At 38.6% G+C, this 72089-nt stretch overlaps 5 protein-coding genes across 5 annotated transcripts; 3 read left to right on the forward strand and 2 right to left on the reverse strand.

Annotated features, from left to right (window-relative positions):
• Positions 1 to 25066: 25066 nt before the first annotated feature.
• On the reverse strand, positions 25067 to 26897 carry LOC117273749 (uncharacterized). The gene is made up of 3 exons (XM_033652943.1): positions 26657 to 26897; positions 26075 to 26324; positions 25067 to 25355 (listed from the first exon to the last, which is right to left on the reverse strand). The coding sequence occupies exons 1-3, from the start codon at positions 26895 to 26897 to the stop codon at positions 25067 to 25069; spliced, it is 780 nt and encodes a 259-aa protein (XP_033508834.1).
• A 797-nt stretch (positions 26898 to 27694) lies between these two features.
• Positions 27695 to 31123, reverse strand: LOC138907795 (uncharacterized). The gene is made up of 5 exons (XM_070198411.1): positions 30886 to 31123; positions 29123 to 29295; positions 28999 to 29071; positions 28209 to 28825; positions 27695 to 27940 (listed from the first exon to the last, which is right to left on the reverse strand). Exons 1-5 carry the CDS (start codon positions 31121 to 31123, stop codon positions 27695 to 27697), a joined length of 1347 nt encoding a protein of 448 aa, XP_070054512.1.
• Positions 31124 to 35181: 4058 nt separating this feature from the next.
• Positions 35182 to 35550, forward strand: LOC117273748 (uncharacterized). Its single transcript, XM_033652942.1, has one exon. The coding sequence runs from the start codon at positions 35182 to 35184 to the stop codon at positions 35548 to 35550; it is 369 nt and encodes a 122-aa protein (XP_033508833.1).
• A 258-nt stretch (positions 35551 to 35808) lies between these two features.
• Positions 35809 to 36201, forward strand: LOC138907810 (uncharacterized). Its single transcript, XM_070198427.1, has one exon. The coding sequence runs from the start codon at positions 35809 to 35811 to the stop codon at positions 36199 to 36201; it is 393 nt and encodes a 130-aa protein (XP_070054528.1).
• Positions 36202 to 37594: 1393 nt separating this feature from the next.
• LOC138907819 (uncharacterized) lies at positions 37595 to 38514 on the forward strand. Its single transcript, XM_070198438.1, has 2 exons — positions 37595 to 38368; positions 38464 to 38514. Exons 1-2 carry the CDS (start codon positions 37595 to 37597, stop codon positions 38512 to 38514), a joined length of 825 nt encoding a protein of 274 aa, XP_070054539.1.
• Positions 38515 to 72089: the final 33575 nt, after the last annotated feature.

Here is a 72089-nt window from a genome sequence, read left to right on the forward strand (position 1 = left end):
AGTCTATTATATATACCGTGACACTAATATAGTAAGAAATAATAAACTTGACAACAAACATGTATAGTAGAAGGCCATTTGGTATTAAAGTATTTAAATATTCTTCTTGGTACTAATTATTGGTATCATTTTCTGTTGAGTCAAAAGCTGAAAAATATTTATTTTTACTATACAATTTTGCAATCAATCTTTTATTTAGTTGATCAATATATTCATTTCTGCTGGTTAAGATATCTTTTTAATTCTATCGTGTGATTTGCACGAATTGCGTTTAAATCTAATGATAGAAATATTTCTCTTATTAAATGCACTACCATTACCATTGTGATTGATAACTAAGTGTTCAGGAAGAACCAAATCATCTTTTATTGGATGCTCTTCTTAGTATCCGACACGAAGCAAGAAGACAATGAATACTGAATTTGTTCTTACTTTATATTTCTTGTCAGTTTAATCTTTTTCATTTGAGGCTAGAAGTATAACTTTGGTAAGATAGCTTTTACAGTCTCTGCTTTTATCGATTTTGGAACCACTGATAGTACTTGACAGAAATCACCTCTCAAACCATTAATTTTCCACCAAACGGTTCATTAATATCTAATATATCTCTAGAACTCCGGGCAATTATTTCGATCGTTTGACACTTAGCCATAAGTGCTTCATCCCATATTATCAATTTTGCTTTCCTTATAAAATTAGCACCACTGCTCTACTTTGATATATTTGTGATGGTTATTTAAGTTGTTTGAAGAGGTATATCAAATCTAAAATGAGTGACCTCACAATAAAATTGTTGATGGTACACCACTGGCTATTATTGCTAATAGTGTCATGCCTCTTAATATGATATTTGTAAGTAATGCATGACATAGAAATATTATTTCAATTCCGCCGGAGGCATCTATAAAGAATAATCCCGTTATACCAAAGTCGACTCTTTATAATATAGTCTTGAAAGCTTGTCTTAATTAAGATTTAGCTTTGACTGTGCTTCCTCAGACACTTGTACATCATTTTGATTCTTAATAATATACTATCCTTTTTACTTTGTGTTCTAACGATTTTTTTATGGAATAAATTTATGTACCCTAAGATTTTTTTTTTAATTTGAATAAGAATTACTCATATGATGAATTTAAAAAATAATTGAATTGGATTCTCTTGCTAAATAATTAATTAAAAGATTTAATTATTTGGTTTTAACATAAAAAATAATTTATTTTATGTTGATTCAGATCTTAATATTAGTTCATCTCTTGTTTTGAATATTTCTTAATTATAATTTTATCCACCTTAAATTTTATCCTCAAAAAGTAAAAGATTGATATGACATTTCACATTTAGATCGTTATGTTTGTAGAATCATTAGTGGTATTGACTCTTACCAACTATTTTTTTTTTCTTTCTCACACATTTATATTCTTAAATATTTTCTTAGTTGTTGTTTAATAATTGGGTATTTTTCAATATTACACAAAAATTTGATTAAAAAAATATTATTTGAGTAGGAAAATAGTTTAAATATAAAATAAAAATATATTAAAGTGGGGGTATCTTTTTCTCAATTTCAACTCTTTATGCAGTCAATTTAATATTACTATTATTTTTTCTAGTATTGGATATTATGGAGTAGTAATGTATTGCCAATACGAAGGATTCTTATGAAACTAATTTTATTAAACCTTCCTACATATTTTTAATAAGAATTTAATAGACAAAATTTTATTAAATTTTAAATTTTAAATATTAAAAATTAGCATAGAAGGTATTGTAGTCCAAAAAATAGGTTATTACAGTTATGTCATTTCCCTATGTGTTCTTCCGCTTAATATTTTAGGGCTATTTTGGTATATTAATATTGTATTTATTCTTTTATAATAATATAGGCTCTCATTTTCTAAATAAATTTGGACAATATAATGCATTCTCAAATTAAATTAGTAATAGGACATTATAATACGTTTTCTAATTAAATTAGTAATATGAATTTTTAAGAAGTATATCCTAAAAATAATAGGATTATATGGCTAAAGATATTTACTTGTTCAATTTTATATGAATTAGACATCCCAAAAGTAAGTATACTAATAGGATTCCTAACGTGTAGTATTATGTCCTAAAACTAATAGGATTATAACGCTAATATCTAGAATTTCAGTTATGTCCTTATATTATGAGTTATTATGTTTAATATTATAAGGTTATTTTTGTTCACCGACATTGTATTCATACTTTTATAATAATATAGATAGATAAAATAAAGGATAATCAATTTATAGAAATTCAAAACCTTTCCTCAATTTACGGCTACATTGTGGTTTTCCATTCCCAAAGCTCAAAACCTATGATCTCTCATTAAGAGTAAAAATATTCCAACCATTTCATCATACCTGTTAGTAGTTGGCTCGCTAGTTTAATCTACATCTATCTATCTATCTATCTACTTCCTCAAATAGATTTTTATTTTTACTTGTCACTTTACGCATATCATATCAAGAGAATGACAAAAAAAATTTCCTGTTATACCCACAATATTTATTACTCATTTTAAATTATTTTCTCAAATCCAACAAAATATGCATCAATTAATATGATTATCATGGTAAATTATGCACTTCATTTATTATTTCTTCAGGGGCGTGAAAAGTCAAAACGTGCCAAGCAAAAGTGAACGAAGGGAGTATATTATTATAAAAGCACAAATTTTACACGCTATATGTTGAATGACTAAAATATCCTTAAAATATCAATTGACTTTTATGCCCTTTGATAGTTAAGTTATCTCTTCAAAAAATAATTTATATGTAATAACCTTTATGTAATATAAATTTATATGGACTTCTAATCTTAATCAAGTTCCAACCTTTTGGCTATTTGAGATATCGTGTCCTACATATTATTGACAATTCTAAAACCAAACCAATTCTACAAGGATGAAAGCAATTTGGACAAACTATGGAGAGTTATGTTTACTTTGAACACATACGGCTGAGAATTGTGTAGGGAGTAAATTCTTAGGGTTTTAATGCTTCACAATATATTCTATATATCTTGTACTACTCCCTCCGGTCCACTTTATCTCGATAGAACCTTTTCTTTTTTCCAAAACTATATACAGACAACAATTATTTATTGTTGTCCAATTGGAGTCCTCCCGTCCAATGAATTTGGCTAAGATTAAAAGAAGTCCAGAAACTTATGATGAACTACATTGAAACTATCCTAATTATAGTTACAAGTTCTAATGAGTAACAACGATAAAATGCCTTACTGATAGTTTTTTTTTTCAAAAGATAATTTCGTGTTGGAAAAATTAATTACATTTTGCCACAATTGATATTGGATAAATTATAACTACCATTTATATTTTAAACTTTAGATGAAATAATTGAATGACAAAAATATCCTAAAAATATTGACCAAACTTTTATACCTTCCAAAACATAAATTAGCGTTCAAAGAGACAATTCTAAGATGAATAAAATTGTAAAATCGAAGACTTTGCCTATTCACTAAGTTAACTTTTATAGAATACATAATTGAGAATTATAGTAAAGATAGGAAAATGAATTTAAATTGGATAACAATTTTTTTTTCAAAGTAGCCAAACTAAAGAGGACCAGACTTTGGTCGAGAATAGAATCGTTTCAAGAATTCTGTAAACAGTTCTATCTTTAATACCTAAAGATAACTCGTACATCGCACGAACATAGAGACTAGTACTATATTAGTTAAGACATTTATTTTTCTAATATTTAGTACTTTGAACTCAACTAAAGTTTTGGTTATTAAATATTTTCTTATTTAAACTATTTAAGAAGTCCTAATATTTAAGAATTTAAACTCAAGTAAGCTTTTATTTATATATAAATTCTCTCCTTATTTGATTTGAATAAAATATCTACTACTGTGTAATTATAAGTATGTTTCTTCCGTATAGAACAATAATCCTAATAATACCAAAAAAGAACGTTGATAGACATAATTAATTTGCAACTATAAGTACTTTTCTTCCTCTAAATACAAAAAACCAAAATATCCTTACTAGATTATGAAGCTTAAACGTATAAAAGAACAAAGTCAAATATTCTATTTATCGGAAAACAATGAAGATTTTGGCTTTGAAAAAGAATTGTTAGTGTTAGTTGGAAGAATTATTTTGAAAATCATTTTGGTTATTTGTCATGTGTTGAATTTGAAAAACAAATATTCTCAAAGAATAAAAATAGTTGTTGATGTTCGAGAAAATAATCATAACAAAAATATAAGTATTTAATTAAGATACCTAACAACCGAAAATTTTATAGAGTGAGTTATATAGAGTTAATTACCACATAGTCAAAATTGATCTATGCATCAGCTTTTATACTTTTGGAAAATCTAATTTTTTCTTCAAACATTAAGATTTTGTCTAGCATGTAAAATTAAATATAATTTGAATTTTATAGTTTTATTGCTTCTAGGATAGTATTAACATGGTCTTTTTTTTGAATATGCGAATTACATTTAATTCTATTACAATCATAGACGATTAGTTCCTTACTAATTTGTCGAAAATAATTTTTTTTATTGATTAAATTAATAGAACAATTTGTATTTTCTCAGCGAGAAAAAATGCATCTTCTGTCAGTTAGTTGACTTGTTTGTGTCTTTTATTATGAGCTTAGGAATATATTGCTTTTCCAATAAAATTTAGCTGAATAACTCTTAAATTTTCAAGGGTTAATGCATTCTTGCTAAAACTAAAAATGAAGAATCATCACTTGTGAAATGGAAATAACGATATTATAAAATTTGCAATAAATTTTAAGTTAATTTAATATATTGACTGATAAGGGGTATAGTTTCTCTGCTTATTATGTTAGTTAGATAGAATCAACAAATACCATTTTCAAGAACTCATATTGTTTCTATAACTTTTATTTTATCACTCAAACATAAATTTTACTATAATATTTTTATAATTTTTTAATGGTTCAGACTCATTGAGATAATATTCATGGGCAAAGCGCGTGTCCTGAAATTAAACTAGTTCCTACATATAAAGTTCAATATGTAATTTGCTCAAGCACGGTAAAAAGGTATGGATAATCATTCTGGAGAAGAAATGCGAGAGTTGTCTTTAATTTGTGCGAGTATCAGCCGGACAGAGATGGAAAGGCAATAGGAACCCGAAACCTATTCTCCGGCGCGCGCTGAAAATGCACCAATTATTTTCCACAATCTCTCCCAACTCGTGCTGCTCCATTTCCTCCTAAAGATGATGACCTTGTCCTTTTTAGCTACATCAGGTCTTTCAAATCTTCTTTATTTGGTCTACTCTTTTTAACAGATACGCAGTCATGAAACATGAAGAACTTCTAAATCTTGGTCGTTCAACATACAAATAATCTAGGACAAGATTATCTACGTACACTAGTGATCATCTCCCCCTCGGACGTATCTTGTTTGGAGTTTTGTGTTTTTTTGCACTGACAATGTTTAAAATGGATAATAAACATTAATTAATTGGTAACTGATAAATATGATAATAAACCTGCGATAATATGTTAAAACTATACTCCTCCTGGTGCTATTTACTCGTCAGTTTTTCTAAAAACAGTTGTGCCAAATTGTTTTAGAAAACCAAGAAAGAAGTAATTAATTTTTTTATAAATTTTACCCTCACTAGTCTAATAAATGTTCTAGAAAGAAGTAAAACATTGACCGAATTACTTGCATATAGTTGCACACGTCAATTAAGCACATGCATTCAGATAAGAAAAAATTTGAGTAGAATATTTTTCATGGTGAGAAATGGTTCCTACAATTAAGCACATGCATGCAGACAAGAAAATCTCATGATTTGCTAAGATTTCACTGAATTTGCTTCAAAGGTGGGTTGAAGAGTTCCTTTCATATCCCAAATGGATCTTTCAATGTCTTATGTCATTGATTGTCGGCCTAAACAAAAGCAATTATTTCTTATTTATTTATTATGGTTGTGTGTGGATCAACTTGGACTCATCTCAATTATTTCATCGAACACGCTATCTTCATCAACACAGTTACCCGATATATATCATTTTGCTCACCAAAATGAGAGATGAAAATATATCACGTCACATTTTTTTGGTAAGAAATTCATTTATTATCAACCATCAGGTTTCCTTCCGTTATAACTATGAGTCATGACGTTAGAATACTCCTAAATGGAGTAATTCTTTTTCCGTCTCTACATCCTTACGTTCTGATTGTTAGAAATTCATTTATTTAAATGTATATTTTCTTCTCATGGTAGTCGGAATTTTTATTTGTGGAATGAAAGTCCAAATGAGTCGATATAATGTTGTTAATTTGAGTGTCCGTATGGATTACTAAAGAACTTGGTTCTTTACCGTGTTCCTTAAGCATAAAGTTAACAAGCAATAAAATGAACACAACGATTTTTACGTGAAAAATCAACCGGCTCAAAAGGTGCAAAAATCACGACCTACCACGTAAGATTTTCAACTCCAACTCCACTAGAACAATGAACCAAAATGTATCAATTACAAGACTATAATTAAATACTCTCCAGAATTCCTACTACTCATATATGATTCACATTTTACTCTAACTTGTAAAAAACAATACTCACTCCAACTCACTAATTGTTTATGACACTTGATTACAACTCAATTTCCTAAAATACATTCACTAGACTGACTCGGGAAGAATACAAGGCAAGTACTCAACACAAATAAACAACTTATGCCACTTTAGTTGATGTGTAAAAAGGATAGTTCAGAAATCCAAAGTGAATCCCATTTAAAACACAAGTTGAGATCTTCTAGGAGTCCTATTCATAGTCAACTTCCTCTTTGATAGGACTCCTACTGTTCCAAGGATTCCACAAGCTTGGGACTTTAGTCTCTGGCTGAATTATCCATATCTTCTTGAGCAACACCCTTATCACTTATAGTAGCCATCTTCCACCAACCTCCACTACTAGAAATCCGATAAAAACCGACCAAAAGAACTGACCAACATTGGTCGGTAATGGCCAAAAACCGACCAAAACACGACCATTTACGCGTGGACGATAATTTTGTAGTCGGAAAGGCATACCGACCAAAGTTGGTCGGAAATTACCGACCAAATTTGGTCGGTCAATTAAATTCAAAAAAATAAAATATTGCAAAAACAAAACCGACCAAAGTTGGTCGGTTTTTTCCGACCAAAGTTGTTCGGTATTTTAATTGTGTAATAAAAAGATTCACCATCTGGGAATCGAACCAGGGTCTGTACTGTGGCAGGATACTATTCTACCACTAGACCATTGGTACATTTTGTTTTAAGACTGTCTTTTATTTGATTTATACTCTTTAATTATATTTTCGCATGAAAATAACCGACCAAAGTTGGTCGGTTTTATTAAAAAGTAAAATTACCGACCAAAGTTGGTCGATTTTTTTAAATGACTGGCCGAATTAACCGACCAATTTTGGTCGGTATTTTCAATATTAATTTTTATTTATTTTAATTGAAAAACCGACCAAAGTTGGTCGGTTTCTTGAAACATAAATTTCGCGGGACTCAAAAATAGTTTCCCGCATTTTTGCGCCAAAGAAAACTGACCAAAGTTGGTCGGTTTCGTAAAAAAAAAAAAATTTAAATTTTTTTTGAAAAACTGACCAACTTTGGTCGGTTTTTTGACCGACCAAAGTTGGTCGGTCGACCTTGGTCGGTTTTTGCCGAATTTCTAGTAGTGCTCGGGCCTGGGTAACTTTAAGATAAAGTTAGTGTCTTGTACAGACGTACAAGTATCACTCATGAGAAGCTGATTCTTTCTCTCGAGGAGTTGGTTTTTTTCAGAATAGTTAAGCAGCTACGTTGAGAATCTGGTTCTTTGAACATTTAGTCATACTTTGTGAATCATCAAAGCTTCAATACTCAACAAATTCTCTCTTTTCGATGATGACAAACTTTGTACACATCAGAACCAGATAATTACAACAAGTACTATTGACAGACATGTATGTTCACAATACCTTCCAACACTATTGACATACATGTATATTTACAACACCTTCCAACCTTATATTCCCCCTTGTGGCATCATTGAAAACACAAAAAAAAATATTAGACATTAAGCACAGATAATGTAAGATTCAAGGCCAAACGTGCTACAACACAAGCTAAAGAAAAGGAAAGTAGACTAGGCTGATGATCTAATATAGTACAAAGTAGTAAAGCAGAGCAATAAGAGATATTAAGTAGTGCCAAAAGAAGCCCAGGGCCTTGTCTTCATCATTAGAATAAAATAAACTAACCATATCACAAACTACTCAGGCTAAGATAAAAAGAACAAAAGATAAGGCATCACTTGAATAGCAAAAGAACTAAGGACACTAGGAAGGAACAGGTTCATGGGTGACAAGCAGAGGGGGTCAAAGCTTTCACAAGGGTGGCAATCTGTTGAGCATGAGCCTCCCTGTCTCTTCTGAGCTCTTCCATGAGTTGCTTTGTTTCCTTTCTCAGCTTATTATTGTCTTCACGAAGCTTGGCATTCTCTTCAACAGCCAACTCCAACCTCTTGCTGATTTCTTAGCAGATCATGTGGGTCCTCTAGCCTTGATCTCCTCATACCCACACTGCTTGAGGGTAACAACATCCAAAACGTCATTATGGTTTCCAAACTTAAGCTCAGGTAAGGCAATGTTGGGCTTGTCAATCAACTCAGTCAATATGAAACCATATGGCATAGCATGCTTGGGTTTGGAAGTATCTGCAGCTCTTGCCATGTGTTGAATCATCATGCTAGGAAGATTGATAGGTCTACCAGTGCCAAGCAGCTCCATCACAGCCATGTCCAGCAGAGTAGCTTCATGCCTTCTCTCAGACCTCTGAAGAATGCAGAAGTTGACAAAATGAAACAATAACTTGTGGGAGGGAGTCATATCAGTCTTGTACACTTTTTGGGGAGCATCTAGTTCAAATTTTGGGAGAACTTCCTGGTGACCACAATGCAGTGTCAACATCATTGTCTATGGCTGGCCACTTCTTCTTCAAGTAATTTTCAAATACCAAAGAAGAGATATTCAGAAGTATCCCCAGCTCCTCAACATCAAACTCCATGTCAAAGCCCCTTACCTTACTCTTGACTACCTTCCCATCAAATGTGAAATTTTCCTAGAACTCCACCACAACATGAACACATACTGGGGGAAAGCTTTGAAAAACATGTGCTTCCACTCCTGTAACTCAAGTTTTTCAACCAATTGAGCCATCCCCTTATCATCAGTGTTCGCAAGAATCTTTCCATTTAGCACTTTTCTGTTTTTGAACTCTGTGTGTCAATCAACTGCAGCTGACACATTCTTTCTTGTCTTACCTCTACTGGCCCTTGTAGAAGAGGTAGCAGGTTTGGTGACTTTGGCACCCTTTTTCTTTAGTGTAGTAGACTTTGCCGGTAAGGTAGAGTCAGATTCATCTTCTCCATCCATCTCAATAACATATTCCACAATTGAAACCTTCTTCTTTGGCTTCTTTGCACTTCTAGACTCCTTAATGATTTGTGCATCAACAACCTTTCCTTTACTCCTCGTGAGAGGAGTTCTGGCAGGAGGAACCGCTCCCTTCCTTGTTGAGACTTCTAACTTTGTAGATTTCATAGTGGTCTTCCTGGATTTCTTCCCTACCTTAGATAATGGCACATTATCTTCATCGCTGCTAACTTCTTCATCTCTAGTGAAAGGAGTCAACAGAGACCCAGGTTCTTGAGCCCTTGTCTCTTCACCAATTTCTTCTGAAGGGGTTATGATAGTGTTTCCAATTGTCATGGAACCTTCAGATACCTCACTCACATTCCCCTCTTCTTCCCCATTCTCTTCATCACCTCATTCACTCTCACTTACCTTTTCTTGATCCTCACCCTCACTTTCAGAAACCTCCTCTTCTTCACTCTAATTTTCTTCTTTTGCAGAATCATTAGCCTGTTCACCTGTCTTATCCTCTGTATTACTTTCCTTCTCATCTCCAGATGCGCCCTCATTCTCACTCTTTTCTTCTTCATTAGCTATGTTTTAAGCATCATGTTCCTCATGACTGTTCACAGTTTCTTTTTCTTTTTCACCCCTATCATAGCAGACACCAAAACATCTAATTTGGAAGGAGGATATTATACCTGATCAGTAGTAACTTTCACTGATTCCCCCTAAACTACAGATTTCTTGGCTACAGTGTCACCCTACGTAGCAACATCAGGTAATTTCTTGACAGATTTTCTTGGAGTGGCTTTAACCTTTGTTGACTTAAAGGTATTTTTCACAGAATCTCAGGTGCATGGGTAGTTATTTTTGGAGGAGGGAATACAGTGGAGGTAGGAATGATGGGAACAATATGAACAGTAGGAACATGGGATGATGATGTATGTATAGTGAAGGATATCGAAGGAGAATGAATATGTATGGGTGGGGGTTCTCTTGATGACTAGGCAGTTTTCTTCGATTTGGGCTTCAAGATTTTGGTTTTGCTTTAGCCTTGGTTGATGATTTAGCTTTAGAGGGTGTTTGACTGGCTTTAGGCATGGTGATCAGATGAGAGACTCGAAGTAGAGAAAGAGAGAATTAGTTCTTGATAATTGCTTTTGATTCTTGCTTAGGGTTTGAGAGAAACAGTGAGGTTAGAGAAGCTGATCATAAGAGCCTTTTAAAGGCGTTACTCCTGATTTGACTGGAAGAGAGAAGGTGACCAAATTTGAGTTTTAACGGGACTCTTATAACGATTACTTTGACTTTTAGGATTTCAGGAGTAATTGATCTCTAATTGCACTAGGATTCCCCCTTACACTTTGACTAGAAGACGATTGGAAGCGATGCCAACGGAATTAAAAGTCTGAGTATAGCAATAATTTTAGGATATAAAGTCCTAGTGACTTAAGACAGTATGACACGTACCTGAGTCAAAGAACCAACTCCTTAGCAACTCCTTATTTGTTTCTACAATAATGCTTCAACACTTCATATTAGTATCATGCAACACAGTTATCAACCATATTTTTCAAGCAAGTATGTGACCTTAATACAAGCCCAAAGCTGAATCAAGCACATTGTACTTAATTATCTATATCTTATTATGCCTTTTCTAGCCAATCACTAGGATTCAACTTAGTGGGAGGAGTAGATTAGACCTAGTTCTAGTCTATTCCTTTCAAAGTGATCCATACTCAGAGCTTTAGTAAAAATATCAGCAATTTGATCTTTAGTTTTACAAAAGTTAATTGAGATATTCCCCTTTTCAACATTGTCTCTGAGAAAGTGATGTTTAATGTCAATGTGCTTGGTTCTCTTGTACTGACATGGATTTTTAGCAATATTTATGGCACTGGTATTATCACAGAAAATGGGAACACAATCAATAAATATACCATAGTCCCTTAGCTGTTGTCTTATCCATAGCAACTAAGCACAGCAGGATGCTACTGCCATATATTCAGCCTCAACTGTAGATAAGGCCACTGAGTTTTTCTTCTTGATTCCCTAAGACACGAGACAAGAACCTAGAAAATGAGCTATTCCTGAAGTGCTTTTCTGTCAACATAAAAACCTGCATAGTCAGCATCAGCATAACCAACTACATCAAAGCTATACCCTTTGGGATACCATAGACAGAGGTCAGGGGTTCCCTTGAGATATCTTAGTATCCTTTTGACAGCCTTCGGGTGGGATTCCTTGGGATTTTCCTGAAATCTTGCACATAATCCCACACTAAACACTATATCGGGCCTGCTTCTTGTGAGGTACAACAGTGACCCAATCATTCCTCTATATAGTTTCTGTTCTACACATTTCCCTTCTTCATCAAGGTCCAGCTTAGTTGCCGTTACATTGGGTATGCCAATGGACTTAGAGGAATCCATGTTGAACTTCTTTAGTAGTTCTTTGATATAATTTTGCTGATTTATCATGGTTCGAGTAGGTGTTTTCTTGATTTGTAGCCCCAGAAAGAAGTAAAATTCACCCATCATCCTCATATCAAACTCATTTTCCATTATCTCAGCAAATTCCTTACACATTGCTTCATTGGTAGCCCCAAAGATAATGCCATCCACATACACTTGCACAATCAGAATATTCTTCCCTCTGCTCCTTAGAAATAGAGTGTTGTCCACCTTTCATCTTACAAAGTTGTTGGCTAAGAGGAATTTTGAGAGCCTTTCATACCAAGCTCTTGGAGCCTATTTCAGTCCATAAAGAGCTTTATCCAGTTTGATCACATAGTCGGGAAATTCTTCACTTTCAAATCCAGGAGGTTGTTTGACAAACGCTTCCTCCTTCAGGTAACCATTCAAACAAGCACTCTTTACATCCATCTGGTATAAAGTGAACTCCATGTGGGCAGCAAAGGCTATCTGCATTCTTATAACCTCCATTCTAGCTACAGGTGCAAATGCCACATCATAGTCAATGCCCTCCTCTTGATTGTATCCCTGAACCACCAGTTTGGCCTTGTTCCTTGTGATATTTTCTTGTTCATCCAACTTGTTTCTGAACACCCATCTGGTACCTATGACAGTTATGTTCTAGGGTTTCTATACCAGGTGTCAGACCTTGCTTCTCTCAAACAGATTTAGCTCCTTTTGCATGGCTATGATCCAGTCTGGATCCTTTAAAGCCTCTTTGATGGTCTTAGATTCAACCTGTGAGAGGAATGCTGTGAGTGCACATAGATTTCTTAGAGAAGACCTAGTTTGCACCCCTGCATTTAGATCAAAGATGATATTCTCAAGAGGATGATAGCTTTGATGCTTCAATGGTCTGATATGTATACCTAGATAAGATTCACTCGAAGGGTGACACAAAGGAGCAGGTTCAGTAGGTGTGGCTTCATTAGTCTGGTTAGCAGTTAGAGTAGTTTTTTTTTTCTTGTTTCTCATGATCACTGTCAATTCCCTTGTGGTTTTCAGATCCATGTTCATCTGATTCCTCTGTATTTCCATCACCACTGAACCCTCTATCATAATCTTCATCATGCTGACCTTTCTCAGCCAAGTTGTTAGATTCATCAAAAATAACATAAATATTTTCTTCCACACACATAGTTCTTTTATTAAAAACCTTATAGGCCTTACTATGTGGAGAGTAACCCAATAAAATACCCTCATCACTTCTGTCATCAAACTTACCTAGATCTTCTTTCCCATTATTATGCACAAAATATTTGCACCCAAAGGCTCTCAGGTGAGTGATGTTGGGTTTTCTTCCTCGAAGTAACTCATAAGGAGTTTTCTCAAGAATGGGTCTGACCATGCATCTATTTAGCAGGTAGCAAGCAGTATTGATTGCCTCAACCCAAAAATTCTTAGGCAGTCCATTGGAAATCAACATGGTCCTCCCCATGTCTTCAAAGATCTATTCTTTCTTTCTACAACCCCATTTTGTTGTGGAGTTCTGGGTGCAGAGAAATTATGGTCAATGCTATGTGAGCCACAAAACTCAAGGAATTTTGAATTTTTAAATTCAGTTCCATGGTCAGTTCTTATATTAAAACATTACATCCTAGATTTTGTTGAATCATTCTGACAAATACATAAAAAAACATCAAAGGTTTCATCTTTGGATCCAAAAAATAAAGTCCAGGTATACCTGGAGAAGTCATCAACAATCACAAACACATACCTCTTACCTCCTATGCTCCTTATTCTCATTGGTCCACATAGGTCCATGTGAATGAGTTCTAGAGGTTTAGAAGTACTTACAAATTTTAGATTTAAAGGATGACCTAACATGATTCCCTCTAACACAAGCATCACATACCTTGTCAGAGGTGAACTCAACTTTAGGTAGCCCAAAAGTCCTTTGCTGCCAACTTGTTGAGTTGAGAGAGCCTGGCATGTCCTAGTCTTCTATGCCATAGTAGTGGATCATATTCCACTACACTCAATCATGTGTGCTCACCCTGGAGAAGTGACACAATCGATATCTTGTAGACATTGTTATGTCTCTTACCCTTTAACACAATTTTATCAGTATCAAGCTTTGTGACAGTGCAAATTTTGGAATTGAATTTTACCACATTTCCTTTGTTGCACATCTGAGAGATGCTGAGAAGATTGTATTTAAGACCTATCACATAATACATATCTTCTATAGCATGGGAGAGTGACTTTCCAACCTTGCCAATACCTGTTATCTGGCCCTTTTTTCCCATTTCCAAATGACACACTCCCTCCTTGGAAGGCTGTCAGTGAGAGGAAGTTTTTCTTTTCTCCAGTTATATGTCTTGAGAATCCACTATCTAGTTATGTCTCTTACCCTTTAACACAATTTCATCAGTATCAAGCTTTGTGACAGTGCAAATTTTGGAATTGAATTTTACCTCATTTCCTTTGTCGCACATTTGAGAGATGCTGAGAAGATTGTGTTTAAGACCTATCACATAATACACATCTTCTATAGTATGGGAGAGTGACTTGCCAACCTTGCCAATACCTGTTATCTGGCCCTTTTTCCCATTTCCAAATGACACACTCCCTCCTTGGAAGGCTGTCAGTGAGAGGAAGTTTTTCTTTTCTCCAGTTATATGTCTTGAGAATCCACTATCTAGATACCGGTCTTGATTGTTTTCTCTCACCTTAGCCGGCACCAAAATTCACAAGTTAGTTTTGGGAACCCATACAAGCTTCGGTCCCTTTTTATTTGAAAAAACGATGAATCAAATCCCTTTTTGCTCTAAGGGGAGAGGGTTAGAAGCTATTTTCTTGTTAACCTCAATTCACTTAGTATGGAAAGGAGAATTAACCTTTGGCTCCTTTTCATTCTTCACATTCTTAGCAATACCAAAGGTGTTTCTAAACTGAGCATGAATTAAGGCAGGACAAGTGTCTCTAAAGTGTCCTACTCTTCCACGGTGAGAGCACATGTTATTATCAGAAATTCCTACATACTTTGGGTCAAACTTAGGGACAGGTTTTCTGTAGCCAATTCTAGATTTTGTTAAAGCTACAATTTTCATTCAGCCAATTCAAGGCATCAGAAGATCTATGTCATATGCTTAGTCTAAAGAGTTCATAATTAGCCTTTTCTAGGTTATCATGCAGGACTTTATTTCTACACTCAGCATCATAAAGATTATCATTAGTAATTTTTAATTCCTTTTCAAGCTTATCCTACAGATCAATCATTTTTCCTTTGCCATGTATGTCAGGAGATTTCTCATTCTTATAAGTAAGCTCAAGAACCTAGTTCTTAAGGTCTTTGACCTGTTTCTCTAAACTAGCTTTGTCAGATTCAAGCTCTTTGATATCAAGTTTGACACAAGAAAGGTTGCTTATTAGCTGATCATTTCCAGTACTCATTTTATCCATTTCATTCATTAAGGTCACAATTATAGCCATCAGTTGTTTTTTGGACATAACATGAATATTTTCTTTCAAGTCAGATATACTTACCTGGTTTGCTTCATCTTCAGTTTCTGAATCACTCATGCCCGTCATTCCTATCACCTCTTCTTCTGTTTTGGATTCTTCAATCGCCATAAAAGCCACTTCAATGTTTTAATTTCCAAAGTTAGTTTTCAAGGTCCTCCATATATCATGAGCAGAGATGCAAGAGGACAGTCTAAGGAGAGTGTTTCTAGACAGGCTTCTGTAGAGCAAGTCCTTTGCTTTAGTATTTTTCTGAACTAGTTGACGATCTTCCTCATCGTATTCCTCTTCTCTTTTGTTTCACCTATTACATTCACTATCTAATTTGGTTGGGAGAATTGGTCCATGACTAACAATTACCCATACGTCAAAGTTAGTAACCTGAAGAAATGTTTCCATACGTAGCTTCCATTCATCATAGCGGTTTTCGTCAAACAAAAGAGGTCTTCCATTGTGCATTCCAAGATGTATTGGGGGTTCTTTCTTCACATCTTGATGTTCATCAATCACATCATAGAGACTTATAGCCACATCCTCCTTTTCTTCCTCTTGATCACTTCCACTGTCCTTATATGGTACTAAGAATGCCTGTTTCATTGCTTCAGTAAATCTTTTGCCTAGGATTTTTCCTTTGTTGGAACCCTTTTCTCTCATCTTCTCCTATTTCCCTTTTTCAGCTCGTTCTTTCCTCCGCTCAGTTTTCTACATTGGACAGTCCTTGACCAAGTGATCTAGCTTACCACACTTGTAGCACCCATCATAGTTAGCTTTGTCGATCTGCTTGGGCTTACTGCTAGTCTATCTCTTGGATGCACTTTTGGAATTCTTCTTGAACCTCTTGAACTTGTAAGATATTGCTAGATCAGGATCATCATAGTCAGATTCATCATCCTTAGACGCTTTAAGAACCAATGCCTTATCTTTTGTTGGTTCTTCCTTGCACAATTCTATCTTACTCATTTCATGAGTTTTTAAGTTTCCAACCAACTCATCAAGTGAGATTTTGTCCAATTCCCTGGCTTCCTGGATTTCAGTGACTTTTGATTCCCATGAAGCTGGAAGGATTCTTAGAACTTTACTAACCAACTCTTCTGAGGTAAACACATTTCCAAGTGATTTCAGTTTATTGGTTATTATAGTGAACCTAGTCATCATCTCCTGGATGGGCTCAGACTCCTTCATGGAGAAAAGCTCATAGTTTCTCATGAGTAACTCAATCCTTGATCTCTTTACTTGGTTTGTTCCTTCATGAGCAGTTTGGAGTGCATCCCATATCTGCATCGCATTAGAACAGAAATTCTATTATACTTATCAGGACCAAGTCCACAGATAAGGATTTTCTTAGCCTTTGCATTCTTCTCCCTTATTCTGAAATCTGCTGCCACAAATTCGGAGAGGTCCTTAGGAACTGTTTCATTTTGTGCATTTTGTTTAGTAGGAACAAAGGACCTTGGTTTACTATGGTCTATATTTCATAGTCTTCAGCTGTCAGGAACTCTTCCATTCTTGGTTTCCACCAACTGTAATATTTTCCATTGAACAGGGGTGGCCTAGTAGTTGATTGTCCTTCATTAATTTTGGGTGGAGCACTCATCTTGCTTCCAAGATCTCTCTAGCTGTTAGCGCTGTAAATGAGAGAACCTGCTCTGATACCAATTGTTAATTTGAGTGTCCGTATAGATAACTAAAGAATTTGGTTCTTTACCGTGTTCCTTAAGCGTAAAGTAAACAAGCAATAAAATGAACACAACGATTTTTACATAGAAAATCACCTAGCTCAAAAGGTGCAAAAACCTTGATCTACCACGTAGAATTTTCAACTCCAACTCCACTAGAACAATGAGCCAAAATGTTCAATTACAAAACTGTAATTAAATACTCTTCAGTACTCCTCCTACTCCTATCTGATTCACAAGTTAATCTAACTTGTAAAGCAAAATACTCACTCCAACTCACTAATTGTTTATGACACTTGATTACAATTTAATTTCCTAAAACACATTCACTAGACTAATTCGAGAAGAATACAAGGGAAGTACTCAACACAAATAAACAACTTATGACACTTTAATTGATGTGTAAAAAGGATAGTTCAGAAATTCAAAGTCGATCCTATTTAAAGCACAACTTGAGATCTTCTAGGAGTCATATTCATAGTCAGCTTCCTCTTTGATAGGACTCCTACTGTTCTAAGGATTCCACAAGCTTTGGGACTTTAGTCTCTAGCTGAATTATACATATCTTCTTGAGCAACGACCCTTATCACTTATAGTAGCCATCTTCTACCAAACTCGAACCTAGGTAACTTTGAGATAAATTTATTGTCTTGTACAAATGTACAAGTATCACTCATGAGGAGCTGATTCTTTCTCTTGAGGAGTTGGTTCTTCAGAACAGTTAAGCAGCTACGTTGAGGACCTAGTTCTTTGGATATTTAGTCATACTTTGTTAATCATCAAAACTTCAATACTCAACAAATGTCATTTTCGCATTTCCTTTTTGTGATTAAGATATTATATAGACACCACACGCATGAACTTGTTCTATTTGATACTAGTTTTTGTTGGGGGGGGGGGGGAGGATAAATGTTGGATTGGATTAATGACCCAGTAAGTGTGGGCACGAATTGGGAAAAGAAAAGGGCACAAATTTAAGAAATATATATGATATAGCTAGCTTATACAGAGTTATACTACTGAGGAGAAATGAACAAATCCACGTAGGATTGGAGCTATTCATAAAAGACAACTTTGCATTGTGGAACATCACAAGATCAATTTGGTAAGACTTGTAATTTTCCCAGTGGCACCATTAAAAGAAATATTATTTCAATCTAATTGCATATCTATATGAGGATGGTTTTTTTAATCACTGAATATAAGAAATCCACGAAAGCCTAATCCTTTTTCTTGCTCTCAACTTGGCTACTAGCAAAACAATTATTTATAAAGTGAAAAAGGGAGCTCTTTGTCACGTCCTTAGTCGTTAACTAAGTACACGTGCGACACTTGACAATTTGCTCACGATCTTTCACAACTTGCTCACATTCTTGCTATGCCAGGTTAGCCTTACTACACTCAAGATCGCTAAGAGATTGGTAGAAAGAACACAAGAGAATTGTTAAAGGAAGCTTTGTATTAGAGAGAATTTGAATTGTTTGCTTGGTGAATTACAAATGGATTGCCCCCTTTATATACTAGTCTCCTAGGAGCTAGATTGTAAATATTAATTGTTACACAAGTCCTTAATATTTGCAAGATAAGGGTTTTCTCTAGAATTCTCTACAAGCCTAGAAGATTCCATGGACTTTTCTAGCAAATCCATAGGCATTTAAGGTCTTTCAAAGGAAATGTCCATACTTCTCTAGAATCTTCTCACAAATACTAGCTTTCCTCCTAAGTAAGCTTCCACATGGTATTAATATATGTCAAATGGTACCTATATGGCATAGTGACGTGGCGGGTTATCACACTCTCCCCCACCTAATGTTGTGATGAGCGCGGTGCAATGTTGCTGCATAAACTCTTGGATTTTATCTTTGAATTGTCATAAGTCTTCATATCTTTCCCACGTGGCCTCCTCCGGAGATTGCCCCTTCCAATGGACGAGGAACATTGCGGTGGCTTTCTGCCCTTGTTTTCGTCTAGCCTGGTAATCAATAATAGTCTCAATCTCCTGATCATGTGAGACGATGATAGTAATAGGCGTTCGACTTGATTAGCCCCTACTCGGACCATACTTATCTTCATGTTATGGCTTAAGCATGTTGGCATGGAAGACATGGTAGATCTTAAGATATGATGGCATGTCAATATTGTATGAGATCTTGCCTACCTTGGCGATGATTTTAAATGGCCCCTCATACTTGCGAATCAGATTCTGATGCATGCCCCGTAGTGCCTTGAACTATCTTGGGTTAAACTTCACCATAACCATGCCCCCAACTCTATAGTCCGTGGGATGCTGCTTACGGTCTGCAAACGTTTTCATCTTCTTAGCTGCATTATCCAAGTAGGACTTAGTAGTGTCAAGATGTTCCTCCCATCCTTTGGCCATATGATAAGCCCCCAAACTCTTTCACTCAAACGCGACTGATAATGAATGTAGAGTTTGTGGTTGTTGGCCTGTGGCTATATCACATGGTGTCCGCCATGTGGAATCATTCTGTTGCAAGTTATAAGTGAATTGGGCGATGTCTAGGAGCCTTGACCAATCTTTCTGATGCGCGCTTACATAATGCCTCAAGTAGCATTCTAGCAAGGCATTGGCCCATTACGTTTGTCCATCCATCTGTGGGTGGAAACTAGTGGAAAAGTGCAGTTCCGTGCCAAGTATGTCTAATAACTCTCTCCAAAGGTTTCCAGTAAAATGGGGGTCTCGATCACTGATAACATGCCTTGGTAAGCCCCAATACTTTACCACGTTGTTAAAGAATAGTTTGGTAGCTTCCTTGGCAGTACAACCTGGTGAGGCGGGCATGAAGGTGGCATATTTACAAAATCTACCCACGACCACCATAATAGTACCATAACCATCGGACTTCGGTAGATAAGTTATAAAGTCCATAGTCACGCTATCCCATGGATGCTCTACGACTGGTAGCGGTTCCAAAAGTCTTGCGAGTTGTTGTTGCTCAACCTTGTCCTGCTGACAGACAAGACAAGTCTGCACATAACATTCTATGCCATTTCGCATGCATGGTCAATAGTAGACTGACTCAACCAAGGACCTAGTGCGACGTTGGTCTGGATGACCAGCCCACATTGTGTCATGACTCTCCCTTATGATCCACCATCTGATGTCTCCAAAGTTAGGCATGTTGACCCGCCGACCCGTGATAAACAATATGCCATCTTCTACCCAAAAACTGAAAGTACAAGAGGGGGTGAATTGCCTATTTAAAAATTATATTGTAAGCAGTTGACTAGTTTACCAATTAGTCGACTAGAAATAAGAGCAGGATAGAAGTAAAGTAGAATTAAAGTACAAGAAAAAAAACACCAGAATTTTATACTGGTACGGATTCAATATGAATCCTACTCCAGTCCCCTTGGGTTGCAAGGGTGTTCTCTTTCAGTGATCAAAGTTTTTTGAGTACGGAATGGTTGATGTAGCTTTACACTAACAATTTGATCTCTATGTCACTTTTTTCTTCTTGATACAATGCATCACCAGTGTTTATCTCTTTTTCTTCTCTCACTAATTACACAACAGATCTATAAGAACTATAATGCTTGTTTGGAGTAGAACAAAAGGAGTGAAAATGGTTCGTTCAAAGTATATCTTCTTCAAGTCTAGAACATATGTATATATACACTTCATGAGGCCTTCTTGAAAGACGTAAATCTTGAGAAATTGCACACCCAAAGGAATTGATCCTTAAAAGGAATCATAGATTGATTCTTTCCAAGAATAAGGTCAAGTTTTCGTTGATCTTCCTTGATTTATGGTCTTGCCAAGCTTTCCCTTAGCTAGGCATATCCCTTTTGTTACTTGAGGCATATCAGCTAGATCCCTTGATTTCTGGTAGTGTATCCTTTTGTGATCTCGTTTCCCTTTAATTTGGGACCTTCCAGGAATAGCTTCCGTCAATCATTTATAGAATCACTGATTGATTCTTCATCCGGATCTCCGCTGCTTTATCCTTTTTCCTCGCTAATCATTGATTCTTTTTCCTTGAGTTGCTTTTAGAGCCCCGGTTAATATATTGTTTCCTTAATCTATTCTTGACTCCTTTGGTTTCCTTCTTGATCCCGCACCAAATGTGATATGTTATTTGTCATCATTAAAACTTACAGTTAACAGTCTCCCTATTTTTGATGATGACAAAAATAATATATTTAAACAAGAGTTGACTTCCCTGTAGTCGACTCCCCCTCAATAGATGCTGCAAGTAGTTAGTCGACTCCCCCTCAATAGGTACTGCAAATACTTCAGTCGACTCCCCCTCAACAGGATTTTCCAACACCAGTCCTGCAATGCACATAACTTCTTTCTCCTTTTTTTAACATCAGCAAAGAAGGGATACATATACATAGAAAAAAAATCAGAGGCAGACACAAGATAGGCAAACATTATAGGCATGCAGAGTTTAGCACAAATAAAGAAAAGTATCCGGCGATAGGTTATTCAGTCCAAAATAGCAAAACAACAAAAAAACAATTGTTTGAAACTTCCACAACTAACGACGCAAGAAATAAGTAAGAGTGTTGCAAATCGCCTCATTTAGACGTTCAAAGCTGACATTGGCTGACACTGTCACCCCATCAATCCTGTCATGTACTTCCTTGAAAGCTTTGACTGCATTCTCTCCAAGTTTGAGAATTTTAACCCTCATTTTAGAGACATCATACCCAGTCTCCTTAGAGATTTCATGGATGTCCCCAATAGTAGATTGAGTTGCAGCAAGATGGTCCTTGTTAATGGTCAACTTGTTGTCAATTGCAGTCAGTTTCTCAATGAGATCAGGATCACTTCCACTATGATGGAAGCAGAAGCTTTGATCTTGGAATCAGGCCGAACATTCTTGACATCACCTTCCAATTTCTTCACTCAGGAACCCTTAGCACACACATACCCCATACTGGCAAAGCTCTAGAGTTGTAGGATTTAGAGACAGAGACAAAAGGGTATTCTGAGATAGAGATGTTGTGGGCTTCCAAAATGTGGGTGATAGCCATACCATAGGGCAAACTGGTGGGATCATCAGCACTCTCAATCATTAAATTTATGACCTAAGAGGATTGTTTAACTTTGAGTTTGGTCACAAGATAGTAGACAAGAAAGGTATCTCGTTGAGAGAAGGTGGAGAATGATCTAGTACGAGGAAGAAGAGTGGTTGCAACAATGCGGGCCAGAACTCGGGTTTCAAAACTAACATCACTGGAACCTAATTGGTTAGGAAGGAAATCAGATGGACACTCAGCAATATAATGTTTTGCTTGATCAAAGGAAATTTCAAAATCATGAGGCCAAGTATTTTTGAAAAGCATAGGAACACCGAAGCACTTGCACTGAAAAATTGAGTCAAACACGGCACAATCAAGGACAATGCGTTTACCTAAACCTAGGGATTCCAACTTATCAGGCTTGCTAGAGTGAAGATTTGCACAAAGCATTCTCACTAAAGGTCCATAGACTTTGGGATGGAGTATATGATAAGTGAGAATTTTGACTACTTATTAGCGCCTTTTAGCTTTCGTTTTAATCCAAAAGTGCTTAATTGTGTTCCCGAAAACTGATGAAATGTACTTAATTGCAGGAATATTGGAAGATGAGCTCCCGAGATGAAATCCAACTCAAGAAAGAGTAATCTGAACTCAAGGGCAAAAATAGGCACACAAGCTCAAAGTGCGGACCGCAGAATATCATCTGCGACCGCAGGTCGTGAAGCAATTCCATCAGAGAATGTTGCATGATGTGTACCGCACACGAATTGTGCGTCCACAAAAGTTGGGTCAGAGCAAAAGTTCAAAGAACCTGCACCTCCAGTCCAGCACAAGTGCGAACCGCACAATTATTGTGCAGCCGTAGAAGAAGAGCTACGCGGCCGTATAATTCCATGTGCGGACTGCAGAAGAACAAAGTGCGGCCGCAGACATTATTGTGCGGACCGCAGAAAGTGGGCAGTGCGGCCACACTTCATTATTATGCAGCCGCAGATTTCTAACCTTTTCAAGCTGAAGCAAAGTGCATACCGCACATGGAATTGTGTTGCCGCAGAACCTCCGGAAGGGCATTTTTGTCCGAAAATTCCAGCTTTGTATAAATAGAAGAGTTTCACTTTTTTAGGTCAATGCTTTGACATCAGCTGCTACAGTAGACAGTTTCTTTTACTCTTTTAGTAGTTTTTTCTATTTTGAGCTTTTTGAATATTGATTTCATCATTTGAATTATATGGGTTTAATTATCATTTCTTCTCATGTTTCTTCTAGTTTAAGCATGAGTAGCTAAATTTAGGGTTGTGACTCAACCCTAGTGTGTAAACTTAGTGGGTGTTTGATTTATTGTTTGTTTATGGTTGTGTGTTTATTATCTAGCTTTGTTCTTATTTTTATTTGAAGAATTAATGGTTTCAAACATTAATTCATGCCTATTTGACTTAGTCTCTACTTGAGAAAGAAAGACATAGTTTAGGAAAACTTGGCTAGCAAGAAACTAGGTCAATCGAGAGATTGATAAGCCCAATTAAAGGGTTGAACCTAGAGATAGTAAAACCCGACCTGATCGTCTTATCAACTATTTTGTTCAATACCCATTTGGACTTGAGAAAGCCAAATTGGGCAAAATCACTCTCTGACCAAGAGGTATTGAGTGGGTACTTAAGTATTGATAGCTCTAATACACTCCGACCAATAAAACAAGTTTTAAAGTTTACAACCCATTAGGAAAATACCTAGGTGAAGGTCATAGCCCTAGGCCTTTTATATCATTTGGAAAACAACAAAATTAATTTTCTAGTTTCATTCTTTGAATCACAACCGTAGTTTAGTTTAGATTTTTAAACAAAATCAAATATTACAGAAGTACAAATTTGGATATACGAACTCACGCGCTAAGATATATACTACTAACACCCATTCATATAGCTCCCTGCGGAATTCGACCCCGACTCTTGTTGGGTATTACTATTGCATCGACCGTTTTCATAACCTCAAAAGAGAGAAGTAAAATTGGACGAGATTAATATACAGAGGAATTCAGACCATCCTTGAAAAATAAATAGATCCTTCACCTTGTAATTGAGGGCCTCCATATCATCAAGGTCGACTACTCTGCCATGGGCAATGGGCTTGTCTTTCAGAGCAGCAAAGAAATCCCTATTTAGGGTATCCCAGAAATTGAGATCGGATTCTAAAGAACTCGAGAGGTCTACTCTAGAATTCTTGGGTGTCTTCCATAGGCCTTTTTCCAAGAGCTTTTTCTCCTATTCGGTGAGAGTGGTCTGATAGTTCTGCCTGAGAGGAGGCAAACCCTTCTGAGTGGTCAGACCCTAGGTCTACTTGTTCTAGGGACTGAGAAGAGGGTTTTCCCTTAGAACGAGTAATTTTTCTAGTGGAGGCAGACGGTTTCTTGAAGTGTTTAGCCATGGAAAAGTTTTGAGGAAGAGTTTGAAGGATTTTTGGAGAAGGGTTTCTGAGTGATAGGAACGATGAAGACAGAGAAGGGTGATTCAGAGTATTAAAAGAACGGAATTTTGACGGTTGAGTGCAGTAAAGGAAAGGGTGTCAGTGAAGGGTCATGGTGATTGATTTGCTTTCTTGAAAGCTGCGACTGATGGGAAAAGAGAGGGAAATCAGAGGCGCTAAATTAATGCATACTTACACAGAAAGACGAAATTAAAAACATTGGACACATAAGAATTAAAACTAACACATAGGTTCTAATTTTTATGATCAAGAGAAATAATACCGAGTAGTTCTCTTAGGGGGAAAATCTATCTTCAAGTAAAGACTTAGTGAAAATGTCTGCTAATTGATCAGTTGTGCCAACAAATAATAATTCTATATCTCCCTTGAGAATATGATCTCTAATGAAATGATGTTTGATGTCTATATGCTTATCCCTAGAATGATGCACCAGATTCTTTGAGAGTATAGTACTAGATTTATCACAAAATATTTTAATAGGTTTAAAATATAGTTCATAGTCACCCAGTTGATGAGACATCCATAGTAACTACGCACAACATTGTCCAATGGCAATATATTCTGCCTCCGTTATGGATAGTGCAACTGAGCCTTGTTTCTTACTGCTCCATGATATTAATGCCTTTTCCAGTAACTGACATGTTCTACTAGTGCTTTTTCTGTCTTCCTTATCACATGTAAGATCAGCATCTGAAAACCCTTCCAGCTTAAAATTGTTAGAACGTGGATACCATAGTCCATAAGAAATAGTTCCGATGAAATAATGAATTATTCTCTTTACTGCAGTCAGATGCGACTCCTTAGGAGCTGATTGAAACCTGACACATTTTCATACACTAAACATAATATCTAGTTGACCAGCAATTAACTAAAGCAAAGAGCCAATCGTTCCACGATATTTGGTTTCGTCAACAGTATTTCCCTTTTCATCCTTGTAAAGACTTGTTGACGGGCTCATTGGTGTACCAATTGCTTTAGCACTGCTCATACCGAACTTCTGAATTATCTACTTTATATATTTTGTTTGGCACACAAACGTTCCTTCTTCATATTGTTGAATTTGAAATCTAAGAAAAAACGTAAGCTCCCCCATCATGCTCATTTCAAACTCACTTTGCATGATACTAGCAAATTCCTTGCACAAAATAGGGTTAGTACTACCAAAGATAATATCATCAACATAAACTTGAATAATAAGATTACCTTTTGATGATCTTTTGATAAATAGTGTAGTATCTACTTTACCTCTTATAAACCCATGATCAAGTAGAAATGAACTAAGCCTTCCGTACCAGGCTTATGGAGCTTGTTTGAGTCCATACAGAGCTTTAGTCAACTTATACATGTGGTAAGGGAATTTTGATTCTTCAAAACCAGGAGGTTGTTTAACATATGCTTCCTCATCAATAAAGCCATTTTAAAAGGCACGTAGAATCCGTATAGACTCTAGTCGAGCTACTGGTGCAAAGGTTTCATCGTAGTCGGCTCCTTCCTGCTGTAAATAGCCTTGAGCTACTAATCTGGCTTTGTTTCTTACAATCTTTCCATCTTCGTTGAGCTTATTTCTGAAAACCTTTTAGTTCCAATTACAGTAGCATCTGCAGGTTTAGACAGTAGTTTCCAAACTTGGTTCTTATCAAATTGATCGAGTTCTTCATGCATTGCTTGTACCCAGCTGGAGTCTTTTAGGGCTTCCTCAACCTTCTTTGGTTCAATCTGGGAGATGAGTGCTACATTTGCTTTTTTCTTGAGAGCTCCTCTGGTTTTTATTCCTTCACTTGGATCTCCTATGATAAACTTTTGAGATATTTTGGTTCATTTATCCACTCATTTGGACGTGTTGCATTCATATGAGTAGTTGACTCCTTCTATCGTTCTGGTTGACTGTTGACAAGCTCAATAGTTGACTCTATGATACCGTCTAGCCTATCAGTTGACTTTTTGTGGTTTGCTTGACTAAGGTGTTTCTTGACTTATATCTTCATCACCTGCAATAATTCCTTTCTCGGCCGTAGAGTTATTTTCATTGAATATAACATGTACAGATTCTTCTATAGATAAAGTATGTTTATTATAAACTCTAAAAGATCTATTGTTAATGGAATAACCCAAAAAATACCTTCATCACTTCTTGAATCAAATTTTCCAAGATTGTCCTTACTATTGTTGTGGATAATACATTTGCTGCCAAAAGGATGGAAATAACCTATGTTGGGTCGTTTACCTTTCCATAGTTCATATGGAGTCTTCTTCATGGTAGGTCTTATAAGATAACTGTTGAGAATGTGGCAAGTTGTGCTTACTGCTTCTGCCCAAAAATGGTTTGGCAAGGAATGTTTCAATATTATAGTTCTGGCCATATCTTATAGAGTTCTATTTTTCCGCTTAACTACTCCATTCTGTTGAGGTGATCTTGGAGCTAGAAGTTGTGAGTGTATCCTTGATCACTGCAGAAATATTCAAATGCTCTGCTTTCGAATTCTCCTCCACGATCACTTTGAATAGTAGTAATAAGATACCCCTTTTCTCTTTCAACTCTCTTACATAAAATCTCAAATTTTTTCAAAGTTTTATCTTTGTGAGATAGAAAAATCACCCATGTAAAACGTGAGTAGTCATCAACAATAACAAAAGCATATTATTTTCCTCCTATGCTAGCAGTTCTGGTAGGTCCAAACAAATTCATATGAAGCAATTGTAAAGGCTTGGTGGTAGACACAATGTCTTTGTTTTTTAAAGAGTTTCTGGTTTGTTTACCAATTTGACATGCATCACATACATGGTTTCTAGAAAAAATGAGTTTAGGGAGACCAATAACTAAATCATGCTTGGAGAGTTTCTCAATAAGATGCATGCTTGCATGACCAAGTTTCTTATGCCACAACCATGGATCATTAGATATAGATGCTAAGCAGATGTGACTATCTAGACATTCAAAAGCATCAAGAATATAAACATTTCCATACCTTTTTTCTGGGAGTATTATTTTACCTGTCTCATCTTCAATGGCACAACTTATTTTTTTGAATTTAACTTCGTATCTTGAATCACACAACTAACTTATATTCAGGAGATTGTATTTGAGTCCATCTACAATATACACTTAAGTAATATCACAATTGTTATTGAATGGAACTATGCCAGTGCCAACTATCTTTCATTTTGAGTCATCGCCAAATTTGACACTTCCTCCATTTATCTTTGTAACTTCTTTGAACAGGTTTTTGTCACCTATCATGTGACTAGAACAAGCACTATCTAAGTACCATTTTCCTTCACGGCTCTTCCTATGGTGTTCCTGCAAAACAGAATTGTCACTTTCTTTTAGGTACCCAAGCTTGCTTGGGTCCTTGTTGGTCAGTATTACTAATATCAGGATTGTTTTGGGGTTTCCTAATCCATCCTGAGACATTAGATTTACAAAATCGACAGAAAGAGTATTTATGTCCACTATTATTACAGTAGTGACACATACGGGCTGATCCATTTTTTGATCTTCCACTTGTGTTAGTGCTTATGGACTTAGTTTTAACTGGTCCTTTTCCAGTTGACTTGTAAGTCCCCTAGTTAGACTTGATAGAACTGTGACTGGTGGACTTGCGCATGCCATTAAGTTGCATTTGCAATTCCTGAACTTCATCTTGAAGTACCTTCTTTTAAATTTCACATACTTCAAGCTTGAGTTCCAAGTCTTTCTTTTTCCTATTGAGTCTCCGTAGTTCATTCATAATTTTTTTAGACTCTTTTAGAGTAAGGTCAAGAATATCCTGCAATTCATTACATCTATCACAGTTATAAGATCTTACCTCTCTTGTTTCGCCTAGTGCCATGAAATAATTTTTAATATCACCTTTGCATTCGTCGTCTGATGCATATTCATCGGTCCAACAGTCAGACAGTTTGTTCATGTCGTTTTCCAGGATTGTCATGAAGCATAGATTTGCTACTTCCTCATTTTCTGAATTGTCTTCATCACTCCAGCTTCCAAAAGATTTGTTTTTATGGAATCCTCTGGAAACCTTTCTTTTAAGATCTGGGCATTCAGCTTGAACGTTCCCATATCTTCCATACTCATAACATTTTCCATCATTCTTGTCTTGTTCATTATATTGCCTGGTTCGCCTGGAGGGCATCCCACCTCTTCTTGTGTTTCTGTATCTTCTCATTAAGCCATCCATGTTTCTTGATACCATGGCAATATCTTCTTCAAGAGCTTCAGAGTCATCATCAATGCCATTTTCTGGTTTTTCAGTTGTGGCTTTGAAAGCGACTGTTTTCTTCTTTCTTCCTGGTTTGTTTTCTTGAGATGAGTTTTCTCGAATGCTATCAGATCTCCTCGAAGCTCATCGTATGATAGTTTGTTTAGATCTTGTGATTCGAGTGCAACTACTTTTGTCTACCAAGTGGTAGGTAGACTTCTTAGAATTTTCCAAACTTGATCACCACTTGAGTATGGTTTACCAAAAGCTTTTAGATCGCTAATGATTTTGCTGAACCTTGCAAACATTTCCTCAATGGATTCTCCTTCTTTCATCTAGAAGAGTTCATAGTCGTGAACCAACATGTTAATGTGAGTTTCTTTCACTTTGCTGGTTCCTTCATAAGTAACTTCCAGTTTATCCCACATTTCTTTGATTATATCACAACTTGATATTTTCTCATATTCCTCTCCACTTATAGCATTATAGAGTAAATTTTGTGCTTTAGCATTGACCTGAAAAACTGCCATTTGCTCGCCTGTGTACTCATCTATATCTTCTGGATCAGCATGTGGTTAAGCGGTTGGTGGTAGTGGATAGTTAGTTCCCTTTTTTGATAACGCGCCATACTTTGACATCATAGGATTTTGCGTATATTTCCATACTCACTTTCTAGTGAAAAAATGGTGTCCATTGAAATATGGTGGCCTAACTTGCGATGTTCCTTCTTGAAAAAGTTCTCCAACAATTACCTGATTTGTCATGATCTTTTCTCACAAATTGTTAAGCAAAAAGTGTGAGACTAGATCTGATACCAATTGAAAGTACAAGATATTGGGGGGGGGGGGGGGTGAATTGCCTATTTAAAAATTATATTCTAATCAGTTGACTAGTTTACCAATTAGTCGACTAGAAATAAGAGCAGGATGGAAGTAAAGCAGAATTAAAGTGCAGGAAATAAAGACACCAGAATTTTATACCGGTTCGCATTCAATGTGAATCCTACTCTAGTCCCCTTGGGTTTCAAGGGTGTTCTCTTTCAGTGATCGAAATTTCTTGAGTACAGAATGATTGATGTAGCTTTACACCAACAGTTTGATCTCTATATCACTTTTCTCTTCTTGATACAATGCATCACCAGTGTTTATCTCTTTTTTTTCTCTTACTAGTTACACAACAAAACTATAAGAACTACAATGCTTGTTTGGAGTAGAACAAAAGGAGTGAAAATGGTTAGTTCAAAGTATATCTTTTTCAAGTCTGGAACATGTGTATATATACACTTCATGAGTCCTTCTTGAAAGACATGAATCTTGAGAGATTGCAAACCCAAAGGAATTGATCCTTCAAAGGAATCATAGATTGATTCTTTCCAAGAATAAGGTCAAATTTCCGTTGATCTTCCTTGATTTATGGTGTTGCCGAGCTTTCCCTCCGCTAGACATATCTCTTTGTTACTTGAGGCATATACGCTAGATCCCTTGATTTGTGGCAGTGAATCCTTTTGTGATCGCATTTCCCTTTAATTTGGGACCTTCCAGGAATAGCTTCCGTCAATCATTTATAGAATCACTGATTGATTCTTCATCCGGATCTCCGTTGCTTCTTCCTTTTTCCTCGCTAATCATTGATTCTTTTTCCTTGTGTTGCTTTTAAAGCCCTAGTTAATAGATGGTTTCCTTAATCTATTCTTGACTTCTTCACTTCTTTGATTTCCTACCTGATCCTGCACCAAATGTGATATGTTATTTGTCATCATTAAAACTTATAGTTAACAAAATTGGCTAACTCGATAAGTTGTTTGGCTGCTGGATCATGATGCATGCCTTATTTTATAGCCTCACGAATGTTCCAACTTGCTGAAGTGTTAAAAGCAAGCTTGGCTTTCTGGCTCAAGGCATTGGCTACAACGTTCACTTTATCGTCTTGTACTTTAGCACATAATCAAACTCAGCCAAAAAATCCTTCCACCTAGCCTGTTTTGGTGTGAGCTTCTTCTATGTCCGAAAGTAGCTAGTATCCACATTGTCAGTCTTGACCACGAACCTCGACCCGGGCAAATAATATCGCCATGTACGAAGGCAATGCACAATGGTAGTCATTTCCATCTCTTGCACCGTGTAATGTCGCTCCGTCTCATTTAACTTACGGCTCTCAAATGCTATGGGATGCTTATCATGCATGAGGACACCCCCAATGGCAAAGTTTGAGGAATCTGTGTGCACCTCAAATGTCTTGGAAACGTCAGGTAGCGCCAAGACTGGCTCCTTTGTTACAGCTGCCTTAAGGCCTTCAAACGTCTTTTGACAATGCTCCGTCCAAACCCATGGCTTGTTCTTCTTTAGAAACTCAGTCAATAGCACGACTTTTGCTGAGTAGCCACTCATGAACCGACGATAGTAGTTAACAAGGCCAATGAAGGATCTCAACTCAGTTACCTTTATAGGTGCCTACCACTCCTGGATAGCATGTACCTTAGCCTCATCCATGCGTAGCTCGCCATTGCTAATAACATGGCCTAATAAGTGCAACTTTGATTGTGTAAACTCGCATTTCTCCCTCTTGATGTATAGCTCGTTCTCCCACAAGACTTGGAAAACCTTCCTTAAGTGCTCCATATGCTCCTCCAAGGTGTTGCTGTAGATGACTATGTCATCTAGGTAGAGTACCACGAATTGATCAAGGTAGGGATGAAACATCTTGTTCATAAGGGTGCAAAATATGACCGGTGCATTGGTTAAGCAGAAGGGCATCACCAACCACTCAAAGGCTCCATATCTCGTCACACATGTTGTCTTCGGCTCATCCCCTTCTGCAATGCGAACCTGGTAGTAGCCCATGCGAAGATCCACCTTGGTAAAGTACTTCGCTTTCCCAAGTCTATCGAACAAGTCAACAATGAATGGGATCGGGTACTTATTCTTTATTGTGACCTTATTAAGTGCTCGGTAGTCTATGCACAACGATCCATCCTTCTTCTTCTGGAACAATACTGGTGTGTCGAAAGGTGCCTTTGATGGGGTGAATGTGACCAACATCTAGTAGCTCTTTCAATTGTTTTCTGAGCTCCTCTAGCTCGGGCGGTGCCATACGATATGGAGCAAATGCAGGTGGCTTAGCCCCTGGCTCCAACTCAATCTTGTGATCCACCTCTCGCCTAGGCAGCAAGTGCTTAGGCAACTCCTCGGGCATGGCATCTTTGTTTTCCTCAAGCAACTTCTCTATGCAAGGCGGCAGTGTCTCTTGAAAACTCTTATCTTCCTCCAGACTTGCGATGGTTGCCACGAACATTGGCTCCCCCTTCTTGATCCCCTTGACAACCTGCATAGCTAAAAGTTATGCTTGGCTCTGTCCGTGTAGCATAGTCACTGTAGGTACCATGCAAGGTCCTTCTCGCTCAATAACTAAGAGACGTTGGAGGTAGGGGTCGATCAAAGTATGACAATGTCTAAAGAACTCTTGCCCCAATATGATGTCAAAGATATCCATAGAGGTTAAGGTAAAGTTTGTCATACCTTTCCAAGTTCCCAATTTGACACCAACTCCATTAGCTACCCACGAGCATTCTGTGCGTCGGCATTCACGGTCTTGATGTGAGAGTTGGTTGGAGAAAGCTTCAATTCTAAGTCTATTTGCGAAAGCCTCAATAACAGAATTATGAGTTGCTCCAGTATCCACCATTATACGAGCAGGCTTGTTGTTGATGGTGAGATCCACGTACTGATTGCCATTCTCCGTAGGTTGGATAGATTGCTTCGTGACAGCACCGCATAATCCGATCATACCCAACTGTGCAGTTCCCAAACTCTCTCCTTGCTGCTTCTCCTTCCGTTCACGGACCATGGCGTTGTGGCTCTTTAGGTCGGGACAATTCCTGAATATGTGCGGCCCTCCGCATATGTAACATCCCTTCTTCTTGGCCTGCGCCTTCTTCTTGGTGTAGCCATGACGACCACTCGACTTTTTGAAATCTTGAGTCTTGTAGTATTGTTGTTGTATCTCCTTGTCTTTGCCACGGTCTCCCCCACCTTTGATACTGTTAAACTTTGATTCTTTGCCTTTGCCTTTGTCCTTCTTTTCATGCTCGAAATCCATCAATGATTCGGCCTCCACTATGTCTTGATCTATATCTGCGACTTACCGACATTGCAACTCCTGCTTAGCCTAATTTTGCAACCCGTCTATGAAGTAGAACAACAAGTCATCATTGGTCAGGATGGGGATTTGAAGCATAAAGATAGTGAAGTCCTTGACGAAGATACATAAGCTCCCTGTTCGTTTCAACTCCCTAAGCTTACGCCTTGCCTCGTACAAGACATTGTTTGGAAAGAACTGTTGTTTGAACTCGACTTTGAAATGATCCCACATGCTAATAGTACATAGACCTTTATCTACGTCGGCCATCTTTCTTCTCCACCATAGAATGGCAGTCTCTGAGAGGTACAACACTATAGTGTTGATCATGGCCTCGTCATCCCTCACTTTGTCGTGCCTGAAGTAGTTCTCCAAGTGCCAAAGGAAGTTTTTCACTTCTTGTGCATCACAAACACCTTTGAACATCGGTGGTTTGGGAGCCTCGATCTTGGCCTCTCTCGTCACCACAACATTGCTGGCTGTATCGGTCACGCCAACACTAACATGCTGCTCGAGTGACTCTATCTTTACCTTCATAGCATCGATAGTACTCAAAGCCTCCATGAGTCTGCACTCTAAGGCAGTGATGGTTTGCCTTAGTTCCATATCGGTCTGTGTATGTCCCTCCAAGTCATTTCGTATACTCTCAATCTCTTCAAAAGTATGCCCCTTAAGAACGCTAATGGTACCTTCCACCTTCCCCAAGCATTGACTAAAGATCTCCACGACATCCATCCACGCATTCATCTTTATCACCCACTCTTTATCGAGCGAGACATCCTCGGGCATGGCATTCCTCTTTTTGTTACTGCCACTCTTGCCAACAACATCTTGGATGACGTTGGCTTGGGTGTTGGCAGCGTTAATTTCTCTATCGTTTGCCATTCCCTTAGTTGAAACCTTTGCTCTGATACCACGTTGTCACGTCCTTAGTCGTTAACTAAGTACACGTGTGGCTCTTGACAATTTGCTCACGATCTTGCACAACTTGCTCACATTCTTGCTATGCCAAGTCAGCCTTACTACACTCAAGATCACTGAGAGAATGGTAGAAAGAACACAAGAGAATTGTTAAAGGAAGCTTTGTTTTAGAGAGAACTGGAATTGTTTGCTTAGTAAATTACAAATGGATGACCCCCTTTATATACTAGTCTCCTAGGGGCTAGAGTGTAAATATTAATTGTTACACAAGTTCTTAATATTTACAAGATAAGGGTTTTCTCTAGAATTCTCTACAAGCCTATAAGATTCCATAGACTTTCCTAGCAAATCCATAGGCATCTAGGGTCTTCCAAAGGAAATCGCCATATTTCTCTAGAATCTTCTCACAAATACTAGCTTTCCTCTAATAGGTTATATGTACCTTATAATGTTTTGATGATCTAACAAACTTAATGACAAGAAACAGATAAAGAACCTGATATACACCCTCAAGTACGTAGGAATAACAAGTCTCAAGCTGGAGATATAAATAAACTATTCAGATGACAAAGACACAACAAGGGGAACAGATGGACATCAGTTCCCCTGGCGACCGTACCCAGTCAACTCTCCATGAGCTGTAAAGTTGTTGCCTGCACACGTAACAGTGCAAAACAGTGTAGCAGTCAACTTCATTGGGAATGCTCATGTACCAACATGCTTGCATCATTCAAGTGATGTCACCAATGTTATATTAATATTAAACTGAAGGCAAAACATCACTTGAACTCTCTGAAGAATCCATCAAGCCCTCTCTCAAGTGACCAATCAATCTGGCAAGCGATTCTCAAGAGCATAGAACAAAGAACAACACAACAACAGACCAGTTCCCTGTACTGAGTTATTACCTGTACTTAGTTGTGTTGCACCTTTGTTAAAGGTCTTTACTTGTAATTCCTACTTAGCTTAGTAAGAAGCATTGTGTAGGAAACCTTTGTAAATCATAAACCCTTGTGTTTGTGTCTTGGCTAGAGTTAGTCGAGTTATAAGTCTTTGTAATAGAGTTATTACAAAGTAGTTTGTAATAGAGTTGTTACAAGTTAGTGAGGGATTAAGAGGTTAATTCCTAGGTTACAATAGGTTGTAATCTAAATGTTTGCTCAGTAGTGAAGTTGCAATCCTACAAGGGTAGGTCGTGCTTTTTAATCCCGTGAGCTGGGAGTTTTTCACGTAAAACCTCTTTGTGTCATTTACCTACTGCAGTGTACGTATGTTCTGTAGGAACTAATAGAGAACCTGGCTCTCTATATATTTTGGTGAACCCTTAAATTCTATCAATTGGTATTAGAGCGGGTTCTTTCTATCAGGCTAACACCTAGAAAGGATCGCCATGGCTGCTCCACCAAACTTTGAAGAGGGTCAATCTACCTACAGACTACCAAGGTTCAACGGCCAATACTATGGATGGTGGAAGACAAGGATGCAGGACTTTATCATGGCTGAAGACTCGGAGCTCTGGGACGTCATCTGCAATGGACCCTTCATCCGTATAAAAACCAAAGGTGACCCAGTAGTAACAATTCCCAAAACAAGAAAAGAATTCAATGATGTTGATTGCAAGGCCATAGAGAAGAACTTTCGAGCAAAGAAAATTCTTGTCTGTGGTATTGGTCCTGATAAGTACAACAGGATTTCAGCATGCCAATGTGCTAAGGAGATCTGGGAAGCTCTCCAAACAGCTCATGAAGGGACAACTTAGGTTAAGCAATCAAAGATTGAAATGCTTACCACAGAATACGAGCTTTTCAGGATGAAAGACGATGATTCCATCCAGTACATGCATACTCGGTTCACCTCCATCATCAATGAGCTTCATTCTCAAGGAGAAATCATTCCAAGGAACAAACTTGTCAGGAAAATACTCAGTGTTTTACCTAGTTCCTGGGAAAACAAAGTGAATGCTATCACAGAGGCAAAGGATTTGCAAAAGCTAACCATTGATTAACTTGTTAGGATAATGAGAAGAGAGCCCAAAAGGGAGAAGAACCTAGTCCTCAAGATGGACAATAATGATTCAGGTGATGAGGATGCTGATATGGCTTACCTGACAAAAAGATTCCAGAAAATGGTTCGCAGAAATGGAGGCATTCCAAAAGGGGGCAGCTCCAGCAAGCCAAAAGGTTATGACCTATGTCATAAGTGTGGTAAGCCAGGATATTTCATCAAGGATTGTCCTCTCCTTAAGCAAGATCAATACAAACACAGCACAGACAAAGCAGCTAAGAGGAACTCAGTTCCTGACAAATGTTTCAAGAGGAAAAATGCCAGTGACAATGTTGTGAAACAAGCTCTTGCTGCATGGGGAGACTCTTCCAGTGAATCTGAAGAAGATGATGATACAGCTCCATGATGGCACTGAAAAGTAAAGCAGCTGAGTATGACTCTATCTTTGCCGTGATGGCACAGTTTGATAATGATGAAGATGACGACGATGATGATGAGGTAAACTTTCTAGATGTTCAAAGAAATCTGAAGTCTTATTCTCCTAAAAAACTCATGTCCTTGGCAAATATTTTAATTGATGCTTATCACAGTCTTATAAATGATAAAAATGCATTAGCTTTAGAAATAGAAGACATAGAACATGAGAGAGATGATCTAGTGGTTGTTGTGGTTGTTCTAAAAGAAAATATTGAGTGTGTTAAAAAGGAGAAAAAAGCTATAACTGAAAAGGTTGCTAACATAGAGCATGAGAGAGATGACCTATTAGTAGTAGTTGTAGATCTGAAGGATACAATCGAGGAACTAAAAGGGAAAGGTAGGCATGAGCTTCTTGAAAAAGGAAAGGAAGTTGCTGATGAAACACATCTTAGGCTTGAAGATGAGATAAAATCAGTGTAATCTAGCTTGTGTGTTTAACTCGAGAAAAACAAATAACTTCAGGAAGAACTAGGTAGAGTCAAGAGTTATCTTGAAAAATCACTCAAGTGGACCTGGTCCTCTGAAGCTATCACTGCCATGTACGCGAACAATGGGGGAAACAGGCAGGGAATCAGGTTTCAAAGGAAAAAAACTCCATACAACCCTCATAGCAATTACATTACTGTACCGGACAACTGGCTCTACACTCACTATGGTAACACTGGGCATTTTAAGGAAACCTTTAGAGTGGTGATCTCAGCTGTCTAAGTACTATTGATGATGATGCAGAACTATGGCACAGAAGGCTGGGTCATGCAAGTTTCACGTTGCTGAACAAATTGGTCAAGAAGGACCTGGTTCGTGGTCTGCCCAAGTCAAGTTTCAAGGACCACAAGGTGTGTGATGGGTGTGTAAAATCAAATTATGTCAGATCCTCTTTCAAACCCAAAAAAAAAAGTTAGTACCTCAAGGCCACTTTATCTTCTCCACATGGATCTATGTGGACCTATGAGGGTGACAAGTAGCAGCGGAAAGAGGTACATCTTCGTTATAGTGGACGACTATTCCAGATTTACCTGGACTCTGTTTATCAGAACCAAGGATGAAACCTTCCAAGTGTTTGTTGCATTTATCAAGAAGATCCAGGTGAAGATGAGTATTAATGTAGTATGTATCAGGTCTGACCATGGGACAAAATTTGATAATGCCAAATTCAACGAATTCTGTTTTGAAAATGGCATTACTCACAATTTTTCAGCTCCAAGAACACCACAGCAAAATGGTGTTATAGAGAGGAACAATAGGACTCTTGAAGACATGGCAAGAACAATGCTGATTGACAGTGGGCAGAAGCAGTCAACACCGCATGCTACCTGATAAACATGTGCATGATCAGGTCCCTTCTGAACAAAATACCATATGAACTGCTGAACGGAAGGAAGCCCAAGCTGACATATTTAAGGACCTTTGGCTGTAAATGTTTTGTTCTCAACAACGACAAAGAAGCACTTGGGAAATTCGATGCCAAAAATGATGAAGGAATCCTTCTGGGATATTCATCACAAAGCAAAGCCTACAAAGTATACAACAAAAGAACTCAATGTGTTGGGGAAAGCATACATGTGATCTTTGATGAATCTTACCACTATTGTGAAAAGGACTTGCATGATAAGAGTAATCAAGATGGAGACCATTCAACTGTCCCTGGTGAAGTCATTGACATGGCAAATGGAAAGGCTGACATGATGAGTCACGTTAAGGAGTCAAATGAGGATGGTGCAACTATATCTCCAACTGATAGAGAGGAACCTAGTCCCGCAATCACAACAACTGAAGCTGAGAGCAGAGTTGTCGATGATGTTCAAGGCACCCCACATGGTGAGATGAGAAGAAGCCAAGGACCACAGTCAGAAATACCTGGATCATCTATCAATAAGATTCAGGTGTCTAGTTGGAAGCACAAAGGTCCACACCCTCTTGAAAACATAATCACTCCTCTTGATTCAGGAATTCAAACCAGATCAAAGGCTAGAAACTCACTTGCCTTCTCAGCCTTTCTCTCTCAAATAGAGTCCAAAAATATCAAAGATGCATTTAAAAATGCAGACTGGATTACATCTATGCAAGAAGAGCTCCATCAATTTGAGAGGAACAAGGTATGGCACCTGGTTCCACGACCTGCGGATTGAACTGTTATAGGAACCAGGTGGGTATTCAGAAACAAACTTGATGAGTTTGGAAACACAACCAGAAACAAGGCAAGGCTGGTAGTTCAAGGTTACAATCAGGAAGAAGAGATTGACGATGATGAAACTTATGTTCCAGTTGTTTGAATGGAGGCAATCAGAATTCTTATTGCCTTTGCATCGCATATGGAATTCAAATTGTTCCAAATGGATGTCAAAAGTGCATTTCTGAATGGTTTTCTAAAAGAAGAAGTCTTCGTCAAGCAACTACCTTTATTTGAGAATCACGAGCATACTGAGCACGTCTTTAAACTTGGAAAGGCTTTGTATGGGCTAAAGCAAGCTCCTCGCGCTTGGTATGAAAGGTTGTCAAAATTTCTTCTAGAAAATGGATTTACGAGAGGAAAAATTGACAATACCCTTTTTTTGAAGAAACGAGGGAGGAGCCTGCTCATTATGCAAGTCTATGTTGATGACATCATTTTTGGAGCAACAATCGACTCTCTGTGTGAGGAATTTGCAAAACTCATGGAAAGTGAGTTTGAATGAGCATGATGGGGGAATTGAATTTCTTCTTAGGTTTACAGGTGAAGCAAACTCAAAAAGGGACAATGATAAGCCAGCAGAAGTACATTAAGGAGCTGATGAAGAGATTTGACACGGAAGCATAAACAATCATTGATACTCCCATTGCCACAGCCACTCGTCTGGCCATGGATGAACTTGGTTCCTCTGTGAATGAGACCATGTATAGAGGTATCTGTCACGCCCCGAACCTGGGAGCGAGATCGGCACCTGGTGCCTCACCTAACCTAGCATACAAAATTGTGACTAAGGGACTCTGAATATATAATGTCATAATTTGGCCATGGGGCCACATTGCAAGAAAATTTGCGAAGCAAAATATAAAATTGAATGGAAAATAACACTGACTAAACATCAATATAAAGCTGGGCCGACAAGGCCGTCGTAACTATTACAGCTGACAAACCATCAAAATATACATACCAGGCCTACAAGCCCAACATATTGCACTAACTGATAGATTATGTCTACAAGCCTCTGCTGATGGATGTATTGTGATCGGAACAGGGCCCCGACCTACCCATAACATATATACATACATACAAAAGACGTACATGAAACCCTAGACCCGATAACTCCGAAGGACGTGGAGCTTACCGATCAGGCTGAAATCGGGGAACACCTACTGAGGAGGTCTACCCGTCTGTCTATCTGAACCTGCACGCATGAAATATAGCGTCCCCAAAAAAGGGACGTCAGTACGAAATAATGTACTGAGTATGTAAGGCAATAACATAACTGAAAACTGAATCTAAACTAATAATATAATAACTGAAAGTAACTGGGAGTGAAAGATGATATGGAGATATACTTACCTGTTGATACTGACTCAAGTCCTTTAATATAGTAAGTAAAATAAATGTCCGGCCCTATAAGGCTCGGTAGGCGTAACTGTTCGGCCATAGTAGGCTCACTCATAAGCGATCGGACATACTATGATCTGTATCTCGTCCATCCTGGGCTTGCTCATAGGCGCTCGTCCACAGTAGGCTCGGTATATAACTTACCATCTAATCAGAGGTTGCCCAATAGGGGCCTGCCCATCGATTATATCTCGATGGTGGTAAAAATACTATAATACTGTATATATATATATATATATATATATATATATATATATATATATATATATATATATATGACCCTCTGCTCTCTTGACTGGAAGAAAATAATACTTAACTGAATATAAAGTCTCGGTAAGGGAGAATACTATAACTTCTGAAACTAGGATAATGTGAATAAATTCATGAATACGAACTTCTCTTTATGTCTCCTTGTCAAACATATATAGTTACGGGATCATGCCAAAATGAAAGAAAAGGTTTAGCCTTAACATACCTTATCACAATTATTCCAATCACCAAGTTGAACTCGCCTCTTCGCACCTTAATCTACAATAAAGATAATAATACTATCATTAAGTTACGAAAGGTACAACTATCGCACAATGAACGACAAGCTTATTTTGTATTAAAATCGGCAGCATCTCCCCTATAATCTTTACTTCCTCCAAATTCAAGATAACACCAACAACACAAGAACGCAATAATAACAAACTATATAAATTAATTTCCAACCTTATATACACCACAACATACTACAAAATAGCCCAACACACCCCAATCTCTTCGTACACAAAACGACCACTGTATTAGTGTCAAACAGCCCAAAAATATTACGATGAATGACCAGCCCACCACCCTGCATTTATGTGGTGTTTCTCCACACCCTTCCTCCTACAAAACTCCACAAAACAGTAGTAAAACATGCAGCCTAACAACAACACAAAATAGTCCACAAAACAGTCTACAAAACAGTCCACAAAGCAGTCTGCTACAAGTGAATAACTCGAACTCACGGCTTCCGATCACCATCCCGTGAATTCTTACAAATACAGAACGACTTACTATGAATCTACAGTAGAAAAAAAATGGATGAAATAAAGCAGTAAACTTATCTTATTTGTTGGATAACTCAACTCCTATCTTGGTTCTTCAAACTCTAGGCTTTATCTCCAATTAGAACTTGAAAGGGAGAGAAAATCAATTGGGGTTTGTGGGCAATTTTTGGGAGAATTTTTGCAGAGATTATGTCTAGTTATTTTGCCCTATTATCAGTCTAATATATGAAGGGGATAGGCCTTTAAAAAGTCCTCTTTGGATGACCCGAACTGGCCCATTTTTGGACGATCCAAATTGGCCCATTTTGGATTCTCATTTAAGCAAGTAGGTGAGAGTCTGCGCAGTCTCGCAAAAATGCCCATATCTCTCTACTCCGATATCGTATTGACAAACGGTGTAATGCGTTAAAAAATAGACTCATAGATATTTAATTCAATGGGTGGAACATCCTATAACTCTAAGTATATTGGGAGAAAATCGTAGTTATATTTGACCCAAAGTTTCAGTAAAACTTATGAACGTAACTTGTGATGACTTTCATCGACTTTTGTTCCACCACTCGTTTGACTTCAAAACATAACACACGACTAACATAACTCATAACATAACCTCCTTATCATGTTAAACACCCTGGTCTCACCCCAAAAGTACATGCTATAACATTCCCAACTTGTCGACTTTCGACGAAATATTATTTTCTTCAATTCCTTCAGCTTCTGAACCTTCCAACCCTCTTTGTACTTGTTGTTCATGATTTTCAATATTTATAACCTCCGAGGTAACATGATTAACTTACTTTATATATTTTCAAAGCTGATCTCATTTTTGGTCCTACATTAGTTTGCTCACGACGCAGTTTTACGTACGAAAATATAGGGTGTAACATCATTCCCTCCTTGGGAACATTCGTCCTCGAATGTTTACTCTTAGAGACTTTGGAAAATTTTTGCCAGAGTCTCCTCCGTACACTAGACTATAACCAACCTGCACGCAACCAGAAAACATAATATGCATGCCACACATGGCCAATGTCTATAAATAGCAACACTTTGCCTCACACAGTCGTAAATCATAAATACAGAAAGTAAGGAAATAAGAGCTTACCTGATGACCTACTAGCCTGAATAGAGTTGTGCTGTAGCATCACATCTCGAGCCATATCTTCAGTTTGAAATAGGTAGGGGTATTTATATTTTATTTCTTCCTCTACTTCCTTTGTCATCTCATCCACAATCTTGCTTCTCCATAAAACCTTCACGGAGGCTACCTCCTTATTTTGTAGCTTGCGGATTTGTCAGTCTAGGATGGAAACTGGAATTTCCTCATATGACAAGTTCTCTATAATTTGTACATCATCCGTGGGCACCACTCTGGTAGGATCACCAATGCACTTCCGTAGCATAGATACGTGAAAAATCGGATGGACTGACTCCAATTCTGAGGGCAATTCTAACTCATAAGCTACTTGGACCACTCTCCGAATGATCCTATAAGGCCCAATATACCGTGGGCTAAGCTTGCCTTTCTTGCCAAACCCCATCACGCCTTTCATAGGGGATACCTTTAAGAATACCCAGTCATTAACCTCGAACTCTAAGTCTCATCGCGACACGTCAGAATATGACTTCTGATGACTCTGAGCTGTCAACAGTCGCTCCCGGATAAACTTTACTTTCTTTACAGCCTGTTGAACTAGGTCTGGACCATGTAACCTAGATTCTCCAACATCAAACCACCCTATAGGAGATCTGCACTTACACCCATAAAAAGCCTCGTACGGAGCCATCTGGATACTGGAGTGGTAACCGTTATTATATGAAAACTCGACAAGAGGTAGATGTTCATCCCAACTTCTTTTAAAATCCAACACACATGATCGTAACATATCCTCGAGCGTCTGAATTGTGCGCTCGACTTGTCCATCAGTCTGTGGATCAAAAGTTGTGCTGAGATTCACCTGAGTCCCTAGACCTCTTTGAAATGACCTCCAAAAATGTGTTGTAAACTGGGCTCCACGATCAGATATAATAGATATTGTTACTCTGTGTAGCCGTACTATCTCCTTAATATATAACTTTGCATAATCTTCTACTGTATATGTAGATCTGACCGGTAGTAAATATGTTGATTTTGTGAGCCTATCGACTATCACCCATATAGAATCGAACTTACGATGAGAACGAGGTAAACCTGTGACAAAGTCCATATTTATCACCTCCCATTTCCATGTCGGGATCTCTATAGTCTGCATTAGCCCTCCAGGCTTCTGATTCTCTACCTTCACCTGCTGGAAACTAGCACACTGGGTGACAAACTCAGCAATGTTCTTCTTCATATCATTCCACCAGTACACATCCTTAATGTCATGATACATCTTCGTCGACCCAGGATGAATGGAGTACCACAAATAATGTGCCTCTGACATAATCATGTCTCGTAGCCCTGCTACATCTGGAACACACAGACGACCCCTGTATCTGAGAACCCCATCTCCCTTGAGCTCTAACAATGGCTTCTACTGCTGCAAAACTTGCTCTCTCAACTCGACCAACTCTAGGTCCTCGTACTACATTTCCTTGACTTCAGCTATGAGTCATGCTTTTGCAGTGTTTTGGAGTACAACTCTACCATCATCGGAATCTACTAACCGAACCCCCAAACAAGACAACTGATGAATCTCTCTAGTTAATTGTCTTTTCTCGACCTCTACATGTGCTAAGCTACCCATAGATCGGCGACTTAAGGCATCTGCTACAATATTAACTTTCCTTGGATGGTAGAGAATGTTAACATCGTAATCTTTCAATAACTCAAGCCATCGCATATGTCGCAAATTCAACTCTTTTTGCTTGAAGATATATTGCAGGCTTTTATGATCTGTAAATACATCAACATGAACACCATATAAATAATGCCGCTATATCTTAAGTGCATGGACAACTGCAGCTAACTCGAGGTCGTGGGTTGGATAACTCTTCTCGTGCTTCCTTAACTACCTTGAAGTATACGCAATTACCTTCCCATGTTGCATCAGGACATATCCTAACCCGACACCTGCGGCATCACAATACACGGCATAACCCTCTGGACCCTCTGGAAGTGTTAGAACTGGCACTGAGGTCAACATGTTCTTAAGCTCTTAGAAACTCTGCTCGCAAGACTCCGTCCACTGAAACTTAGTTGCTTTTTGCGTCAACTTCGTCAATGGTGTCGAAAGGGAAGAAAACCCCTCTACGAACCTCCGGTAGTATCATGCTAAGCCTAGAAAGCTACAAACCTCTGTCGGAATGGTAGGTCTAGGCCAAGATTTCACGGCCTCGATCTTCTGAGTGTCTACCTTTATACCTTTATTGGATACAATATGCCCCCAAGAATGCTACAGACTTCAACCAGAACTCACATTTAGAAAACTTAGCATACAACCTGCGATCACGGAGGGTTTGGAGTATTGCTCGCAGGTGGTCCACATGCTCTTCCTCTAAACTTGAATAAACAGAATATCCTCAATAAATATTATCACGAATAGATCTAAAAATGGCCGGAATAGGCTATTCATCAAGTCCATATATATGGCGTGTGCATTTGTCAACCCAAAAGACATGACAAGGAACTTTAAGTGGCCATATCGGGTCCTGAAGGCTGTCTTCGAAATATCTTTCTCCCGAACTCTGACCTGGTGGTATCCCGACCTCAAATCTATCTTTGAAAAGAATCTAGCCCCATGCAACTGATCAAATAAGTCATCGATCCTTGGAAGTGGATACTTATTCTTAATGGTTACCTTGTTCAGCTGCCTATAATCGATACACATCCTCAGGGAGCCGTCTTTATTCCGCACAAACAGTACCGTGCACCCCAAGGTGAGGTACGGGGCCTGATGAAACCTTTCTCCAGCAAATCTTTTAACTACTCTTTTAACTCCTTCAATTCGGCAGGTACTATTTTATACAGAGGATTGAGTTCCTAGAAGCAAATCGATGCTAAAATCAATCTCTCGCTCTGGAGGAATACCTGGAAGCTCATCTGGAAACATATCTGCATACTCTTTGACTGCGGGAATAGACTGAAGTGTAGGTATCTCAGCATTTGCATCTCTAACTCGCACAATAGGATAAATGCACCCTTTTGCGATCATTTTCCTTGCCTTCAAATAGGAAATAAACCTACCTCTGGATGTCGCTGTATAACCTACCCATTCAAGGACTGGCTCACCCGAAAAATGAAATGTGGCTGCCTTTGCTCAGCAATCAAATGTGGCATAGCAATATGCCAACCAGTCAATGCCCATGATAGCATAAAAATCCATCATCTCTAGCTCAACTAGGTCGGCTGAGGTCTGACGACTACAAACTGTCACTGTACAACCTCGGTAAACCCATCTAGCAATAATCGGTTCTCGGATCGGTGTAGATACCACAAAAGGATCACTTAGTATTTTAGGCACTATAGCAAACTTACCCGCGGCAAATGGGGTAATATGATAATGTAGATACTGGGTCTATCAAGGCATAAGCATCGTGAGAGCAAATGGTCAATATACCTGTCACAACGTCTGGTGAAGACTCCTGATCATGTCGACCCGCTAAAGCATAGATAAGGTTCTGATTACCACCTGAACTGGAACCTCTACTTCTACCTCAACCTCTAATAGCTGAAGACTAAGACTCGTGCCCTAAAGGATGCACAGACATAGATGATCCTGTTGCTGAACTCGCTGGTTGTACCATAGCCCCAGGATCTCTATTTGGGCAATCTCGCATCATATGCCCTAGACGCCCACATATAAAACAAGCATCAGAACCTGCTCGACATTGGCCAAAGTGTCCTCTACCACAGATGTCACACTGCGGTGGAAATGACCATGTCTGACTTGAACTTCATTATCGCTACAAACCCGACGCCCGTGAGCTCTCACCTGGTCCTGGCTGGGTATAGCGGTCATCCCTGTAACCCTGTAACTGAGGTGGCGGAGGCCTAGGTGGCCGTCCGAAGTATTGGGCCTATAACTACCCTGAGACTGCTCCTGAGACCTGGGAAATCTCATCCTTTTACGCTGCCCTTCCTCAGTTCTCTCTGTAGCCTGCTGCCGACGCCTACCCCTTTCTATATTCTGAGTGAATGCCTAAATACGGGAGATATCCATACTATCATGCAATGCAGCGGTGGCACATGCCTCGGCCAACTCTAGGGCTAACCCTGCTATAAACTTGTGGATCCTGTCCCGTATAGTAGCAACTATAGATGGTGCATATCTGACTAATGAGTCAAAATGGAGACTATACTCTCAAACACTCATATTGCCCTGCTTGAGGACTAGAAACTGATCGACCCGAGCCTGTCAGATCTCCCGCGGTATGTACTGTTCAAGGAAGGCATCTAAAAAAATTCTCCCAACTAGCTGGAGGTGCATCACGTGCCCTGGACCTCTCCCATCCCTCGTACCAAAGGATGGCTATATCTCGGAGTCAAAAAGCTTCTAGCCCAACTGCCTCTTTCTCTGTGGCATGCATAACCTAAAAGATCCTGTGAAGCTGATCTATGAAATCCTGCGGGTCCTCCCTCTGATCTGTCCCCGTGAACTCTGGGGGACTCAAAGCAATAAACTCTCAGACCCTTGAACTCCCAGACCCCTCAGAAGATCCTGCACTAGCTAATACCCTAGCTTGTTATTGGGTAGCTACCAACTGTATCAACAAATGCACCGCACTCCTCAAGTCCTGATCTGATGGAAGTGGAGGGGGAATTGTATGTGCGGTATCCCTAGGAATCTCCTCAGGTGGTGGAGGAGCCGGTAATAGTTGAGTAGGGGTTTCGCCCTGGGCCTCAGAATGGGACCCATCTACTAGGGTACCCTGCTGGTCCCCGAACATGCTGCTGTATCTCCCCTCTGGCTAGCCATAGTCTTCCTAGTCACCGTCATCCGTATATGCAAACACAACACGTAAGTTTAACTCAAATTTCCTATAACTCAGTTTTACAGCACGATTTAGATTTGAAAGAAGGGTAACCAACTCCTAAATGCCCTATAGTTCCATGCTTATATAATGCGATGAACAACACATCTATAAACAAGACCCTACTAGACACAACTTGTAGACTCCCTAGGACAGAACTACTCTGATACCAAGTTTTTCATGCCTCGAACCTGGGAGCGAGATCTGCACCCGGTGCCTCACCTAACCTAGCGTACCAAATTGCGACTAAGGGACTCTGAACATATAATGTCATAATTTGGCAATGGGGCCACATTGCAAGACAATTTGTGAAGCAAAATATAAAACTGAATGGAAACTAGCGCTGACTAAACATTAATATAAAGCTGGGCCGACAAGGCTGTCATAACTACTACAACTGACAAACCACCAAAATATACATACCAGGCCTACAAGCCCAACATACTACACTAACTGACAAGATATGTCTACAAGCCTCTACTGATGGATGTATTATGATCGGAACAGGGTCCCGACCTACCCATAACATATATACATACATACAAAAGATGTACATGAAACCCTAGACCCGATAACTTCGAAGGACGTGGAGCTTACCGATCAGGCTGAACTTGGGAAACACCTACTGAGGAGGTCTACCTGTTTATCTATCTGAACTTGCACGCATGAAATGCAGCATCCCCAAAAAAAGGACGTCAGTACGAAATAATGTACTGAGTATGTAAGGCAATAACATAACTGAAAACTGAATCTAAACTAATAATATAATAACTGAAAGTAACTGGGAGTAAAATATGATCTGGAGATATACTTACCTACTGATACTGACTCAACTCCTTCAATATAGTAAGTAAAATAAATGTATGGCCCTATAAGGTTCAGTACGTGTAACTGCTCGGCCGTAGTAGACTCGCTCATAGGCGCTTGGCCATACTAGGCTCTGTATCTCGGCCATCCTGGGCTCGCTCATAAGCGCTCAACCACAGTAGGCTCGGTATATAACTTACCATCTGATCAGAGGTTGGCCAATAGGGGCCTGCCCATGGATTATAGCTCGATGGTGGTGAAAATACTGTAATACTATATATATATATATATATATATATATATATATATATATATATATATATATATATATATATATATACACACACCCTCTACTCTCTTGACTGGAAGAAAATAATACTTAATTGAATATGAAGTCTCGGTAAGGGAGAATACTCTAACTTCTAAGACTAGGATAATAATACTTAATTGAATATGTAGTTACGGGATTATGCCAAAATGAAGGAAAGGTTTAGCCTTAACATACCTTATCACAATCTTTCCAATAACCAAGTTGAACTCGCCTCTTTGCACCTTAATCTACAACAACGATAATAATACTATCATTAAGTTCATGTACAACTATCCCACAATGAACGACAAGCTTATTTTTGTATTAAAACGGGCAGCATCTTCCCTATAATCCTTACTTCCTCCTAATTCAAGATAACACCAACAACACAAGAATGAAACAATAACAACCTATATACATTATTTTCCAACCTTATATACACCACAAAATACTACAAAATAGCCCAACACACCCCAATCTCTTCATACACAAAACGACCACCGTAGTAGTGTCAAACATTCCGAAAATGTTACGATGAACGACCAGCCCACCACCCTACATTTATGTGGTATTTCTACACACCCTTCCTCCTCCAAAACTCCATAGAATAGTAGTAAAACCCACAGCCCAACAGCAACACAAAACATTCCACAAAACAGTCTGTTACAAGTGAATAACTCGAACTCACGGCTTTTGATCACCGTCTCGTAAGTTCTTACAAATATAGAACGACTTACTATGCATCTACAGCAGAAAAAAATGGATGAAATAGAGAATTAACTCAGCTCCTATCTTGGTTCTTCAAACTCTAGGCTTTACCTCCAATTAGAACTTGAAATGGAAAGAAAATCAATTGGGGTTTGTGGGCAATTTTTGGGAGGCTTTTTGCAGATATTATGTCTGGTTATTTTACCCTGTTATCAGTCTAATATATGAAGGGGATAGGCCTTTAAAAACTCCTCTTTGGACGACCCGAACTGGCCCATATTTGGATTCTCGTTTAAGCAAGTAGGTGACAGTCTGCGCAGTCTCGCAAAAATGCCCATATCTCGCTACTCCGATATCATATTGACAAACGATTTAATGCATTAGAAAATAGGCTCATAGATATTTAAATTAATGGGTGGAATATCCTATAACTTTAAGTATATTGGGAGAAAATCGCAGTTACATTTGACCCAAAGTTTCAGTAAAACTTATGAACGTAACTTATGATGACTTTCATCGACTTTTGTTCCACAACTCGCTTGACTTCAAAACATAACACACGACTATCATACGACTAACATAACTCATAACATAACCTCCTTATTATGTTGAACACCCTGGTCTCACCCTAAAAGTACATGCTATAACATTCCTAACTTGTCGACTTTCGACGAAACATTATTTTCTTTAATTCCTTTAGCTTCTGAACCTTCCAACCCTCTTTGTACTTGTTGTTCATGATCTTCAATATTTTTAACCTCTGAGGTAGCATGATTAACTTACTTTATATATTTTCAAAGATGATCTCATTTTTGGTCCTACATTAGTTTGCTCACGACACAGTTTTACATACGAAAATATAGGGTGTAACGGTATCATATGGTCACTCCTGTATCTCACAGCAAGCAGACCAGATATTGTCTTCAGTGTGGATCTTTGTGCTAGGTTTCAATCTAATACAAAGGAATCTTATCTGAAGGAAGCCAAGAGAATCCTGAGATATCTCAAAAGAACATAGGACCTGGTTCTCTACTATCCCTCATGTGAAAATTTTGATTTAGTTGGGTATGCTGATGTTGATTATGCGGGTTATCTAGTGGATAGGAAAAGCACTTCTGGTATGGCATATTTTCTGGGTTCGTGTCTAATCTCATGGGGCACAAGAAAACAAAACTCAGTGGTCCTTTCAACTGCTGAAGCTGAGTATGTGGCAGTTGCCTCTTGCTGTGCTCAACTGCTATGGATCAAGTAGCAGCTAGAAGATTTTGGTGCGTTTTCTGATTGTGTGCCCTTACTGTGCGACAATACCAGTGCACTCAACATGGCTAAGAATCCAGTTCAACATAAGAGAACAAAGCACATCGATGTGCGATATCATTTTCTCAGAGACAATGTTAAAAAAGGGCTCATCTGTATGAAATTTTGCACCACAGAAGATCAAATTGCAAACATATTCACCAAAGAACTGAGCAGAGAACACTTTGAAAGAAATCGCTTGGCGCTAGGGTTGATAAAACCAAGCTGAGGACCTCGTCCCTCGATGATTGGCTATGAAAGAAATGTACAGGCAAATTAACTAAACAGTGTTTTCTAGCAAACTCTAACTCATTTCTATACCGTTACAGGTAGACACGCATGATGATTACAGAGCAAAATCTATAGACACTCATTTCTATAGCACTGAGCATTGCACGTTGGTCAAAGGATGAGGCTTACATTTGCAAAATCTGTCAGGGAACTTGGTTCCCCAAACACAAGTTAGTAGTTTCTTTGTACTCTCATGCATAATTTTTAAATGGTTGAAACGAAGCCACGTTATTACACTGTCATTTTCTTTTCTTTCCCGATTTGTGAACCAAACATCTCGCCCATAATAGAGCGACCCGACTACCCAAATTGTCATATATTCCTAACCGGTCTCTCACCCCTCTTAAATACATCTATTTACACTCACTTTCACCACTGTTCACTTCAAAAATCCAAAATTTCTCTTTTTCTTTATTCAAACCAAATTCTCTCTTCTTCAACTCACTACACTCTACCATGTCTAAACACCAGGAAACACAAGATGTTCCAAGTGTCATCCCCACTGTGTCCTCGCTTGTTGAAACGTTAGTGATAGAACCCACACTCTCCACTCCGACCAGTCCAAACCTTAAGACAGAGTCACAACCACCCTCTGCTTCCTCCCCAACCCAATCGAGTACCGGTTCTCATCGGAGTCACAAAACTTTGACTCCCAAGAAGTTTGTGGTTGTGACCTCTCCTTCTACCTCGCCGGAAAAAATGGTTGAAGAAGATACAGTAGAAGAAGAAGAGAATCAAGAAATTTCCAGTCTACCAATGGAAGAAAGCTCTGGCAAGGACCAAAATGTTTGCCATACTCATGATGAATCTACAATGACAGCCCCTGGCCTTGATTCTACATGCAATACTCCTCCTACTTCTAGGTTTACCATGGGGTTACAAGAACAAGAGGCCATAAAAACTATGTTGTCAATAGCTGCTGAGAGATATGTTATTAAGGATGGTGAAGGTGTGTCTGAGTCTCAGGGGGAAGAAAATAGTACACTAGTAGAGAATAGGGAACTGATGCCTGTTGAAACATCAGCACCGGGCCAATACTACTGGGGCACCAACTAAGGGACCTGATACATCCACCTAAGAAGAGCCAACCCTTGGTTCCTCTCAAGAACCCTAGGTCAGTATTTATCCTGCTCCCTCTCCTCATTCTATGTTAAGCCTTTGTCCATAGTTATTCCTGAAATGAGATCTTTATCTAAAGAGGAGAATGAGGACAGTGAAGATGATTATGATAATGTGGTTATTGCTAGTTTTGTCAGGGCTAGGAGTAGATAGGCCATTACTCAAGCGCCAATTCCTAAAAGACCTACCACTAGGTTGCAGAAGAAGGAGTCTCTTGAGTTTTTTATTAGGAAAATCCAAGAACAACAAAAGAGGAGAAGATTGGTAAAGGATGGGAAGATTGTGAATGAAAAAGTAGTGCATGTTGTCAATATTGATGATGAAGTGGACGAGGAACCTGGTTCCTTAACTCACAAGTTCTCACAGAAGCACACTATCCTCAAGTCAAAAAGGGAGTCCTTTGTGAGTACGGAGAGTTTAAACAAAGTTGAAGGTGACAACTCTGGTAAAAAGGTAATTGAGGAATCTGGAGAAAAAGTGACAGAAGACTCAGTTGAGAAAGTGTCTGAGAAGAGGATGTTTGAGAAATCTGCTGAGAAAGGAAAGAGTGCTCGCAAACCAGTAAAAAGGAAGGGTGATGCCAGTAAGGAACCTAGTTCCTCCAAAAAGACCAAGGTTGATGATACCTAGGATGTTGGCAAGGAAATATTGAAAAATCAAAAGGTGTTGTAGGGCCGTACATTTGCCCCTGATATTCTGGATATGGCTGGCATGCGCCAATTGGTGGAGATCTATGAATTCCAATAGTGGACACACCTGTTTACGAGAGACAGTCCCATAGTTTTTGAGGACGAAGTGTACAGTTTTTATGCCGACCTCTTTACAGTTGAGGATGATCATATTTGTATGATGGTGAATGATGTTGATTTTATAATGGACTCTGCTGTGCTGGGAACTATTTTGGGAGTGCCTGATGAGGGTTTGTTTTCTGTTCAGGGCACTTGCTCTTTGAACTTTAGAAATTCCATCTTGAAGGATAAGGAAGTTCAGTAAGGGGAACGGGTACACAAGAAGGCCCTCATTCCAGTGTACCAACTGTTGTTTGAATTGGTGAACAAGATTTTGCTCCCTCATGCTGAAAGATGGTCCATTACATCTCAAGAAGACCTGGTTCTCATGTAAGTACTGGATGGATACACAACTATCAACCTGCCTGGCATCATGATGGAACACATGCAAAAGGTGGCAGAGTTCAATGATGATAATCATGGGCTGCCTTACGGGTTCCTCCTCACTAAGGTTTTTGAGTTCTTCAAAGTCCCTTTGGGAAAAGCTAAAGTGGGTACTCGTAAGAAATCCTTCTTCAAGACCACCCTCGAGGAATGTGAGTGCATTGATAAGGTTGGAGGAGTTGGCAGCACTTCTACTATCTCCCAGTTGATCAACGCCCAAAACAGTGCCAGTGATGAGATAAGGAAGCTGAAGGCAAGGAATGCCATTCTTGAAGGTCAGTTAAGTCAGCTTCAGAATGTACCTGGTTCCCGCAGCTCTCACAGCACAGAGGTTATCCGTCTAACCAAAGAAAATACTGACCTCAAGAAACAGGTTGAGGACCTGAAGGAGAAACTGCTCAATGAGCAGATGTCAGCTAATGCTTAAATGGGCATCCTTCTTAAAAACCTTGCCTCTTTATCTAAGCCTTCCCCTTCCAGTGCTCCCTAGAAAATGTTCCCTTTCTAGTGTCAACTATTAGTGTTTGTCCTTTGTTTTAGTTCTGATGATGTTTATGGCTAGTACTTCTATTTTTGCTATTTTTATTTTGTGGATGTGTTGGTAACAACGGAACTTCTCTCTGCTTAATATCCAAATATTAATGAAAGCTTCCTCCTTTTGCTGTGTATGCCTTGCTCATTTTCTCTGTTTTTAGTCATGATTGTGTGCACACATGTGGCATGCATGAGTTAACCAAGCTAGACTTATTTTGCTTATTGCTTGCTACTGATCTTTTTATGATGCCAAAAGGGGAAAAAATAATTGATGGGGAACAAGCTGGGGAACAGATTCAGGGGGAATACATGTTATGTGTATGTCATTCTGGTTCTTAGGGAGAACTTCAATTATAAGTTTGTCATCATCAAAAAGGGAAAAATTGATAGGTTATATGTACCTTGTAATATTTTGATGATCTAACAAATTTAATGACAAGAACCAGATAAGGAACCTGATACACACCCTCAAGTACGTGGGAATAACAAGTCTCAAGCTGGAGATGTAAATCAACTCTTCAGACGACAAAGACACAACAAGGGGAATAAATGAACATCAGTTCCCCTGGTGACCGTACCCAGTCAACTCTCCAACAGCTATAAAGTTGCTGTCTGCACACGCAACAGTACAAAACAGTGCAGCAGTCAAACTCATTGGGAATGCTCTTGTACCAAACATGCTTGCATCATTCAAGTGATGTCACCAATGTTATATTAACATTAAACCAAAGGCAAAACATCACTTGAACTCTCTGAAGAATCCATCAAGCCCTCTCTCAAGTGACCAATCAATCTGGCAAGCGATTCTCAAGAGCATAGAACAAAGAACAACACAACAACAGACCAGTTCCCTGTATTGAGTTATTACATGTCCTTAGTTGTGTTGCAACTTTGTTAAAGGTCTTTACTTGTAATTCCTACTTAGCTTAGTTAGAAGCATTGGGTAGGAAACCTTTGTAAATCATAAACCCTTGTGTTTGTGTCTTGGCTAGAGTTAGTCGAGTTGTAAGTCTTTGTAATAGAGTTATTACAAAGTGGTTTGTAATAGAGTTGTTACAAGTTAGTGAGGGATTAAGAGGTTAATTCCTAGGTTACAATAGGTTGTAATCTAAAAGTTTGCTCAGTAGTGAAGTTAAAATCCTACAAGGGTAAGTCGTGGTTTTTAATCTCGTGAGCTGGGAGTTTTTCACGTAAAACTTCTTTGTCTCATTTACCTACTGCAGTGTCCGTGTGTTCTGTGGGAACTAATAGAGAATCTTATTTTCTATATAGTTTGGTGGACCCTTAAATTCTATCATCCTCCTACGTAAGCTTTCATATGGTATTAGTATATGCCAGATGATACTTATGTGACATGGTGATGTGGCGGGTCAACACACCTTTTTAATCTGAGGTCGAAGTTTTTTTCGTCCTCTTTATTCTCTAAGGTCCTAGTCGTTGTACAAAAAGGAACAAAATGATCGTTATTGACCGAATATGGAACACGTCCTAGAGGCGGTCCAGTAACTCTCGTTTATATTCTATTCCAGTAATATGTTATGTGCATGTCCTTTGGTTTTCCATAGAGATGCTGATTTGGTTGACATGATTATGACCAAATTAGACACACACAGATCAAGTAGATCTATACATTCACAATATAAAAGATTTTTATATTATAAGATCATATAAAAGATAGTCACATGTATTCGCTTATAAAGAGTAAAATTAATAATCTGAATAATAAGATAATTAATTACTCGTTTGTTGCTACAACATATTAAATTAAATACAATTATAGTATAAGAACCGTTTATACTGTTAAAGAGGTTTTATCATTTTGTTCGTCCAAAATCACCTTAATTATGAAGATGAAGATTTTCATATTCTTATTGTTACATCACTTACCACCCCCCCCCCCCCCCCCACACACACACAAAAAAATCCAAAAAGGTATTATTGAAAGCAAGGAGTTTTCATTTGAAATAACAAAAGAATGATTTTCATAAGGATTTTTATTTGGAGTAGCCATATAGCATTTCAATGTAATGCTAGCTAGGTCACCTATATTATTAAAAACATGTTTTATTTCTATAAGAAAAATATCCTTTGAAAATCAATATAATTGAGCGTCACGAAAGTGTTCCTTCCTAGTTCTACTGAAAAGATGATTGTTCTCTCCACATGATAAAGTGTTTGGTTTTTATTCAACTGATCGAGTTATACCAAGGGCTAAGTTTTCTTAGAATCTAAGACAAGTAATTTAATTTACGACTGAAATACTTTCATAATAGATGTGCTTAGTCCAATTACGTGTAATTACACTCAAATGCAATTCTCATATGACTTTTCAAATGATATCCTACGCAAGTCTTCTGGAATTGGAAAAAAGAAACGAAAAGTAAGGAGTATGCATTCTCCCGCAAAAATCACTAAAAAGAGCCAAGTGTGCGGTAACCTTTTTAGATGTCTAATAGAAAAGAAATGAATGCAAGCTCATAGATATACAAACTCCGCGGGATAGATCTTTGCTGGATTTTCGTTCGACAAGAAAGCGCAATAGACAACAAGTAGACCGGGATCACTAGAGGCGGAGCCAGAATTTCAACCTCATGAGCTTTGAATTTTAGAATAATGACCTTGGTGCTCCGTCTAAAAAGCTTCACTATAATAATAAGAGGGTTTCAAAAGTTCTCCAAATTGACTACAAAATAACTGCCAAACACGGAGCAACATACTTCAAGTGTTAGTAAATTGATTCTAAATTTAATATTTGTACGTATTTAATGAATTTTTTTAATACAAATACATTGTTGGAATAAAAAGCCGTGCTACTAGATCCGCCTTAGAGGATCACAACATAAAAGTCTAAGCTAGCACCATAAGCATCATATTGGTATACTATATGGTTGCCCAGAGGCAGGGAAAAAGCTGAGGCTGTTAATTAGGGGATATTGTTGCAGCTTTGGCGGATATCATTCATCAAAGTTTTTTGGAATTTGGATGTCCCTTTAGCTAGCTAGAGATCTTGATTGGAATTTGAGTTGATCATGCACTATCGCTATCGTCTATAAATAGATGTTCTTCCTAGAATGATACTCTCCTAAAATGACAAAACAATAACCTCTTAGAAAAGAGAGCGACCACTTGCTTACAAATCAACAAATTCTAATCATAACCAAAGTCTAGTGTGATCTTCGGGAATCTAGCCAGTGTATCTTTCTCCTTTGAATTTATCTTTGAAATGTCATTGTCATAATCTTCAACATAATCTTAGTCTCCCATTATATATACGAGAGGTACATAAAATAATTAAAAGAGTTTACGCTATGTTTGTTACCCATTATTTTATAACATATTGTATTGTATTGTATTGTATCGTTTTATGAATATAACGTTTGAATAGATTGTATCGTTTGCTGTTGTTAAATAATATTTTTGTTGTTTGGTTTGACTGTGTTGTACAGTACTGTAACTGATAAGTTCACTAAAATACCCGTAATTATTTTAAATAAAATTAATCAAGAATTACACATAAAAATAATTTAAGAAAACCTCTTTCTACTAATTTATCATTAATTACGTAGCTTGTAAATAAGAGCAAAAACCTGGGGAAAAAAAGGTTAACTTATTATTGCAACACAAAAAAAAATGATGAAAAGAGATAAAGAATTGAACAGGTTAGAGATTTGGAGTTAAAATAAAAAAAATTAAATGATAAAATAGAATTATGGAGTAATAAGTAAGGGCATAATTAAAAAAGAAAATAGAAAACGATTCTATCACATCAATTTTAAATAAACAATCAAAACAAACATTATTTTGGAATAACAGTACAATATGATACAATGGGTAACAACCATCCAAACAAGCTGTTAGTTCTATGTAACTTAAATCCAGAATAAAATCACTCTGACTCTAAGAGGGATGAGACCTCCATCTTTTTCCCTTTCTTTCTTTGTTCTTTTTTTTTTAATAAAAAAATAAAACCACCTAATTAATGGCGGTTAACATTTATTATTAAACAAAAAAGATAACAAAAAGTACAGGTGAACTAGAGCAATAACTCTTTGGGGAAAACAAACAAGGCCAATGTCTCTATGTATCAAGTTTGAGAGAAGAGCATGTCCACAATTCTCTTTGTGATTTGTGATTTTTGTGAAGAAAAACACATGAGTTTGAGCATGTTGAAAGTATCCATGAAATGTACATAGTACTATTAAGTATCAAAGTAAAGAAGTACCGAAGAAACTTAGTAGCTCAGTTGGTTGGCTACCTGAATTTTCACCTTATTTGTGAGAGTTTGAGTCCTGCCTTATAATTTTCTCCCCAATTTTCCCTTCCCCTATGTAATAAAAATTTACAAAAACAAAGTAAAAGAGTACCATTTTTCCTTTATTGATCAGCCTGAGTCGGGTTTTGAAATTACCCCTTTCCTATGTGTCCTTAAAGTCGGTGTAAGTAGCACATGAGGGCGTTTAACAGATGTCGAAGGGGCCCTACGGATCGATATCTTTAAGATCCACAAGTAGTGTTGTTTTGGGGCCTATATTCAATGGACCGAGAATATGAAGGGAGTACGTAGTTGTAGCTCGCAATGGAGTAGGCTTTAGAAGTTAATTGACCATATATACAACTCGTGTTTTTTTGTCTACGTCGTCCTTTCTTCACTTGTCTTGTTATTATCGTACGAATTTTATTAATGCAGTAAAATTATTCTGATTGAATTTCGGATATCATCCCCATCAGTATAATTTTTACCATCTAAATATTGTTGAGCATCATTGGTTGAAAGGACAAGACAAGTGTCACGATCCAAATTAACCCGGTCGTAACCAGCACCCGACGAATCCTAGCAACTCAACTCGCGAGGCAAACTTTACTAATAAAATAACTAACAACAATAATAACCAAACAATATAAGTCTTAACATATATCCATAGCATAAATAGAAGAAAGTACAACATTCACAATACGTCCTATTAGCTCTAGCATGCTCAACATACCCAAACCACAGTCATGGAACATGTAAAATGGAATATATAAGTCTGGAAATATCAAATAATATAGTATCCACTAGACATAAGATACAAAGCTAAATAAAGATAGTCGGCGACCTCATGAACAAATGGCGGCTCACCTCCTCAAATATTGTGATGGAAATGCAAGAAGATGCTAAGCGTCGGCGGCGTTCGGTGGAGGAGCAACAACAGTATCCGAAAGAAATGTGAAAGCAAGGGAATGAGCTGTATATACAAGATATATAACCAAGTACGTTCAACCGCTCCATGTTATACTCCTGAGACAAGAGTTAGAAAATACAAGCGCAAATAATAAACATGATTATTAAGAGTACAAAAATACTATAAAACTAAATATGTTATACCAAGTCATGAATAACATATACCTCGAGGGCGTACACAAGATTTTTGATAAGCAGTGTCAAAATTTGAAAAAATAAATGAATGAATAAATCACTATAATAAAAAGCGGTGTTAATTTTTATATTTGTACCTAATATTTTTATTTTGTAAACTATCTATATATACATATTTAATAAAAATTTCGGCGCTCGGAAGGTGTATCCGCGGCTGTATACCTCTAGTACTCCATCTCGTACCACCCTATGGTCGGTTGTGACAGTGTTGGACCAACCTACTCTCTATTACTACGGGCAATAAATGGTATCAGACCAACATGCACTCTGTTCACCGATGGCGGGGAACGACATTGGACCAACCTGCATTCGATTCCCGAATCAGAATAATGATACTAGACCAACCTGCACTCTATTACTCTCTCCAAAAGTCTCATATCCACATTTCGAGTGCCAAACTCTAAGTCTTACTCCATACATGTCCCCAAAGTCAGCGTCGAAACAAGTCCTATACGCATCACACGTGTCACGATGCTTGTTTTTATATCTGACATTCGCTCTTTCCAACACATAGGCCACGTAAAGCCACATAGCATGCAAGTAGTGAAAAAGCAAGCATAACAAGGTAAGCATCCCATGTATCGTATCCAGTATTGCCTCTCGAGTCCAATACTAATCAAACTAAAGTCTAGATGCACTCAACCTATCCAAAATCATGATCAGAATGATCAAAAACTTCAAAATAACTATTTACAATTTTTTGGAATCCATGTCAAAGTCAAACTTTGACCACTTGGATCAAGTTCCGATCAACCCGCCCCGAATCCGCTTAAACACACTCCAATGGATAGTCCTCACTTAGAAGAGTCTGAATATATGCTCAAAGTCGAATCTTGACGAGAAACGACGCATATATAGAGGTTTGACTCATTTTTCAACATCGAGTAAAATCACCATCTAGTTCACGGGCTCAAAATTCAAATAATTTTATATTTTCACTAAACCCACAAAATAAGGATTCTAAATTCATCACAAGAATTTGATTTTGATCGGAAATCGATGGTCAATTGAGAAATTTTTAAAATTTAGCCCTAAGACAAGAAACCCATCAAAATCCCATAATTTTGGTGTTAGATTTATGATCCAAACATGTTATAATGATCAAAATAAGATGTGAGAACGTCGCCTTAATATTTTTCCTTGATCCCCAATATTTTTTATCTTTTTCCATAAGCTATGCTCTCAACATCTCCATAATAATTGTATCCGATTTTTATTTTATAAGTAATATAGACTAGGGCTTCTTATCGGATGGATCAGGCGGATATTTACGTTTAGCAATTAGGCTTATTGGTTATCTGATTGTAAACGTACTAATCCGATAGCCGCCCGATAAGACATCGGACGGATCGATATCGAGTTAGCGATTATCGGGCGGTTATCACGCGATTTATCGGCTAAATCAAAAAGACAATCAAAATTACATAAGTAAGCAAGACAGTAAATAAATGATAGACGATCCAATCACACTCCAGTAGGCTAATGAAGTTCTCATTGTTAGTGGCAGTTTCTTCTTCTTTAATTCTTTTACACTAAGCAAGCTAAAATACAAATTGGGGATCCTTAACCAACAAACATAGAAGTTTAGTTAACATAAATTCTGGATGTAGTTTTATTTCAATTACCAAGTTAAATGATTCATCTGAACATAAAGGTATCAAGAACTATCCAGATCTGCCAAGTTCTATCCCATAAACAAGTTATGATGACATTGAAGCTTAGGATGCAAAAACATTGCTTCACTAGTGTCATTATTTCCTAAGGATTGGTGAAATAAATAGAAAATACTGTTTGAGTGCTGCTGAGATATAAAAAAAATAAGAAATTAGGGTTTCAAATAGTAGAAAAGATATTTTATATACATAGGAGTAAAAATATAAATATAATAATTCTTAACGGGTTAACAGTTTATCCGAGAAGGAGATTGAGTAATTCGCACCCGAACCGATAAATTATTAATTATAAAGCTTCAATCTATCCACCAACCGTTAATCTGATACCAATAAGTCATTTTTGTGGTTCGGCTATCATGATTTGATTTTGAATCGCCCTAATATAGACGGGACAAATATGGTTTTTTTATAATTATTGTACTAGAAAAATCTGCAGTCATTTATTTTATTTTTAATTATCTAAAATATATCAAATATATTCGGAATTGGATGAAATTAGCTTCTACGAGTCACAATAATGATATGAACCTAGCCTAATGGTCAAATTACCATTTGGACCACATATGCATAAATTGAGATGCCGGGCTCACTACTTTTTTTTCAAAACATGTTATTTGCGCAGAATGCGCTCTAAACCCGTTCAAACTATCTCATAATCTAACCAAATTTTGTAGACAAGTTCCTAATAGCTATCACGAGCTACCAGAAGTGTCGGAACATGATTCAGACTTCTAATCTAAAAACAGTCGGGTCATCACATTACCCACTACTTAGAAAAATATTTGTCCTCAAACGTGCTTAAAATCTTCGATACAAGTCGAAATGCGACATGACTAGTTCCTACAAGTCACAAATGATGAGAAGGAACTAAGGTATAATCAAATCCTAAAATCCAATCACATTTAAGCAAATCGAGATGTTGAAACGTTACAACAAGACATAAGCTAATATGGTGGAAAATTATTATCGAAACGTGAAAGTTCAACTTCATCCTTATTAATTCCTAGCAATTTGATCTTCATATTCCAAATCAGCCTCATAAAAAATGCATTAACTGAAGGGATAAATACAAATAAGTATTATCTATCTAGTTACATTTATTAGGATAAAAAGACGTTCATAATGTTGCTGTTTCTCCAAAGAATTTGCAACACTGTAATCACCATCGGAAATACCTTTATTTACCCGAAAAATGGATAGAGTTAAATTAATACGCAGTTCTAAGGATACATAATATAAATTAATACAAATTGGAAAAGATAAATAAATGAATATTGAAATTAATTGTAAAAGAAATGCATTCAAACCGAATGAATCAGTTGGCCTAAGCCTTCAAGTTGTACAGAGAGTAATTGATAGGAGAACAATATAACTAAATATCAAAGCTAGAGAAGAATAGTGTATTCCTTTGTGTCCTATGGATCTTGATCAATCTGCCTGCTTACAAATGATAACAGCCCATAATATAGTGGGAAAATCCAACTTTAGATATAATAAAAAATATATAGAGGGGATCCCATGAGAGATTAATTAATTAATCTCTCCTTGATTTGCGCCGTGATTTCCGTCGAGATTACTCCTCTAATTGCGATTATAATGGCTCTTTTGTCCCTTGGCTCGATCTTGCTCCCGGCCGATCTCGACCTTGATCGGTCTCTGAGTTTTCGAGCTCGAACTCGGTCCCGATCTCGATCTTGATCGGTCGCTCAATATCGAGCCTGGCAACATATACTTCTCACCATGTCTCGATATCACAATGATAATCCTCGGACCACCATGTTCTAATCTCGATTAGTCATATGAAGGGCAAATTCGATTTTGACCATATACAGATAGTCCTCTCGTTTCTCGGAAAGAAGATGACGAGAAATGATATGAATTACCGAAGTCCGACTTAGTGGATGATGATGTCAGCGACGAGCCCGATTATGACGTATGTAACAAACGTCCCATCGGTCTAGTTACCAAGGCATTAAATGCCTATCAGTCGTTGATCGGCCACTATCGGTTCTAAACCGTCATCACCAGTCTATAAATATTCAAACTTTCATCCTCATCTAAACTTTTCACTCAAAAGCTTCTTCTCTACTCTTGCATCTTTTTCATAGACTCTCTTTGCTTCATACATTTTACATCATATACAACCCTAATTTTCTTTTCCATTGTTCATTAAATGGCGAAAATCTTCAAAACGGTGCTGCAAAAAGAGGTCGCTTCTTCATCACGACCCGCCGCCGGTGAGGATGTGGCGGAGCCTCGCCTTGAGAAATTCGTTCTAGTAGGGTGTTCAACTATCAGTGATTTTAAGGTTGAAAAACCTTCTTCGGTACCGGGCCGATGTGAGCCGATGTCGAGGTACCAGTGTACAATCACCGAGAAAATTCTCGAGAAAGTAAAACAGGAATGCAACTAGGGCGATAAGCACGTGGTAGTCCCATCACGTGAAGAATCAATTACTACTCACGTGGAAGGGTTCTTGAGTATTTATACTTATCCTTTCACATTGGGTCCTTTAGACCCTGTCATCGTCGCCTTTTGCAAGAGATACTATGTGACCCTTGGCCAGATCTATCTTTATTTTTGGAGAATAGTGATTCTTCTTCGATTCATCTCAAGCAAAATCGAGGGGTGTCTTTTCACCCTCGATCACCTTATGCACCTTTATAGTCCCCGACTTTATCGAGGAGGGTTAATCAAGCTTGCCCGCCGAGCCACCAGAGCGCCGTTCTCGAGTATAGACGAGACTCGTGATCGAGGTTGGATGGGCCGATTTGTTCGAGTCGAAACCTCGGACCTGATCCCTACCGATGACATACCGTTTCATGAGAAATGGAATATGAACCGTGAGCACTTATTTCCCTTCGTTTGTTTTAATTTTGTGATTGCCTTTCATTTTCTTGACCCACTTTTTCTTTCTTGTCATAGTTGTGGCTCGGATGCCGGAACTGATTCCGGATCTAAAACAATGGGTTGAAGGTTTGGTGCTTCAGAGACCGTACTCTAAGCGCGCTTGGGTGGAATTATCAAAGGGTCGATGGGAGGCCCGCAGTCATGGTAAGTCTCTTTCTTAATTTGTTTGTCATTCGTTCCTCTTCACTTGCTTACCCCCATTTTTCCTTTGTAGGACTTGGGAAGGATGTTGCCATGAGGCCCCCATCTGGTGATGAAGAGGTTCCTGTCTCTGATGCAGGTTAAAGAAAAGAAGAGAAAAGATGCACCGAGTTCCCCGGCCTCAGAAAAGAAAAAACCAGTGAAAAAATCTCGCAAGCAAAAGGGGGGCTCCGGTATCATGCCTCCGGAATCGATCTGCCGATTAAGGGATGAGCCCGAAGAACGAGAAGAGGAAATAATCTGTGTACGGGCAAATGTTGTGATACAACAATCCTCTAAATCAGGAGAGGTAAATAAAGGAACTCTGGCCATAATTCCTGAACAAGGAAAAGTCGAGACTATTCCGTCTCGAGATGAGATGGCTGAAGGGGAGACCGAGGGTAGGACTTCTCGGGCAGCAGAAGGTATCTCGAGGGACGAGCTCGGGATAATCTATATTAGCGGATCCCCTCAGATTTCGGATGCTATGATCCGTGAGGCCAGTATGTTGGAAGGTCGATCTTATGAGGGCATTCAGGAGCCGACTGATATCCACGGCTTTCTGGTTGGGCTCGAGTGAGCTGCCTCGGAGGAAATTATCGGGTTTGGTGGATTACCGATACCAAAGAAATCATCATGGTCGGGCTCTACCGGGTCTTCATCGGTTCCAAAACTGGTGGACCGATTCCCGACCCCGAGTATTGATCTCGATCGTAGGCGAAAGATAGTGCTCCCCGTCCCGGAGGATACCCGAATTTTCTCTCCCCCCGTGGGGATTACTAGTTACCTTTGGGCCTTGATGACCGAAGAGGATCAAACCGTGATGAATGCGGTAGGACCCGCCTGCATTTTCAACGAGGCCCAACATGCTCTGAATCGGGTAACTTCGATGGCATCTCTGTTGTTTCTTTTACACTTAGAGTTGTAGATAATTCAAACATTTTTTCCTATGTTTGTAGGTTTTTGTGTTGCATCATGAGGCTTTCCTCCGAATCCGAGAGGAGCATGAGGCCATGGTTCGGAACCTTACTGAGAAGAGTGACTCCTACAAACTTCTTAGTGAGAAACTTCGAGCAGATTTGGCAGCGGCTCAGAATGAGCACGAGGAGATGGATGAGCAGGTATTCTGAATTCTTCACGATGGTAAAGATGAATTGGAGATAACCACTAACGATTCGATTCTGCAGGTTCGGTAGAGGCTTGAACAGATTGGACTTCTCAATTCGCAGGTTAGATGAGCTAATGGCCAAGGAGGAAAAATTCAAAAAGAATATGAATATCCTTGCTTCCAAAAAGGAGGTCATTCAAGCGTAATTGGAGTCGGTTGAGGCCTAGCTTCGGGCTGCAAAAGAAAATGCATCGGTACAGATCGAGAGGCTTAAAGAGCTTCAGTGTCGGTTTGATTTGGCCACTTCCGATAAAGCAAGCTTGGCTAATGAACTTGAAGTGGCCAGATCCGAGGTGGCCATAGCCACATCCAAGTGGTCGTAGCCAGATCTGAGGTGACCGAGGCTAATAAAAGAGTTGATGCTAAAGTGGCCCAGTTTAGGATCGATGTTGAGGTCAACCAGGCCAAGGCCAAGAGCATGGTTGAACATGCTAAATGGCAGGCTCGGAGGGAAGCTCTCGAAGGGGTCAGTGTTCAGGGCTTCGATGTTGAGGCCGAAATTGAAAATGCCAAGGTGGAGGAAATCAGGGCTCGAAGGTTAGCCTTCCCGGAGGAAGACTCCGATAGCTCGAGTGAATCTGAAGGTGGGGAAGATCTCGAGGACGCGTCCACCGATGAAGACTAAGCCACTTAGGACATTAAGATTCTTGTTTTTCTTTTGTACTTATTCAGAGGTCGATTTGGCCTTTTGTAAAACCTTTGAATATAAACATAAGGCTTTTCTTGCCTTTTTGGTTTTTGTGTTTTTTCTTTTCTTTTCTATACTTTAAAAAGGTCAAAAATGCCTTAGCATAAAATTGTGTTCGAGGGTCCGGGCAAACCTTGTCTTTATTTCCCTTCTGCCTCAGAAATTTATGAAGTTGTATTCTAAGGTCCGAGTTTCAGACAATTTTGATTAACACCGAACCAGTGTAGCCTTTAGGTATTTACGATTGAGTAAGTGCTTGCTCGAACTCGAAGTAAGGTAACCCTTAGGTTTTTTAGTTGAGTGAGGATGATCTCTCGAACTCAGACTAAAAAACAGCCCTTAAGCTTTTATAGAAATATTTTTTATGGCTTTGTCCACTTTTCGGCTTTTATTAGCAGAACTTGTAATGCCTTAGAATAAAATAGGGAATTGCTCGAGAGTTCGAACAATTTTGTACTCATTAGAGTTTTTGAGGCTTGATATTATCTGAGCCTTTTATGATTTTGCCAGGGGTAGCCTTTTTAATTAGTTTATGAGAGGATTCGAAGGCCTATTTATTTACGGAATTCGGACATCTCCGACACGTGTTAATTTGGCCATAGCCGTTTTGGTTCGGGATTTGCCCCTTGGGCTTACTTTCCCGTTATACTTCGAGCTTACCCGAAGTGTCAGTCACCGAATGGGGTGGTCGTGGCCTATAAAATCAAGGGTTCACTAAAAGGTCTTATGATCTCGGAGTTTATATAATTCGATCTCGTTTATTTTTCGGACGGCAGTACCTGATTATGGGGGTAATCATCGAACTCCGATCATGGTCGGCCCTTAAGCCTGTTTACATAGTAGATCGAGAATATGAAGTAGAAACACTTTTCCAAGATACAAGATATTGGTAAAGAAGAATACTTCTCTTTATAAATCATTATATATGCATACATGTTTTGTGCCAGGGCTCGAGCAAACTACACGGGCATGGTTCGTTTGATCTTTTGGCCTTTACAAATTTTTCCTATCGAGGCCTTACTGCCATGAAGTAACTTCCTCGCATCGAAGTTGATATTTTAAGGGCAATAACTTCCTTGCATCAAAGTTGATATTTTGAGGGCAATAACTTCCTTGCATCAAAATTGATGCCCCTCAGTATTCGGGGTTGATTGTAAAGAAGCGTCGGATACTGTTGAATTGTTCTAAGTTAGCACGGTCAATGATTGCCTCATTAAAAACCTTACCGGAAAAACCTTACTCTAAGGAAAAAAGAGTGCAACGCGTGCTTTCAGACCTAAGGGCTTCGTGTTAAAAAATTCACCGTTGTTTCTGGTCGAACACCTGCAAAGGTTAGTTTTGAAATATAAATAAAGATGGATGGGGATGTACCTTAGCAGTAGTATCATTTAAGGTGCGATACATTCCAATTGCTCGATAGTTGTTTGTTGTTTATCATGCCGAGCTTGTAGGATCCTTTTCCGATGATTCCGAGGACCTGATACGGTCCTTCCTAGTTCAGTCCCAATTTCCCTAGATTCGGATTTCGGGTGTTGAGGGTGACTTTTCTCAGCACTAAGTCCCCGATGTTAAAATATCGAAGATTGGTTCTTCGATTGTAGTACCTTTCGATTTGCTGTTTATGGGCTGCCAATCGGACGAGAGCGGCTTCGCGTCTTTCTTCCAACAATTCTAGGCTCGTATTCATGGTCTCGTTATTCGACTCCTCTGTTGCATATAGAAACCTGATGCTAGGTTCTCTGACCTCGATCGGGATCAGATCTTCGGTGCCATAAATCAACGAGAACGGTGTTGCTCTGGTACTTGATTTCGATGTTGTGTGGTATACCCATAGGACCTCGGGCAGTATTTTTCTCCATTTTCCTTTGGCGTCGGTCAATCTTTTCTTTAGATTTTGGATGATGGTTTTGTTGGTTGATTCGGCTTGTCCATTCCCGCTGGGATGATAAGGTGTTGACAGGATCCTTTTGACCTTATGATCCTCGAGAAACTTAGTTAATTTGATGCCGATGAATTATTTTCCATTATCACATACGATCTCGGAGGGCATCCCGAATCGACAAATGATGTTGTCCCAAATAAAGTCTATGACTTCCTTTTCTTTGACTTTCTCGAAAGCCTGTGCTTCAACCCATTTAGAGAAATAATCAGTCATAAACTGAACCTTACCTAGGGCCGATGGGAGATGGCCAATGATGTCCATTCCCCATTTCATGAAGGGCCATGGGGATAGGACCGAGTGGAGTAATTCCCCGGGTTGATGAATCATGGGCGCATGCCTTTGGAATTTGTCGTATTTTCGAACGAATTCCCTTGCATCCTTGCCTATATCGGTCCAATAATATCCTGCTCTGATCACTTTTTGGACCAGTGAATCGGCACCGGAATGATTTTCACAAGTGCCCTTATGAATTTCTCGTAGGATATAGTCGGTATCTCCCGGTCCCAAACATATTTCCAATGGTCCATCGAAAATCCTTTTAAATAGTGTTCCGTCTTCAGACAATGCGAATCATGCTGCCTTTGTGAGCAGAGCTCTCGACTTCTTTGGATCTGATGGAAGCTTCCCATTCTTTAAGTACTCTATGTATTTGTTTCTCTAATCCCAGGTTAAACTTGTGGAGTTTATCTCAGCATGACCTTCTTTGATTATCGATCTCATAAGTTGTACGACAGTCCCCGAGTTGAGTTAGTTGTCTTCGACCGATGAACCTAAGTTTGCAAGAGCGTCGACCTCGCTTTTCTGTTCTCGAGGTACATGTTGCAAGGTCCATTCCTTAAATTGATGTAGAGTCACATGTAGTTTATCCAAGTACCTCTACATTCGGTCTTCTCGGACATCAAAAGTCTCATTAACTTGGTTTACCACGAGGAGGGAATCACACTTAGCCTCTATGACCTCCGCTCCCAAGCTTCCAGCTAGTTCGAGACCTGCAATCATGGCCTCATACTCAGCCTCATTGTTAGTTAATTTAGTAGTTCTGATAGACTGTCTAACTATATTACCTTTGGGTGATTTTAGTACGATGCCTAGTCCAGACCCCTTCGCGTTCGAAGCACCGTCTGTAAAGAGGGTCCAGATTACCGAAGATGTACTTGATTTTATTAGTTCTTTTTCGATCTCGGGTACGAGGGCCGGCGTAAAGTCCGCCAAGATTTGAGATTTCATGACGGTTCGGGGTCGATACTCAATATCGTACCCACTGATTTCTGTGGCCCATTTGGCCAATCGACCCGAAAGCTCGAGTTTGTGTAAAATATTTCGAAGAGGATAAGTTGTTACAACACATATCGGATGATATTGAAAATATGGTTTTAGTTTCCTAGAAGCGCTTATTAAAGCAAGCGCTAATTTTTCTAAGTGTGGATATCTAGTTTCGGCCTCACCTAAGGTCCGACTGACATAATAAATAGGGAATTGCGTACCATGTTCTTCTCAGACCAGGATTCCACTTACTGCTATCTCCGAGATAGCTAAGTACAGCTAAAGCTGTTCGTTCATTTTAGGGGTATGAAGCAGCGGCGGGCTCGATAAATACCATTTCAGTTCCTCCAAGGCCTGCTGGCATTCTAGAGTCCATGCAAAATTGCTCTTCTTTTTAAGCAGCGAGAAAAATCGGTGGCTCCTATCTGAGCATCTCAAAATGAATCGTCCTAGGGCGGTTATCCGCCCCGTCAGCCTCTGCATGGCCTTTACATTATCCACTACCGTGATATCCTCAATAGTTTTGATTTTATCGGAGTTGATCTCGATCCCCCGATTGGACACCATAAAACCAAGAAACTTGCCCGAGCCAACCCCGAATGCATATTTTTCGGGGTTGAGCTGCATATTGTACTCCCTCAGTATATCTAAAGTTTCCTGCAAATGATTTAAATGGTCCTCTACTCGCAGGGACTTAACTAACATGTCATCAATATAAACTTCCATTGATTTTCCTATTTGTTCTTCGAACATTCGGTTTACTAGGCGTTGATAAGTTGCACCAGCATTTTTTAGACCGAATGGCATTACGTTAATAGTAGGTACCGTATTTAGTGATAAACGGGGTCTTTTCTTGATCCTTTGGGTTCATCTATATCTGGTTGAACCCGGAGTAGGCATCGAGAAAACTGAGAGTCTCGTGGCCGGCCGTGGTATCGTATATACGATCGATATTAGGCAAAGGAAAAGAATCCTTGGGGCATGCTTTATTCAGGTCTTTATACTCTATACACATTCTAAGTTTGTTTCCCTTCTTAGGGACTACCACCACGTTTGCTAACCATTCGGGGTACTTTACTTCTCGAATGGATCCTATTTTGAGAAGTTTGGTTACCTTGTCAAGGCATGTTTGATTTTGGACTGGGGCCTTCTTTTCTGCTTCACCGGATTGAATTTTGAATCCAATCTTAGTCTATGAGTGGTGATTTCCGATGGGATCCCTGTCATGTTAAGATGGCACCAAGCAAAACAGTCCATGTTAGTTATAAGAAATTGAATAAGCTTTTTCTTGAACTCGGGACTTAACCTCGTGCCCAGGTATACCTTTCGTTGGGGAAGATGTTTCATTAATGTGACTTTCTCTAGTTCTTCGACCGTTGATTTGGTAGCATCAGAATCATCAGGGACCACGATAGATCGAGGTATCCCATATTCATCATCTCCGTCAGTCTTCTACTTCTCTAGTTGGGTCGAGGCCGACATTTGTGATTGCTATTTGGTATCCCATTTCTCCTTCGAATTAGATCCCTTTGTCGATGAGAGTGATGATATCGGAATCAGTTCATCGACGACAAACATTTCTTTTGCGGCCGGTTGCTCTCCGTATATTGTTTTGATTCATTCTGGTATTGGGAATTTTAGAACTTGGTGAAGGGTCAAGGGTACTGCTTTCATGTTGTGGATTCAAGGTCTCCCGAATAGGGCGTTATACCTCGTGTCGCCCTTGATCACGTGGAACTTCGTTTCTTAGATGGTCCCTACCACGTTAACTGGCAGAATTATCTCGCCCTTAGTAGTTTCACATGCCATGCTGAATCCGTTTAGTACCAAGGCTACGAGCACGACCTAGTCCTATAGACCGAGTTGCTCTATGGCCCTCGAATGAATGATGTTGGCCGAACTACCTGGATCAATTAACACACGCTTAACTTGAGTTTTATTCATAAGTACAGATATTACCAGTGCATCGTTATGGGGTTGTATGATTCCTTCTGCGTCTTCGTCATTAAAGGATAAGGTTCCTTTTGGTATGTAATCCTGAGCCCGAGATCGCTCTTCCCTTATAATCGATACCTTAGTGTGTTTAAACGCTGACCCTTGGGGAACATCGATCCCTCCGATAATCATGTGAATAATGTGTTGTGGCTCTTCTTGCTTGTTTTGTCTATTGAACTCCCTATTTTTGAAGTGATTCTTGGCCCTATCACTTAAACGTTCTCGAAGGCGCCCTTCATTGAACAACCTGGCTACTTTTTCTCTCAACTTCCTGCAATTTTCCGGTCTGTGGCCATGGGTACCATGATACTTGCACATTTGATTGGGATTTCTCTGGGCTGGATCAGTCTGCAGAGGCTGAGGCCATTTAGTATCTTTGATACGTCTGATAGCAGATACGATGGCGAATGCATCAATGTTGAAGTTATACTATAATAATTACGGTGCTTCCTTAGGTCCGGTATGCCTGTCGAAACCATTCTTGTTCATCATCCCTCGAGACCCTTGGCCTCCATCACTTCTCCTTTCACCTCGTACGGAGTTGCGTTCTAGTTTACTGCACCTACGATCTCCATTATACGGCCGGTATCAGTCCCTGTTTGACCTAGGTTCTCGGTCGATGTCCCTTTTAATAACGGACCCAGAAGGGGCCCCCAACTGGTTGTCGTCGACCCTAATCTTCGATTGATACCGATTATGTACATCGGCCCAGGTAACAATCGGGTACTCAATCAAGTTCTGTTTTAACTATTGTGAAGCCATTGAGCTTCGTTAGTTTAATCCTTGTGTGAAAGCTTGAACGGCCCAATCGTCCATGACCGGCGGTAGATCCATTCATTCCATTTGAAAACGTGATACGAATTCTCTTAGCATCTCGTTATCTTTCTGCCTTACCTTGAAAAGGTCTGACTTCCTGGCTTCGACCTTTATGGCTCTGGCGTGTGCTTTTACAAAAGAATATGCAAGCATGGAAAAAGAATCGATAGAGTTAGGCGGTAAATTATGATACCATATCATTTCTCCCTTTGAGAGGGTTTCCCCGAATTTCTTTAATAATACAAATTCGATCTCATCATCCTGTAGATCGTTCCCTTTAATGACACATGTGTAAGAGGTGACATGTTGGTTGGGATCGATCGTTTCATTGTATTTAGGGATCTCGGGCATGCGGAACTTCTTGGGGAACGGTTTGGGAGCTGCGCTCGGGGGGAAGGGTTTTTGTACGAACTTTTGGGAATCCAACCCCTTCGTTATTGGTGGTGCTGCCCCCGGGATCTGATCAACCCTGGAGTTATAAGTTTCTACTTTTTTGTCGTTTGCTTTAATCCTCTTTTCTCATGTCTCTATCCGTTTTGTCAATTCCTCGAGCATCTTTATAATTTCGAGGTTAGTCCCCGATTCTTGTCCATTAGCCTTACTACAACTGGCCCGGTTCTATGGGTGACTTCTCAGGGTGGATCGAGCTCAGGCTTGCTCGGTGCCTGGGTTTGGCTCTGCAACTGGGCTATCGCTACCTGTTGAGCTTGAAACATTTCGAAAATCATATGCAGGTTGATCCCGTTTTCTCCAACATTTTGGGTATTTTGAACTGCAGATCGAGTTCCACTATGAATGTTATTTTTGGGGTCGAAATGTTGGTTTGCTTCAATGGCCACATGCGAATTAATGTCAATTAGATCTACGGCCCTAGTTCTAATGGGTTCAACGGGTGGACCGTTTTTATTCTCATCTTGATGGCCAGATTCGTTGTCGATAGGTAGGGCCAATAACTAAGAGTTC

The sequence above is a fragment of the Nicotiana tomentosiformis genome, chromosome 1 (genome assembly GCF_000390325.3).
Source record: "Nicotiana tomentosiformis chromosome 1, ASM39032v3, whole genome shotgun sequence".
Classification (NCBI taxonomy): Eukaryota; Viridiplantae; Streptophyta; class Magnoliopsida; order Solanales; family Solanaceae; genus Nicotiana; species Nicotiana tomentosiformis.

What these genes read in the sequence shown, in the direction of transcription:
- LOC117273749 (XM_033652943.1), bottom strand. Translation starts at nt 26,897, where the DNA reads ATGGCCAGAACTATAATATTGAAACATTCCTTGCCAAACCATTTTTGG. An exon ending in TGATTCAAGAAGTGATGAAG is followed by an intron (nt 26,325 to 26,656) that starts GTATTTTTTGGG and finishes AGTTTATCATAG; the next exon opens with GAGATCCAAGTGAAGGAATA. An exon ending in TCAACGAAGATGGAAAGATT is followed by an intron (nt 25,356 to 26,074) that starts GTAAGAAACAAA and finishes AAAATGTGTCAG; the next exon opens with GTTTCAATCAGCTCCTAAGG.
- LOC138907795 (XM_070198411.1), bottom strand. Translation starts at nt 31,123, where the DNA reads ATGAGTGGCTACTCAGCAAAAGTCGTGCTATTGACTGAGTTTCTAAAG. An exon ending in TCCCATAGCATTTGAGAGCC is followed by an intron (nt 29,296 to 30,885) that starts GTAAGTTAAATG and finishes ATGCTGATCCAG; the next exon opens with AAGATATAGATGAGTACACA. An exon ending in CTTATGAAGGAACCAGCAAA is followed by an intron (nt 29,072 to 29,122) that starts GTGAAAGAAACT and finishes GAACTCTTCTAG; the next exon opens with ATGAAAGAAGGAGAATCCAT.
- LOC117273748 (XM_033652942.1), top strand. Translation starts at nt 35,182, where the DNA reads ATGGCTGCTCCACCAAACTTTGAAGAGGGTCAATCTACCTACAGACTA.
- LOC138907810 (XM_070198427.1), top strand. Translation starts at nt 35,809, where the DNA reads ATGAGAAGAGAGCCCAAAAGGGAGAAGAACCTAGTCCTCAAGATGGAC.
- LOC138907819 (XM_070198438.1), top strand. Translation starts at nt 37,595, where the DNA reads ATGTGCATGATCAGGTCCCTTCTGAACAAAATACCATATGAACTGCTG. An exon ending in ATCAATTTGAGAGGAACAAG is followed by an intron (nt 38,369 to 38,463) that starts GTATGGCACCTG and finishes AAACACAACCAG; the next exon opens with AAACAAGGCAAGGCTGGTAG.